Below are 72,089 nucleotides of genomic sequence, written 5' to 3'. Positions count from 1 at the left end.
TAAAGGGACCACTAGAGACAGATATGAAAACAGAAGAGAAAGGTGTGGGGAAGAGTGTAGAAAGGAAGACTATGAGTAAAGGTAAAAGGAAGGAAAATTAGATATGACATATAAAATCCAGAAGGCAAGATACTAGAAGAAAGTACTACCCATGCAGTAATAACACTAAATGTTAGTGGATTAAACTCTCCAAACAAAAGACATAGTCCAGCAGAATGGATTCAAAAACGGGACCCATCTATATGCTGTCCCTACTCAAAAGACATGAGGGCAAGGACACAAATGGACATTTACACACCAGTGTTTATAGCAGCATTATTTACAATTACCAAGAGATGGAAGCAGCCAAAATGTCCATCAACAGAAGGTTGGCTAAACAAACTGTGGCATTTACATAAGATGGAATATTATGCAGCTGTAAGACAATAAAGTTATGAAGCATGTAACAGCATGAATGGACCTTAAGGACTTCATGCTGAGTGAGATTAGCCAGAAACAAAAGGACAAATACTGTATGGTCTCACTGATGTGAACTGACATTAGTGAATAAACTTGGAATATTTCGTTGGTGACAGAGACCATCAGGAGATAGACATAGGGTAAGATATTGGGTAATTGGAGCTGAAGGGATACAGATTGTGCAACAGGACTGAATATAAAAACTCAGAAATGGACAGCACAATATTACCTAACTGTAATACAATTATGTTAAAACACTGAATGAAGCTACATGAGAATGATAGAGGGAGGAGGGCTGGGGCATAAATGAAATCACAAAGAAAGATAGATGATAAAGATTGAGATGGTATAATCTAGGAATGCCTAGAGTGTATAATGATAGTAACTAAATGTACAAATTTAAAAAATGTTTTTGCATGAGGAAGAACAAAAGACTGTCATTACTGCAGTGTGCTGAAAATAGATGGTACTTAATATTTAAAAATTTCAACTAATGTGTGAGACTAAAGCAAAAAATGTTCATTTGGTACAAATTTATACTTTGACTAGTGCATCTCCTAATATAACTTGTGTAGATAGTTGGTTGAACCCATTAAGTACATGGAACTTTGAATAGGACATGAGATTTTGTTGGTTTGTCCAGGTGATGCCCTGATGAATCCCAGAATGATTTGATCAGTGAGTGGAAAAGTATTTGCAAAGTCCCCTTCAAGGAATGGTGAGAACGGGGGAAAACTCAACTTTCCTAAGTTGAATTCTTGATATTCTCACAAGCAGTGTGGGCAACCAAAGCTATAGGCTGAGCCCCAGTCTTGGGGTTTGTTCATATGAAACGTAACCCCACAGGGGATAGGTCAAGCCTACTTAAAATTAGGCCTAAGAGTCACCCCCAAGAGAACCTCTTTTGTTGCTCAGATGTGGCCTCTCTCTCCAGCCAACAAGGCAAGCAAACTTGCTGCCCTCCCCCTGTCTACATGGGACATGACTCCCAGGGGTGTGGATCTTCCTGGCAATGTGGAGGGAAATCCCAGAATGAGCTGATACTCAGCATCAGGGGATTGAGAAGACCCCTAGAATGAGCTGAAACTCAGCATCAAAGGATTGAGAAAACCTTCTTGACCAAAAGGGGGAACAGTGAAATGAGACAAAGTGTCAATGGCTAAGAGATTCCAAACAGAGTTGAGAGGTTACCCTGGAGGTTGTTCTTATGCACTGAGTGGATATCACCTTGTTAACCAGGATGTAATGGAGAGGCTGGAGGTAGCTGCCTGAAGATGTAGAGCTGTGTTCCAGTAGCCATGTTTCTTGATGATGATTGTATAGTGATACAGCTTTCACAATGTGATGTGTGACTGTGCAAACCTTGTGTCTGATGCTCCTTTTATCTATCTTGTCAACAGATGACTAGAACATATGGAATAAAAATAAATAATAGGGGGAGCAAATGTTAAAATAAATTTAGTTTGAAATGCTGGTGATTGGTGGGAGAAGGGGTAAGGGGTATGGTATGTAAAAATTTTTTTTTCTGTTTTTATTTTTCTGTTGTCTTTTTGTTTTTTTTCTGAATTGATGCAAATGTTCTGGGAAATGATCATGATGATGAATATGCAACTATGTGATGATACTGTGAATTGCTGAGTGTTGGGAATGTTTGTGTTTCTTTCTTGTAATTTTTTTAATTAATAAAAAATTTTTAAAAAGTGATACCCCAGCTCTTTCTCCGCCGGCCCGCCGCGCGGCGCCCACACCCCGCAGCGGCCGACCCCCCGCCCTCCTTCTCCCCTCTCTTTCTCCGCCGGCCCACCGCGCCGCACCCACGCCCCGCAGCGGCCGACCCGCCCGCCCTCCTTCTCCCCTCTTTCTCCGCCGGCCCGCCGCGCGGCGCCCACGCCCCGCCCCGCAGCGGACGAACCGCCCGCCCTCCTTCTCCCCCCTCCTCCCCCTCCTGCTCCGGCCGCTCTCCAACCACCACGGTGCCCCTTCCCCCGCCTTCACCGGCTCCTCCACCACCAGCCTCTACAGCCTTGCCGCCCTCACCTTTCCTCCTCCAGAACAGCTACTGGGGGAGTGGAGATAATACAGAGCAGCTCCCGGAGCCACGAGGGAGATCAAAGGGACGGCGTACCCCATCCTGGAACGGCTGACTATCTGGGAGAACCAGCTCCGGTGAGATCACCAAGGGGCACGGGCTTTCCTGGGTGGGACGGCAAGCAAACGGAGTCCCTCCCTTCCACCTTCCCAGGCCAGCTGGTAGAATTGGACAGGCGGTCCCCTTAGGCCGCGGCGGCTGGTGCCCCCACCACACGAGGCCCCCCGGGACAACTGAGGTAGTTGGGTCGGAAATCCCCAGACTGCGGAGAACAGTGACCGGGGGATCCCTTCCAAACACGTGACTCCCCCGTCGGCTGGGAATAGTGCACTCTCCCGGGCTGCGACAGCTGGCGCCCTCCCGCCACGCTTTGTGCCCCGGGTCGACTAGCTAATTCGGCCGGACGCTCTCCCGTGCTGCGGTGGCCGGCGACCCTTCCCGCATTTGGAACCCCGGGCCGGTTGACATTCTTCCAAGACGCTTCGGCTGCCGAACCTCCCCTACGGCGAGAATTTTCCAGAGTTAAAGGACCCACAGCAACTTTAACTGGTGGAACCCGTAGACAAACGTGTGCCACGAGCGCCACCTACTGGGCAGGATAAGAAAAACAGAACCCAGAGATTGCACAGAAAAATCTTTCAACCTGTGGGGTCGAACAACCAGGGAAATCTGACTAAATGCCCAGACGCCAGCAGAAGATAACGGATCACGCTCAGAAAATTGAACATATGGCCCAGTCAAACGAAGAAACCAATAGTTCAAATGAGATACAGGAGCTGAACAACTAATGCTGAATATACGAACAGAAATGGAAAACCTCTTCAAAAACGAAATCGATAAATTGAGGGAGGACATGAAGAAGACATGGGCTGAACATAAAGAAGAAATAGAAAAACTGAAAAAACAAATCACAGAACTTATGGAAGTGAAAGATAAAGTAGAAAAGATGGAAAAAACAATGGATACCTACAATGACAGATTTAAAGAAACAGAAGATAGAATTAGTGATTTGGAGGATGAAACATCTGAATTCCAAAAAGAAACAGAAACTATCCGGAAAAGAATGGAAAAATTTGAACAAGGTATCAGGGAACTCAAGGACAATGTGAACCGTACAAATATACGTGTAGTGGGTATCCCAGAAGGAGAAGAGAAGGGAAAAGGAGGAGAAAAACTAATGGAAGAAATTATCACTGAAAATTTCCCAACTCTTATGAAAGACCTAAAATTACAGATCCAAGAAGTGCAGCGCACCCCAAAGAGATTAGACCCAAATAGGCGTTCCCCAAGACACTTACTAGTTAGAATGTCAGAGGCCAAAGAGAAAGAGAGGATCTTGAAAGCAGCGAGAGAAAAACAATCCGTCACATACAAGGGAAACCCAATAAGACTATGTGTAGATTTCTCAGCAGAAACCATGGAAGCTAGAAGACAGTGGGATGATACATTTAAATTACTAAAAGAGAAAAACTGCCAGCCAAGACTCCTATATCCAGCAAAATTGTCCTTCAAAAATGAGGGAGAAATTAAAACATTCTCAGACAAAAAGTCACTAAGAGAATTTGTGACCAAGAGACCAGCTCTGCAAGAAATACTAAAGAAGCACTAGAGTCAGAACCGAAAAGACAGAAGAGAGAGACATGGAGAAAGTGTAGAAAGAAGGAAAGTCAGATATGATATATATAATACAAAGGAAAAACGGTAGAGGAAAATATTATCCAAACAGTAATAACTCTAAATGTCAATGGACTGAATTCCCCAATTAAAAGACATAGACTGGCAGAATGGATTAAAAAACAGGATCCTTCTATATGCTGTCTACAGGAAACACATCTTAGACCCAAAGATAAACATAGGTTGAAAGTGAAAGGTTGGGAAAAGATATTTCATGCAAATAACAACCAGAAAATAGCAGGAGTGGCTATACTAATATCCAACAAGTTAGACTTCAAATGTAAAACAGTTAAAAGAGACAAAGAAGGACACTATATACTAATAAAAGGAACAATTAAACAAGAAGACATAACAATCATAAATATTTACGCACCGAACCAGAATGCCCCAAAATGCGTGAGGAATACACTGCAAACACTGAAAAAGGAAATAGACACAAATACCATAATAGTTGGAGACTTCCATTCCCCACTCTCATCAATGGACAGAACATCTAGACAGAGGATCAATAAAGAAATAGAGAATCTGAATATTACTATAAAGGAGCTAGACTTAACAGACATTTATAGGACATTAAATCCCACAACAGCAGGATACACCTTTTTCTCAAGTGCTCATGGATCATTCTCAAAGATAGACCATATGCTGGGTCACAAAGCAAGTCTTAACAAATTTAAAAAGATTGAAATCATACACAACACTTTCTCGGATCATAAAGGAATGAAGTTGGAAATCAATAATAGGCGGAATGCCAGAAAATTCACAAATACGTGGAGGCTCAACAACACACTCTTAAACAACGAGTGGGTCAAAGAAGAAATTGCAAGAGAAATTAGTAAATACCTCGAGGCAAATGAAAATGAAAACACAACATATCAAAACTTATGGGATGCAGCAAAGGCAGTGCTAAGAGGGAAATTTATTGCCCTAAATGCCTATATCAGAAAAGAAGAAAAGGCAAAAATGCAGGAATTAACTGTTCACTTGGAAGAACTGGAGAAAGAACAGCAAACTAATCCCAAAGCAAGCAAAAGGAAAGAAATAACAGAGATCAGAGCAGAAATAAATGAAATTGAAAACATGAAAACAATAGAGAAGATCAATAAGACCAGAAGTTGGTTCTATGAGAAAATCAATAAGATTGATGGGCCCTTATCAAGATTGACAAAAAGAAGAAGAGAGAGGATGCAAATAAATAAGATCAGAAATGGAAGAGGAGACATAACTACTGACCTCACAGAAATAAAGGAGGTAATAACAGGATACTATGAACAACTTTACGCTAATAAATACAACAATTTAGATGAAATGGACGGGTTCCTGGAAAGACATGAACAACCAACTTTGACTCAAGAAGACATAGATGACCTCAACAAACCAATCACAAGTAAAGAAATTGAATTAGTCATTCAAAAGCTTCCTAAAAAGAAAAGTCCAGGACCAGATGGCTTCACATGTGAATTCTACCAAACGTTCCAGAAAGAATTAGTACCAATTCTCCTCAAACTCTTCAAAAAAATCGAAGTGGAGGGAAAACTACCTAATTCATTCTATGAAGCCAACATCACCCTCATACCAAAACCAGGCAAAGATATTACAAAAAAAGAAAACTACAGACCAATCTCTCTCTAATGAATATAGATGCAAAAATCCTCAATAAAATTCTAGCAAATCATATCCAACAACACATTAAAAGAATTATACATCATGACCAAGTAGGATTCATCCCAGGTATGCAAGGATGGTTCAACATAAGAAAATCAATTAATGTAATACACCATATCAACAAATCAAAGCAGAAAAATCACATGATCATCTCAATTGATGCAGAGAAGGCATTTGACAAGATTCAACATCCTTTCCTGTTGAAAACACTTCAAAAGATAGGAATACAAGGGAACTTCCTTAAAATGATAGATGAAATATATGAAAAACCCACAGCTAATATCATCCTCAATGGGGAAAAATTGAAAACTTTCCCCCTAAGATCAGGAACAAGACAAGGATGTCCACTATCACCAAAATTATTCAACATTGTGTTGGAGGTTCTAGCCAGAGCAATTAGACAAGAAAAAGAAATACAAGGCATCAAAATTGGAAAGGAAGAAGTAAAACTATCACTGTTTGCAGACGATATGATACTATACGTCAAAACCCGGAAAAATCCACAACCAAACTACTAGAGGTAAGAAATGAGTACAGCAAAGTAGCAGGCTACAAGATCAACATTCAAAAATCTGTAGCATTTCTATACACTAGTAATGAACCAGCTGAGGGGGAAATCAAGAAACGAATCCCATTTACAATTGCAACTAAAAGAATAAAATACTAGGAATAAATTTAACTAAAGAGACAAAAAACCTATATAAAGAAAACTACAAAAAACTGTTAAAAGAAATCACAGAAGACCTAAATAGATGGAAGGGCATACCGTGTTCATGGACTGGAAGACTAAATATAGTTAAGATGTCAATCCTACCTAAATTGATTTACAGATCCAATGCAATACCAATCAAAATCCCTACAACTTATTTTTCAGAAATAGAAAAACCAATAAGCAAATTTCTCTGGAAGGGCAGGGTGCCCCGAATTGCTAAAAACATCTTGAGGAAAAAAAACGAAGCTGGAGGTCTAGCGATGCCGGACTTTAAGGCATATTATGAAGCCACAGTGGTCAAAACAGCATGGTATTGGCATAAAGATAGCTATATCGACCAATGGAATCGAATAGAGTGCTCAGATATAGACCCTCTCATCTATGGACATTTGATCTTTGATAAGGCAGTCCAGCCAACTCACCTGGGACAGAACAGTCTCTTCAATAAATGGTGCCTAGAGAACTGGATATCCATATGCAAAAGAATGAAAGAAGACCCATCTCTCACACCCTATACAAAAGTTAACTCAAATGGATCAAAGATCTAAACATTAGGTCTAAGACCATAAAAACAGTTAGAGGAAAATGTTGGGGGATATCTTATGGATCTTACAACTGGAGGCGGTTTTATGGACCTTAAACCTAAAGCAAGAACACTGAAGAAGGAAATAAATAAATGGGAGCTCCTCAAAATTAAACACTTTTGTGCATCAAAGAACTTCATCAAGAAAGTAGAAAGACAGCCTACACAATGGGAGACAATATTTGGAAATGATATATCAGATAAAGGTCTAGTATCCAGAATTTATAAAGAGATTGTTCATCTCAACAACAAAAAGACAGCCAACCCAATTACAAAATGGGAAAAAGACTTGAACAGACACCTACAGAAGAGGAAATACAAATGGCCAAAGGCACATGAAGAGATGCTCAATGTCCCTGGCCATTAGAGAAATGCAAATCAAAACCACAATGAGATATCATCTCACACCCACCAGAATGGCCGTTATCAACAAAACAGAAAATGACAAGTGCTGGAGAGGATGCGGAGAAAGAGGCACACTTATCCACTGTTGGTGGGAATGTCAAAGGGCAACCACTGTGGAAGGCAGTTTGGCGGTTCCTCAAAAAGCTGAATATAGAATTGCCATACGACCCAGCAATACCATTGCTGGGAATATACTCAAAGGACTTAAGGGCAAAGACACAAACGGACATTTGCACACCAATGTTTATAGCAGCGTTATTTACAATTGCAAAGAGATGGAAACAGCCAAAATCTCCATCAACAGAAGAGTGGCTAAACAAACTGTGGTATATACATACGATGGAATATTATGCAGCTTTAAGACAAGATAAACTTATGAACCATGTAATAACATGGATGGACCTAGAGAATATTATGCTGAGTGAATCCAGCCAAAAACTAAAGGACAAATACTGTATGGTCCCACTGATGTGAACGGACATTCGAGAATAAACTTGAAATATGTCATTGGAAACAGAGTTCAGCAGGAGTTAGAAACAGGGTAAGACAATGGGTAATTGAAGCTGAAGGGATACAGACTGTACAACAGGACTAGATACAAAAACTCAAAAATGGACAGCACAATAATACCTAATTGTAAAGTAATCATGTTAAAATACTGAATGAAGCTGCATCTGAGCTATAGGGTTTTTTTTGTTTTTGTTTGCTTGTTGGTTTGTTTGTTGTTGTTGTTTTTTACTATTATTACTACTTTTATTTCTTTTCTTTGTATTAACCTTTTATATCTTTTTCTGTTGTGTTGCTAGTTCCTCTAAACTGATGCAAATGTACCAAGAAACAATGATCATGCATCTATGTGATGATGTTAAGAATTACTGAGTGCATATGTAGAATGGTATGATTTCTAAATGTTGTGTTAATTTCTTTTTTTTTTTCTTTCCATTAATTAAAAAAAAAAAGAAGTGTTACTCACTGCACAGTATTCCATAAATAAACCATTGTTTATTTAAAAAAAAAAGTGATACCCAATTGAATAAAATAGGCATTCATAAGTCCATACCAATGTAAATGAAAGAATACTTTGAAATTTTGATGAGGAAAATAGTGTGTACATAGTCTCAAAGAAACCCCCCACAAAAGTATTGATAATAATGAAAGGGAGAAGTACCATGGAGGCACTTGGCAGGCACTACTACAGTCAAATAATCAAAGCAAATGACTTCAGTAATGAAAAAATTGAAACTGGACTTATGGATGCAATGAGAACAATACAGCATCACTTTGTGATATCCTGCCAAAGAGGCATAAAACTTGTATCTAATATAAGGTATAATCATAAACTCAAATTGAGAAATATTGTACCAATACCTAGCTATAATATTAAAAGTAACAAGGTCATGGAACTCAAGAAACTCATGTAAAATGCACAGTTTGAAAGACACTAAGTAGACATGATAACTAAATACAGCAGATGATTCTGTACTGCATCCTCCTATTAAAAGGATATTATTGGAACAATAAGTGAAACTTGAATGGAATCTGAGGATTACTAGTAGCACTGCTTCACTGCTCGTCTGATGTGGATGGATGTCCATAGACTATATAGGAGACTATCCTTATTTGTAGGAAATGCATATTAAAGTATTTGTCAATGACAGGTCATCATGTCAAAAACATACTCTCAAATAAGTCTGGAAAAAAATGTTTTTTTCCCTATAATTACAAGTTTAATGTACATCTGAGATTTCAAAATAGAAACAAGGCAAAATTATTTAAAATGAAAAAAATCTGACTTCAAAGAAGAAAAAAAATTATAGGTTCTAATTATATGTCTTGGACCTCCCTTAAGTCTGTTCAAACAGCCTAAATGAATGCTGCCTTTTACATAAATTCTCTATTTCTACTGTAGAACATTTTTAAGGAGAAACACATAAAATACTGCCCCTTTCTGTTTGGGGCAATACAAAAAAGTCAAAACCCAGAGTTTTCTTCTGGATGGGTGAAGAGTGGAGTTTTTTTTAATGGAGAATGACCTTTGGAGGCTGATGGAGCTCAAGGAAATACAGATTTTTAAATCTTGAGGCATGTCAAAAAGTATATCTGAGATGCAGGAGGAGGGGATAGACTGTTATTTTGTTTTGGAGGTGAATTCCTCTGCCGTGGATGTATTCTAGATGAGAGAGTTCAAAAGGAAGGGATAAATTAAGAGAGCATAATGAAGAAACAGTCTTCCATTTCCCATGCCAACCATAGCAACCTTGAAGGAGGTGGGTTCTCTAGGTAAGACAAAATATGTGAGGAAAAGCCACAAGTTCTGGGCCCCAAGGCAATGCTCGAGGAAAGGAAGGCTGCCAGCAGGGCCTGCACTAACACAAGGAGCATCATGGGAATTGGAGGCAGGTACATACCATTTCTCCAAGAATACATGGCTCCATGGGAGAGCAGGCAGAGGAGGGGTATCACCCCCTGCTTACCCTATTGATCTGACCCACCATGAAGGCATATCTTACCCACCATCCCCAGAGACACTGGCTGTTGGTGAGGTTCTCCCTGTGATGGGAATTCTAACCACTTAGAAACTTGGTCATTGAAATAAACAAATCCCTTGCTATTTCACCAATAACCACCAAGACAACCTTGAAATACCCACTTCATCACCACATTTGGTCACAATATGGAACTAGCCATATGGCCTCACCTGCACACAAGGGAGGCTTAGAAAAGAAGTGCTAGGCAGAAAAGACATTTCCCACAACAACTCTACTCTCTGGAATGAAAGCCTAATTCCCTAGTGGACCAAGGGTATCTCTGTCACAGGCACTGAACAAGCAAAGGCAACAAATATTCACCACTGCATCTGCAGCAGTTGTCTTGCCCGGCAATTAAGTAATAAACTTGTACTTATTTCAGTCCATGTTTTCTAGGCTGCTCTCTCAGTTCAGAGTTCTCAGTCTTAGGTACCCAGTAGAATCAACACAGAAGGTGGCTGAAGAGTATGCGCATGTGCAGACCAATTTATTCGCTGTCAGGGAAGGAGCCCAGGCATCACTGTTTGTTTAAATTACCTCAGGTGATTCTAAGGTGCAACCAGGATCGAGAACCATTTGGTTTAAAGACTGTCAATTGTTTTAAGTAATAAAGACAGGAACCACTTAACTCAAGTATTAATGAAGTTCAACTGAACCACCCTGATGAGCAAGCCACTGGGAAAGGTGGCTAAGGGTGGACCAATGGGATGCTGCTGGAGGGTGGAGCTCTGGAAGATCAGCAGATGGGAGGGAGTAAGCACCGCAAGAGAGCTTTCCCCTTCAAGTTTTCTCTGAGGGAACAAGCAACACTGGAACATACTAGAAGATACACCATGATGGTTAAAGGGAACAGAAGCACGAATGATGCAGAAACCCTGGAGAAGAAGGGTAACAAACTGTGTGAGAGGACTGGCAAGCTCACAGTGAGAAAACTGGTCCCTCATTCAGAGTGTACACTATACACAATGTGCATAGGTCAGAACTTCATCCAAAATATCCCACTTTGTCTGAAAAATTTCACTTTCAAATTGTCAAAAATCTCAGTCAGTTTGTTTACAAGGACCACGGAAGGAATATGACCCCTTAAGTGTTCAGTAGTTAAGTGACAATAAATTAAAGCTACACATCAACTCCACACCTGTTCTTACCTACTTACTTATGGTACACTAGGCCCATCACTTATGTCTGGTCTCAGGTGTTATCACAGAAAAGCTTAGCCAAAAAATAAATATTTGTAGGAGACATGTTTTAAAAGTGTGCTTTCATTTCCCCCCACTACCAACCAATCTATAGCATTGCTACACATGAGAGAGTAGAAAATAAAACTATAATTGGTACTACTTTGTCAAATCAGAAAATTACATTTTTCCTAAATGAAGAAGCTTTATTTATTCCCTCCCAACTTCTAGAATACAAACATAAGGTGAATTAAAAGAGAACTTCCTTCCTTTGCTCTTCTTTTGGTGAGAAACTGCATCTTGGAGAAACACAGGCTTAGGGCTGTTTGGAAGCAGTCATAAGTTCGGTTTGGAGGGTAAGTCCATTAGCGACACCTGTAGATTCTCTGCTCTGCTGCGAGTGACAGAAAGCATCTTTCCAAAGTACTCACATACCGCTATTTGAAATTTACCAGAAACTTGTTTCGACAAGGCAGCACTACTAGCTTCCCTGCAGTATTGTCAGGATAAAACAGTACCTTAACTGTCCCTTTGTGCTTTTTGGAGAAATACAGGCTTAGGGCTGTTGGAAGCAGCCACCAATTCGGTTTTGGAAAGTAAGTCAATTAGCGAAACCTGTAGCTTCTCTGCTCTGCTGCGAGTGAAAGAAAGCATCTTTCCAAACTACTCACATACTGCTATTTGAAACTTTCCAGAAACTTATTTCAGCAAGGAAGCACTACTAGCTTCCCTGCAGTATTGTCAGGATAAAACAGTACCTTAACTGTCCCTTTCTGCTTTTTGAGGAATTGTGGCTTTAGTGTTAAGAGTTACGTTTAAGTTTTGAGCTAGGGTAGGGGTTATGGTGAGGGATAGGGTTAGGATTTGAAGGGTAAAGGAAGTGAGACAGACCCATCTTTCGCCTTAATGCTGTTATTTGAGTGCAAATGTCTATTTGAATTCAGAACGCACATATGACTATATGGAATGAGCCAGACATTCAGTTTACAAAGCCATGTAAGAAGAAAGTCGTTTAACCAACTGGCTATTACTAGCCTGAAAAACAGCAGCATCATCAATGTCTCACTTCATGTTATTTGAAATTAGACAAAAAGTTAGTTTTGTCACGTCAGGCACACAGATACACTTCTAGCTTCGCTTCCCTTAATACGGGAAAGCTGCATTGCAGTCAACCATTCCCTTGAAATTACTGAGGGTAGCCACAAATTCCTCTGTGCAGAAGGTGAAATTAAAAGAGAACTGCCTTCCTTTGCTCTTTTTTTGGTGAGGAACTGTATCTTGGAGAAATAGAAGCTTAGGGCTGTTTGGAAGCAGTCATACTTTCAGTTTTGGAGGATACGTTCATTATGAAAACTGTAGCTTCCCTGCTCTGCGGCGAGTAATAAAAAGCATCTTTCCAAAGCACTCACATAATGCTATTTGAAAGTTACCAGAAACTTGTATCGGCAAGGTAAGTGAAACCGCAGCACTACCAGCTTCCCTGCAGTAACGTCAGGGCAAAACAGCATCTTCCTTCCTTCTCCCTTGCTGCTATTTGAATAAGTGTGGCTTTAGTGTTAAGCGTTAAGTTTAAGGTTCAACCTGGGGCTCTGGTTATGGTGAGGTTTCGGGTTAGCATTTGAATGGCAAAGGAATTGAGACAGACCCATCATTTGCCTTAACGCTGTTATTTGAGTGAAAATGTCTATGTCACTTCAAAACGCACAGAGGATGTTAGTAGGAAGATGGTGGCTCAGTAAGACATGTGGATCTTAGTTTCTTCTCCAGGACAGCTACTAGGGGAGTAGAAACGATACAGAACAGCGTCTAAAGCCACAACAGAGATAAAAAAGACAGCGTACCCCATCCTGGAATGGCTGGCTGGCTGAGAGAAGCCTCTCGGGTGAGATCGACGAGGCGTGCGGGCTTCACCGGGGGGGGGGGCGGCAAGCGGCCAGCGTCACTTCCTTCCCCCTTCCCGGGCTTGCTGGGAGAATTGGAGAGGTGGTCCCCTGAAACCGCGGCGGCTGGCGCCCACCCCACGTGCAGCCCCCCGGACCAACTGAGAGAATTGTATCGGAAATCCTCAGGCAGTTGAGAACGGTGACGTGTGGGGTAGGCCCCTTCCAAACCCGTGACTCACAGGGAAAGTGCACTCTCCCGGGCGGGCCGCTGCCGCTGGCGCCCTCCCGCCACGCTTGTCGACCGGGCGACTAGGAAATTCGGACGGGCGCTTTCCAGGGCTGTGGCGGCCAGCAATCCTCCCTGGATTCGGACCCCAAGCCGGCTCGAACACTTCCAAGCGCTCGGCTAGCGAACCTCCCGGACGGCGAGAGTTTTCCAAACTTAAAGGTCCCACAGCACCTTTTACTGGTGGGACCCGCAGACAAACGTGTGCCACGAGCGCCACCTACTGGGCAGGATAAGAAAAACAGAACCCAGAGTTTTCACAGAAAAATCTTCCAAACTTTTGGATCCAATACCCAGGGAAATCTGTCTAAATGCGCAGACGCCAACAGAAGACAACGGATCACGCTCAAATAATTGAAAATATGGCCCAGTCAAAGGAACAAACCAATAGTTCAAATGAGATACAGGAGCTGCGACAACTAGTGCTGAATATACGAACTGAAATGGAAAACCTCTTCAAAAACGAAATCGATTAATAGAGGGAGGACATGAAGAACACATGGGCTGAACATAAAGAAGAAATAGAAAAACTGAACAAACAAATCACAGAACTTATGGAAGTGAAGGACAAAGTAGAACAGATAGAAAAAACAATGGATACCTACAAGGATAGATTCAAAGAGACAGAAGATAGAATTAGTGATTTGGAGGATGGAACATCTGAATTCCGAAAAGAAACAGAAACTATCGGGAATAGATTGGAAAAATTTGAACAGGGTATCAGGGAACTCAAGGACAATAGGAACCGCACAAATAAACGTGCTGTGGGTGTCCCAGAAGGAGAAGAGAAGGGAATAGAGGAGAAAAACTAATGGAAGAAATTTTCACTGAAAATTTCCCAACTCTTATGAAAGACCTAAAATTACAGATCCAAGAAGTGCAGCGCACCCCAAAGAGATTAGACCCAAAGAGGCGTTCTCCAAGACACTTACTAGTTAGAATGTCAGAGGTCAAAGAGAAAGAGAGGATCTTGAAAGCAGCAAGAGAAAAACAATCCATCACATACAAGGGAAACCCAATAAGACTATGTGTAGATTTCTCAGCAGAAACCATGGAGGCTAGAAGACAGTGGGATGATATATTTAAATTACTAAAAGAGAAAAACTGCCAACCAAGACTCCTATATCCAGCAAAATTGTCCTTCAAAAATGAGGGAGAAATTAAAACATTCTCAGACAAAAAGTCACTGAGAGAATTTGTGACCAAGAGACCAGCTCTGCAAGAATTACTAAAGGGAGCACTAGAGTCAGAACCGAAAAGACAGAAGAGAGAGGTATGGAGAAGAGTGTAGAAAGAAGGAAAGTCAGATATGATATATATAATACAAAAGGCAAAATGGTAGAGGAAAATATTATCCAAACAATAATAACACTAAATGTTAATGGACTGAATTCCCCAATCAAAAGATATAGAATGGCAGAATGGATTAAAAAACAGGATCCTTCTATATGCTGTCTACAGGAAACACATCTTAGACCCAAAGATAAACATAGGTTGAAAGTGAAAGGTTGGGAAAAGATATTTCATGCAAATAACAACCAGAAAATAGCAGGAGTGGCTATACTAATATCCAACAAGTTAGACTTCAAATGTAAAACAGTTAAAAGAGACAAAGAAGGACCCTATATACTACTAAAAGGAACAATTAAACAAGAAGACATAACAATCATAAATATTTACGCACCGAACCAGAGTGCCCCAAAATGCGTGAGGAATACACTGCAAACACTGAAAAAGGAAATAGACACAAATACCATAATAGTTGGAGACTTCCATTCCCCACTCTCATCAATGGACAGAACATCTAGACAGAGGATCAATAAAGAAATAGAGAATCTGAATATTACTATAAAGGAGCTAGACTTAACAGACATTTATAGGACATTAAATCCCACAACAGCAGGATACACCTTTTTCTCAAGTGCTCATGGATCATTCTCAAAGATAGACCATATGCTGGGTCACAAAGCAAGTCTTAACAAATTTAAAAAGATTGAAATCATACACAACACTTTCTCGGATCATAAAGGAATGAAGTTGGAAATCAATAATAGGCGGAATGCCAGAAAATTCACAAATACGTGGAGGCTCAACAACACACTCTTAAACAACGAGTGGGTCAAAGAAGAAATTGCAAGAGAAATTAGTAAATACCTCGAGGCAAATGAAAATGAAAACACAACATATCAAAACTTATGGGATGCAGCAAAGGCAGTGCTAAGAGGGAAATTTATTGCCCTAAATGCCTATATCAGAAAAGAAGAAAAGGCAAAAATGCAGGAATTAACTGTTCACTTGGAAGAACTGGAGAAAGAACAGCAAACTAATCCCAAAGCAAGCAAAAGGAAAGAAATAACACAGATCAGAGCAGAAATAAATGAAATTGAAAACATGAAAACAATAGAGAAGATCAATAAGACCAGAAGTTGGTTCTATGAGAAAATCAATAAGATTGATGGGCCCTTATCAAGATTGACAAAAAGAAGAAGAGAGAGGATGCAAATAAATAAGATCAGAAATGGAAGAGGAGACATAACTACTGACCTCACAGAAATAAAGGAGGTAATAACAGGATACTATGAACAACTTTACGCTAATAAATACAACAATTTAGATGAAATGGACGGGTTCCTGGAAAGACATGAACAACCAACTTTGACTCAAGAAGACATAGATGACCTCAACAAACCAATCACAAGTAAAGAAATTGAATTAGTCATTCAAAAGCTTCCTAAAAAGAAAAGTCCAGGACCAGATGGCTTCACATGTGAATTCTACCAAACGTTCCAGAAAGAATTAGTACCAATTCTCCTCAAACTCTTCAAAAAAATCGAAGTGGAGGGAAAACTACCTAATTCATTCTATGAAGCCAACATCACCTTCATACCAAAACCAGGCAAAGATATTACAAAAAAAGAAAACTACAGACCAATCTCTCTCTAATGAATATAGATGCAAAAATCCTCAATAAAATTCTAGCAAATCATATCCAACAACACATTAAAAGAATTATACATCATGACCAAGTAGGATTCATCCCAGGTATGCAACGATGGTTCAACATAAGAAAATCAATTAATGTAATACACCATATCAACAAATCAAAGCAGAAAAATCACATGATCATCTCATTGGATGCAGAGAAGGCATTCGACAAGATTCAACATCCTTTCCTGTTGAAAACACTTCAAAAGATAGGAATACAAGGGAACTTCCTTAAAATGATAGATGAAATATATGAAAAACCCACAGCAAATATCATCCTCAATGGGGAAAAATTGAAAACTTTCCCCCTAAGATCAGGAACAAGACAAGGATGTCCACTATCACCAAAATTATTCAACATTGTGTTGGAGGTTCTAGCCAGAGCAATTAGACAAGAAAAAGAAACACAAGGCATCAACATTGGAAATGAAGAAGTAAAACTATCACTGTTTGCAGACGATATGATACTATACGTCAAAAACCCGGAAAAATCCACAACCAAACTACTAGAGCTAATAAATGAGTACAGCAAAGTAGCAGGCTACAAGATCAACATTCAAAAATCTGTAGCATTTCTATACACTAGTAATGAACCAGCTGAGGGGGAAATCAAGAAACGAATTCCATTTACAATTGCAACTAAAAGAATAAAATACTAGGAATAAATTTAACTAAAGAGACAAAAAACCTATATAAAGAAAACTACAAAAAACTGTTAAAAGAAATCACAGAAGACCTAAATAGATGGAAGGGCATACCGTGTTCATGGACTGGAAGACTAAATATAGTTAAGATGTCAATCCTACCTAAATTGATTTACAGATCCAATGCAATACCAATCAAAATCCCTAAAACTTATTTTTCAGAAATAGAAAAACCAATAAGCAAATTTATCTGGAAGGGCAGGGTGCCCTGAATTGCTAAAAACATCTTGAGGGAAAAAAATGAAGCTGGAGGTCTAGCGATGCCGGACTTTAAGGCATATTATGAAGCCACAGTGGGCAAAACAGCATGGTATTGGCATAAAGATAGCTATATCAACCAATGGAATCGAATAGAGTGCTCAGATATAGACCCTCTCATCTATGGACATTTGATCTTTGATAAGGCAGTCCAGCCAACTCACCTGGGACAGAACAGTCTCTTCAATAAATGGTGCCTAGAGAACTGGATATCCATATGCAAAAGAATGAAAGAAGACCCATCTCTCACACCCTATACAAAAGTTAACTCAAAATGGATCAAAGATCTAAACATTAGGTCTAAGACCATAAAACAGTTAGAGGAAAATGTTGGGAGATATCTTATGGATCTTACAACTGGAGGCGGTTTTATGGACCTTAAACCTGAAGCAAGAACACTGAAGAAGGAAATAAATAAATGGGAGCTCCTCAAAATTAAACACTTTTGTGCATCAAAGAACTTCATCAAGAAAGTAGAAAGACAGCCTACACAATTGGAGACAATATTTGGAAATGATATATCAGATAAAGTTCTAGTATCCAGAATTTGTAAAGAGATTGTTCATCTCAACAACAAAAAGACAGCCAACCGAATTACAAAATGGGAAAAAGACTTGAACAGACACCTATCAGAAGAGGAAATACAAATGGCCAAAAGGCACATGAAGAGATGCTCAATGTCCCTGGCCATTAGAGAAATGCAAATCAAAACCACAATGAGATATCATCTCACACCCACCAGAATGGCCATTATCTACTGTTCTAGTTTGCTAGCTGCCGGAATGCAACACACCAGAGACGGATTGGCTTTTAATAAAAGGGGATTTATTTTGTTGGTTCTTCAGAGGAAAGGCAGCTATCTTTCCACTGAGGCTCTTTTCTTACGTGGACGGCACAGGATGGTCTCTGCTGGTCTTCTCTCCAGGCCCCTGGGTTCCAACAACTTTCCCAGGGGTGACTTCTCCAAAGGCCTGGGCTGAACTGCAAGTGCTGAGATGAGGAATGCTGAGCTGCTTAGCAGTGCTACCTTGCAATCTCTCATTTAAGCACCAGCCAATTAAGTCAAACATCACTCATTACAGCAGACACGCCTCCTAGCCGACTGCAGATGTAATTAGCAACAGATGAGATTCACCTACCATTGGCTCATGTCCACAGCAACAGAACTAGGTGCTTTCACCTGGCCAAGTTGACAACTGAATCTAACTACCACATGTCCACCCCTTGTCAACCTGGCAACTACTCACATCACCTGGAGAAGGGTTCCATGTGAACAGCAGTTGAACATGGGCAGGCATCGGGAATCGAACCCAGGGCCTCGGGCATGGCAGGCAAGCACTCTTACCTGCTGAGCCACCGTAGCCCACCCCTGGGCTCTCTGCCATTTCTGGGGCACACGCTCAACCCCTCCACATGGTGGCAGCCAGGCTCTCCCAGTCCCCCAAGGAGCGTGCTACGCCTTTTCCAAGGCCCGAGGCTGCACAACTATTCCACTGCAATGAGAGGGGAGACTCATCCTCGCCCTTCAGGGTAAACTCACCCTCTCCACACATACAGGTGGGTCCACTCTCCTGGCCGAGGTTTCTTGGCTTCAGACCCGAACTTCCATGGTTCTCACTCTGCAAACTCCAATCTCTCCCTTTTGTGTCCTCCTTTGTCAAGATTGGCGGTGGTTCCATTTACACCAACAGTCTCTTCAAGCCCTCCAGGACTTCTCCATCAATCGCTTCACAGTTCCTCCAAAGTCTTCCCCTTAGCCATCCAAAACACAGTTCCAACAGATCTGGCATTTGCAAACTGCAGCAGCACCCCACTCTCCGGTTCCAACTCTGTTCTAGTGTGCTAGCTGCCGGAATGCAACACACCAGAGACGGATTGGCTTTTAATAAAAGGGGATTTATTTTGTTGGTTCTTCAGAGGAAAGGCAGCTAACTTTCCACTGAGGCTCTTTTCTTGCGTGGAAGGCACAGGATGGTCTCTTCTGGTCTTTTCTCCAGGCCCCTGGGGTCCAACAACTTTCCCCGGGGTGACTTCTCCAAAGGTCTGGGCTGAGCTGCAAGTGCTGAGATGAGGAATGCTGAGCGGCTTAGCAGTGCTACCTTGCAATCTCTCATTTAAGCAACAGCCAATTAAGTCAAACGTCACTCATTACAGCAGACACGCCTCCTAGCCGACTGCAGATGTAATTAGCAACAGATGAGATTCACCTACCATTGGCTCATGTCCACAGCAACAGAACTAGGTGCTTTCACCTGGCCAAGTTGACAACTGAATCTAACTACCACATCAACAAAACAGAAAATGACAAGTGCTGGAGAGGATGCGGAGAAAGAGGCACACTTATCCACTGTTGGTGGGAATGTCAAATGGTGCAACCACTGTGGAAGGCAGTTTGGTGGTTCCTCAAAAAGCTGAATATAGAATTGCCATACGACCCAGCAATACCATTGCTGGGAATATACTCAAAGGACTTAAGGGCAAAGACACAAACGGACATTTGCACACCAATGATTATAGCAGCGTTATTTACAATTGCAAAGAGATGGAAACAGCCGAAATCTCCATCAACAGAAGAGTGGCTAAACAAACTGTGGCATATACATACGATGGAATACTATGCAGCTTTAAGATAGGATAAACTTATGAAGCATGTAATAACATGGATGGACCTAGAGAACATTATGCTGAGTGAGTCTAGCCAAAAACTAAAGGACAAATACTGTATGGTCCCACTGATGTGAACAGACATTCGAGAATAAATTTGGAATATGTCATTGGTAACAGAGTCCAGCAGGAGGTAGAAACAGGGTAAGATAATGGGCAATTGGAGTTGAAGGGATACAGACTGTGCAACAGGACTAGATACAAAAACTCAAAAATGGACAACACAATGATACCTAATTATAAAGTAATCTTGTTAAAACACTGAATGAAGCTGCATCTGAGCTGTAGGTTTTTGTTTTGTTTCGTTTTGTTTTGACTTTACTATTATTACTTTTATTTTTGTCTCTACATTAACATTCTATATCTTTTTCGGTTATGTTGCTAGTTTTTCTAAACCAATGCAAATGAACTAAGAAATGATGATCATGCATCTATGTGATGATGTTAAGAATTAATGATTGAATGTGTAGAATGGTATGATCTCTAAATGTTGGGTTAATTTCTTTTTTCCGTTAATTAAAATAAAAAAGAGAAGGGATAATTGGAGATGAAGGGATACAGACTGTACAATGGGACTGGATATAAAAACTCAGAAATGGACAGCACAATACTACCCAATTGTAATGCAACTATGTTAAAACACTGAATGAAGCTACATGTGAGGTATAGGTTTTTTGTTTTTGTTTTTTTTGTTTTTTTTTCTTTCTATTATTGTTTTAATTCTTATTCTGTTGTCTTTTTATTTCTTTTTCTAAATCGATGCAAATGTACTAAGAAATGATGAATATGCAACTATGTGATGTTATAAAGAATTACTGATTGTACATGTAGATTGGAATGTGTTTAATTGTTTTGTTAATTGTATTTTTAATTAATAAAAAAAAACCCTATTCTTTCGTAAAAAAAAAAAAAAGCATCTTTCCCAAGCACTCACATAATGCTATTTGAAAGTTACCAGAAACTTGTATCGGCAAGGTAAGTGAAACCGCAGCACTACCAGCTTCCCTGCAGTAACGTCAGGGCAAAACAGCATCTTCCTTCCTTCTCCCTTGCTGCTATTTGAATAAGTGTGGCTTTAGTGTTAAGCGTTAAGTTTAAGGTTCAACCTGGGGCTCTGGTTATGGTGAGGTTTCGGGTTAGCATTTGAATGGCAAAGGAATTGAGACAGACCCATCATTTGCCTTAACGCTGTTATTTGAGTGAAAATGTCTATGTCACTTAAAAACGCACAGAGGATGTTGGTAGGAAGATGGCGGCTCAGTAAGACGTGCGGATCTTAGTTTCTTCTCCAGGACAGCTACTAGGGGAGTAGAAACGATACAGAACAGTGCCCAAAGCCACAACAGAGATAAAAAAGACAGCGTACCCCATCCTGGAATGGCTGGCTGGCTGAGAGAAGCCTCTCGGGTGAGATCGACGAGGCGTGCGGGCTTCACCGGGGGGAGGTGGGCGGCAAGCGGCCAGCGTCACTTCCTTCCCCCTTCCCGGGCTGGCTGGGAGAATTGGAGAGGTGGTCCCCTGAAACCGCGGCGGCTGGCGCCCACCCCACGTGCAGCCCCCCGGACCAACTGAGAGTATTGGATCGGAAATCCCCAGGCCGTGGAGAATGGTGACGGGTGGGGGAGGCCCTTTCCAAACCCGTGACTCCCGGGGAACGTGCACTCTCCCGGGCGGGCCGCTGCCGCTGGCGCCCTCCCGCCACGCTTGTCGCCCGGGCGACTAGGAAATTCGGACGGGCGCTTTCCCGGGCTGAGGCGGCCAGCAACCCTCCCCGCATTCGGACCCCAGGCCGGCTCAAACCCTTCCAAGCTGCTCCGGCTAGCGAACCTCCCGGCCGGTGAGAGTTTTCCAAACTTAAAGGTCCCACAGCACCTTTTACTGGTGGGACCCGCAGACAAACGTGTGCCACGAGCGCCACCTACTGGGCAGGATAAGAAAAACAGAACCCAGAGTTTTCACAGAAAAATCTAACAAACTTTTGGATCCAATACCCAGGGAAATCTGTCTAAATGCGCAGACGCCAACAGAAGATAACGGATCACGCTCAAATAATTGAAAATATGGCCCAGTCAAAGGAACAAACCAATAGTTCAAATGAGATACAGGAGCTGAGACAACTAGTGCTGAATATACGAACAGAAATGGAAAACCTCTTCAAAAACGAAATCGATAAATTGAGGGAGGACATGAAGAAGACATGGGCTGAACATAAAGAAGAAATAGAAAAACTGAACAAACAAATCACAGAACTTATGGAAGTGAAGGACAAAGTAGAAAAGATAGAAAAAACAATGGATACCTACAAGGATAGATTCAAAGAGACAGAAGATAGAATTAGTGATTTGGAGGATGGAACATCTGAATTCCAAAAACAAACAGAAACTATCGGGAAAAGAATGGAAAAATTTGAACAGGGTATCAGGGAACTCAAGGACAATAGGAACCGCACAAATATACGTGCTGTGGGTGTCCCAGAAGGAGAAGAGAAGGGAAAAGGAGGAGGAAAACTAATGGAAGAAATTTTCACTGAAAATTTCCCAACTCTTATGAAAGACCTAAAATTACAGATCCAAGAAGTGCAGTGTACCCCAAAGAGATAAGACCCAAATAGGCGTTCTCCAAGACACTTACTAGTTAGAATGTCAGAGGTCAAAGAGAAAGAGAGGATCCTGAAAGCAGCAAGAGAAAAACAATCCATCACATACAAGGGAAACCCAATAAGACTATGTGTAGATTTCTCAGCAGAAACCATGGAGGCTAGAAGACAGTGGGATGATATATTTAAATTACTAAAAGAGAAAAACTGCCAACCAAGACTCCTATATCCAGCAAAATTGTCCTTCAAAAATGAGGGAGAAATTAAAACATTCTCAGACAAAAAGTCACTGAGAGAATTTGTGACCAAGAGACCAGCTCTGCAAGAATTACTAAAGGGAGCACTAGAGTCAGAACCGAAAAGACAGAAGAGAGAGGTATGGAGAAGAGTGTAGAAAGAAGGAAAGTCAGATATGATATATATAATACAAAAGGCAAAATGGTAGAGGAAAATATTATCCAAACAATAATAACACTAAATGTTAATGGGCTGAATTCCCCAATCAAAAGACATAGAATGGCAGAATGGATTAAAAAACAGGATCCTTCTATATGCTGTCTACAGGAAACACATCTTAGACCCAAAGATAAACATAGGTTGAAAGTGAAAGGTTGGGAAAAGATATTTCATGCAAATAACAACCAGAAAGTAGCAGGAGTGGCTATACTAATATCCAACAAGTTAGACTTCAAATGTAAAACAGTTAAAAGAGACAAAGAAGGACACTATATACTAATAAAAGGAACAATTAAACAAGAAGACATAACAATCATAAATATTTACGCACCGAACCAGAATGCCCCAAAATGCGTGAGGAATACACTGCAAACACTGAAAAAGGAAATAGACACAAATACCATAATAGTTGGAGACTTCCATTCCCCACTCTCATCAATGGACAGAACATCTAGACAGAGGATCAATAAAGAAATAGAGAATCTGAATATTACTATAAAGGAGCTAGACTTAACAGACATTTATAGGACATTAAATCCCACAACAGCAGGATACACCTTTTTCTCAAGTGCTCATGGATCATTCTCAAAGATAGACCATATGCTGGGTCACAAAGCAAGTCTTAACAAATTTAAAAAGATTGAAATCATACACAACACTTTCTCGGATCATAAAGGAATGAAGTTGGAAATCAATAATAGGCGGAATGCCAGAAAATTCACAAATACGTGGAGGCTCAACAACACACTCTTAAACAACGAGTGGGTCAAAGAAGAAATTGCAAGAGAAATTAGTAAATACCTCGAGGCAAATGAAAATGAAAACACAACATATCAAAACTTATGGGATGCAGCAAAGGCAGTGCTAAGAGGGAAATTTATTGCCCTAAATGCCTATATCAGAAAAGAAGAAAAGGCAAAAATGCAGGAATTAACTGTTCACTTGGAAGAACTGGAGAAAGAACAGCAAACTAATCCCAAAGCAAGCAAAAGGAAAGAAATAACACAGATCAGAGCAGAAATAAATGAAATTGAAAACATGAAAACAATAGAGAAGATCAATAAGACCAGAAGTTGGTTCTATGAGAAAATCAATAAGATTGATGGGCCCTTATCAAGATTGACAAAAAGAAGAAGAGAGAGGATGCAAATAAATAAGATCAGAAATGGAAGAGGAGACATAACTACTGACCTCACAGAAATAAAGGAGGTAATAACAGGATACTATGAACAACTTTACGCTAATAAATACAACAATTTAGATGAAATGGACGGTTTCTGGAAAGACATGAACAACCAACTTTGACTCAAGAAGACATAGATGACCTCAACAAACCAATCACAAGTAAAGAAATTGAATTAGTCATTCAAAAGCTTCCTAAAAAGAAAAGTCCAGGACCAGATGGCTTCACATGTGAATTCTACCAAACGTTCCAGAAAGGATTAGTACCAATTCTCCTCAAACTCTTCAAAAAAATCGAAGTGGAGGGAAAACTACCTAATTCATTCTATGAAGCCAACATCACCCTCATACCAAAACCAGGCAAAGATATTACAAAAAAAGAAAACTACAGACCAATCTCTCTCTAATGAATATAGATGCAAAAATCCTCAATAAAATTCTAGCAAATCATATCCAACAACACATTAAAAGAATTATACATCATGACCAAGTAGGATTCATCCCAGGTATGCAAGGATGGTTCAACATAAGAAAATCAATTAATGTAACACACCATATCAACAAATCAAAGCAGAAAAATCACATGATCATCTCAATGGATGCAGAGAAGGCATTTGACAAGATTCAACATCCTTTCCTGTTGAAAACACTTCAAAAGATAGGAATACAAGGGAACTTCCTTAAAATGATAGATGAAATATATGAAAAACCCACAGCTAATATCATCCTCAATGGGGAAAAATTGAAAACTTTCCCCCTAAGATCAGGAACAAGACAAGGATGTCCACTATCACCAAAATTATTCAACATTGTGTTGGAGGTTCTAGCCAGAGCAATTAGACAAGAAAAAGAAATACAAGGCATCAAAATTGGAAAGGAAGAAGTAAAACTATCACTGTTTGCAGACGATATGATACTATACGTCAAAAACCCGGAAAAATCCACAACCAAACTACTAGAGCTAATAAATGAGTACAGCAAAGTAGCAGGCTACAAGATCAACATTCAAAAATCTGTAGCATTTCTATACACTAGTAATGAACCAGCTGAGGGGGAAATCAAGAAACGAATCCCATTTACAATTGCAACTAAAAGAATAAAATACTAGGAATAAATTTAACTAAAGAGACAAAAAACCTATATAAAGAAAACTACAAAAAACTGTTAAAAGAAATCACAGAAGACCTAAATAGATGGAAGGGCATACCGTGTTCATGGACTGGAAGACTAAATATAGTTAAGATGTCAATCCTACCTAAATTGATTTACAGATCCAATGCAATACCAATCAAAATCCCTACAACTTATTTTTCAGAAATAGAAAAACCAATAAGCAAATTTATCTGGAAGGGCAGGGTGCCCCGAATTGCTAAAAACATCTTGAGGAAAAAAAACGAAGCTGGAGGTCTAGCGATGCCGGACTTTAAGGCATATTATGAAGCCACAGTGGTCAAAACAGCATGGTATTGGCATAAAGATAGCTATATCGACCAATGGAATCGAATAGAGTGCTCAGATATAGACCCTCTCATCTATGGACATTTGATCTTTGATAAGGCAGTCCAGCCAACTCACCTGGGACAGAACAGTCTCTTCAATAAATGGTGCCTAGAGAACTGGATATCCATATGCAAAAGAATGAAAGAAGACCCATCTCTCACACCCTATACAAAAGTTAACTCAAATGGATCAAAGATCTAAACATTAGGTCTAAGACCATAAAAACAGTTAGAGGAAAATGTTGGGGGATATCTTATGGATCTTACAACTGGAGGCGGTTTTATGGACCTTAAACCTAAAGCAAGAACACTGAAGAAGGAAATAAATAAATGGGAGCTCCTCAAAATTAAACACTTTTGTGCATCAAAGAACTTCATCAAGAAAGTAGAAAGACAGCCTACACAATGGGAGACAATATTTGGAAATGATATATCAGATAAAGGTCTAGTATCCAGAATTTATAAAGAGATTGTTCATCTCAACAACAAAAAGACAGCCAACCCAATTACAAAATGGGAAAAGACTTGAACAGACACCTATCAGAAGAGGAAATACAAATGGCCAAAAGGCACATGAAGAGATGCTCAATGTCCCTGGCCATTAGAGAAATGCAAATCAAAACCACAATGAGATGTCATCTCACACCCACCAGAATGGCCATTATCAACAAAACAGAAAATGACAAGTGCTGGAGAGGATGCGGAGAAAGAGGCACACTTATCCACTGTTGGTGGGAATGTCAAATGGTGCAACCACTGTGGAAGGCAGTTTGGCGGTTCCTCAAAAAGCTGAATATAGAATTGCCATACGACCCAGCAATACCATTGCTGGGAATATACTCAAAGGACTTAAGGGCAAAGACACAAACGGACATTTGCACACCAATGATTATAGCAGCGTTATTTACAATTGCAAAGAGATGGAAACAGCCGAAATCTCCATCAACAGAAGAGTGGCTAAACAAACTGTGGCATATACATACGATGGAATACTATGCAGCTTTAAGACAGGATAAACTTATGAAGCATGTAATAACATGGATGGACCTAGAGAACATTATGCTGAGTGAGTCTAGCCAAAAACTAAAGGACAAATACTGTATGGTCCCACTGATGTGAACAGACATTCGAGAATAAATTTGGAATATGTCATTGGTAACAGAGTCCAGCAGGAGGTAGAAACAGGGTAAGATAATGGGCAATTGGAGTTGAAGGGATACAGACTGTGCAACAGGACTAGATACAAAAACTCAAAAATGGACAACACAATAATACCTAATTGTAAAGTAATCTTGTTAAAACACTGAATGAAGCTGCATCTGAGCTACAGGTTTTTGTTTTGTTTTGTTTCGTTTTGTTTGGACTTTACTATTATTACTTTTATTTTTGTCTCTATATTAACATTCTATATCTTTTTCGGTTATGTTGCTAGTTTTTCTAAACCAATGCAAATGAACTAAGAAATGATGATCATGCATCTAAGTGATGATGTTAAGAATTACTGATTGCATATGTAGAATGGTATGATTTCTAAATGTTGGGTTAATTTCCTTTTTTCCGTTAATTAAAAAGAAAAACAAAAGAGAAGGGGTAATTGGAGCTGAAGGGATACAGACTGTACAACGGGACTGGATATAAAAACTCAGAAATGGACAGCACAATACTACCCAATTGTAATGCAATTATGTTAAAACACTGAATGAAGCTGCATGTGAGGTATAGGTTTTTTGTTTTGTTTTTTTTTCTTTCTATTAATGTTTTAATTCTTATTCTGTTGTCTTTTTATTTCTTTTTCTAAATCGATGCAAATGTACTAAGAAATGATGAATAAGCAACTATGTGATGTTATTAAGAATTACTGATTGTACATGTAGAATAGAATGATTTCTAATTGTTTTGTTAAATCTTTTTTTAATTAATAAAAAGTAATAATAATAATAATAATAATAATAATAAAAACGCACAGAGGACTATATGAAATGAGCCGGACATTCAGTAAACAAAGCCATGAAAGAAGAAAGTCGTTTAACCTACTTTGCTGTTACTAGCCCGAAAAACAGCAGCATCATAAATGTCTCACTTCTCGTTATTTGAATTTAGCCAGAAAATTAGTTTTGGTACATCAGGTAAACAGATACACTTCTAGCTTTGCTTCCCTTAATGAGGGAAGGCTACATTGCAGCCAAACTTTCCCTTGAAACTACAGAGGGTAGCCCCAAAGTCGTCTGTGCAAAAGGTGAAATTAAAAGAGAACTTCCTTCCTTTGCTCTTCTTTTGGTGAGAAACTGCATCTTGGAGAAACACAGGCTTAGGGCTGTTTGGAAGCAGTCATAAGTTCGGTTTTGGAGGGTAAGTCCATTAGCGACACCTGTAGATTCTCTGCTCTGCTGCGAGTGACAGAAAGCATCTTTCCAAAGTACTCACGTACCGCTATTTGAAATTTACCAGAAACTTGTTTCGACAAGGCAGCACTACTAGCTTCCCTGCAGTATTGTCAGGATAAAACAGTACCTTAACTGTCCCTTTGTGCTTTTTGGAGAAATACAGGCTTAGGGCTGTTTGGAAGCAGCCACCAATTCGGTTTTGGAAAGTAAGTCAATTAGCGAAACCTGTAGCTTCTCTGCTCTGCTGCGAGTGAAAGAAAGCATCTTTCCAAACTACTCACATACTGCTATTTGAAACTTTCCAGAAACTTATTTCAGCAAGGAAGCACTACTAGCTTCCCTGCAGTATTGTCAGGATAAAACAGTACCTTAACTGTCCCTTTCTGCTTTTTGAGGAATTGTGGCTTTAGTGTTAAGAGTTACGTTTAAGTTTTGAGCTAGGGTAGGGGTTATGGTGAGGGATAGGGTTAGGATTTGAAGGGTAAAGGAAGTGAGACAGACCCATCTTTCGCCTTAATGCTGTTATTTGAGTGCAAATGTCTATTTGAATTCAGAACGCACATATGACTATATGGAATGAGCCAGACATTCAGTTTACAAAGCCATGAAAGAAGAAAGTCGTTTAACCAACTGGCTATTACTAGCCTGAAAAACAGCAGCATCATAAATGTCTCACTTCATGTTATTTGAAATTAGACAAAAAGTTAGTTTTGTCACGTCAGGCAAACAGATACACTTCTAGCTTCGCTTCCCTTAATACGGGAAAGCTGCATTGCAGTCAACCATTCCCTTGAAATTACTGAGGGTAGCCACAAATTCCTCTGTGCAGAAGGTGAAATTAAAAGAGCACTTCCTTCCTTTGCTCTTTTTTTGGTGAGGAACTGTATCTTGGAGAAATAGAAGCTTAGGGCTGTTTGGAAGCAGTCATACTTTCAGTTTTGGAGGATACGTTCATTATGAAAACTGTAGCTTCCCTGCTCTGCGGCGAGTAATAAAAAGCATCTTTCCAAAGCACTCACATAATGCTATTTGAAAGTTACCAGAAACTTGTATCGGCAAGGTAAGTGAAACCGCAGCACTACCAGCTTCCCTGCAGTAACGTCAGGGCAAAACAGCATCTTCCTTCCTTCTCCCTTGCTGCTATTTGAATAAGTGTGGCTTTAGTGTTAAGCGTTAAGTTTAAGGTTCAACCTGGGGCTCTGGTTATGGTGAGGTTTCGGGTTAGCATTTGAATGGCAAAGGAATTGAGACAGACCCATCATTTGCCTTAACGCTGTTATTTGAGTGAAAATGTCTATGTCACTTAAAAACGCACAGAGGATGTTGGTAGGAAGATGGCGGCTCAGTAAGACGTGCGGATCTTAGTTTCTTCTCCAGGACAGCTACTAGGGAGTAGAATAGGTTGGGAAGAAATGTGAGTTCTTGAATGCATGTGTGGTGGTGAGATTAGGGGGGTAGGCATGGAGGAGTCTGGAGTAAAGGTGGGAGGGGAGGAGGAAGAGGAGGATGGCAGACAGGGTGGGACTGGGCGGCTGAAAGAAGTGGAGAGGAGGCTCTACTTGAGGAGGGGGTTGTGAGAGAGTTTTGGCAGAGTCTGGCTTGCTTGGAGAATATAGGGAGGGGGTTGTTGGCAGGATCAAAATCATGAAAGAGGGAGAGAGGGGCAGGAGAGCAAAAGGGAGTGGAAAGCAGGGAAGAGGCTGAGGAGTAGAGGGTGGTAGAGCAGAGGTGGGAGGAAAAAGTGAGGAGAGAGCTGGGAGAGAAGATGGCAGTGGTACAAAATGCAGGTGTAGAGTGGGAGCGAGAAGGTTTTTCATTGAGAAGAAGGTTTTGGAAAGTAGTACAGGATTGGCAAAGAGAAGGGTATCTTCATAAATCCAATTAAGCTTGGATGTAGGGAATCTAAGACCATTTGCAGTTGTGTTTAAGAAAATTGTCGAGGTCAAAAACGACCTCCAATTCAATGTCTCATGTTCGTGCCACTCGCTATGATTATCCAGCTGACATTATGGCCAGGCCTTAGTGGAGAGGAAAATTATTTTTCATTTAATTGCATTGGTAGTTTAAGGATTTTTTATTTTTAGTAGACATCTGAAAGGACTGTCTTTAGGTGGATGTGATTGTCCTGAACCCATTTTGAGAAGGAGGGTGAGAGTCAAACTGAGTCCAAATGGATAAGGGAGGACTGGGAGGGGTAGACAGTCATCCCAAATCCCTGCCAGTCTATGAAACAGAGAGTAAGATTGAACCAGGAGCCAGGCATCCTCACTCAAGGCCTATCTCAGCAGAAGACAGTTCTCAGTGTGCCAGGAGGGGTCTCTCTAGTGCTAGGATTTCTGAGACAGTATAGGGCCACCCTGCTGACAGGGTGAGGGTAAATGCGTGGGTGGAAAGCTGAGAGTAGAGTCCCACAGAGGATTGATACGCACTCAAGAAACAAGAGGTGGCCAGTGTTGTTGGCGAAGTTAATCAATGGCAGGGCTGAGATGTCCTAAGTCCAATGGTGCTGTGCCAGTGTGTCTGTGCTTGGTCATCAGAATGGGGTAACAAGGAGGGGGCCTAATCCCTGAGGTCCAGGATCAGGGGACAAGGAGGGCCTCTCTCCCCAGTGCTTAAAACTGAATGTGCCACCAGATGAAAGAGAAGTTGCAAGCAGGGCAGAGAGGAGGAGAGAGGATGATGGGATGAAGAAGGAGAAAAAATATTAAAAGGAAAAATGCACAGGTTAAGATATGGCAAGTGACAGGGAAGGCCATGAATTTGAGAACAGTTCCTTGCCTGGGACAAGTGGAAGGGGGAATCTAATTTCCCAGCAAAAGGGTCAGGGGAGAGGGAGGTGCCCCCTTTCCAGGTTTCAGCACCAGAAATGAAAGTCTTGGACTTGGGTGGAGATCAGTGATGAGAAATAGAGACAGAGACATGGCACAGGCAGTGGGGAAAGGTTTATTAGCAGAGGAGCAGCAGGGAAAGTTGACTCAAGAAATCAACTCTCAGGGCCTGGGAGAACCTAGACATCAGGCCACCCACTCTGTGTCCAGCCAGTCTGGGCCCAAGAGAAACAGAGAGAAGGAGAAAGAAGGTTCTCTTCCTCTAGGAGCTCATGGTTAGTTGGTAACAAATACTCAGTCCACCCAGGCAGTGACCCCTGATTACCTAACCCTGTGGGGTGCCTGTTTAGTTAGGGTTCTCAAGAGAAACAGAATCAACAGGGAACACTCACAAATATAAAATTTATAAAAGTGTCTTACGTGACTGTGGTAATGCAGAGTTCAAAATCCGCAGGGCAGGACTTCTGGAAGATGGTGGCTTAGTAAGACGCGCGGATCTTAGTTTCTTCTCCAGGACAGCTACTAGGGGAGTAGAAACGATACAGAAAGCGCCCAAAGCCACAACAGAGATAAAAAGACAGCATACCCCATCTGGAACGGCTGGCTGGCTGAGAGAAGCAGCTCGGGTGAGATCGCCGAGGCGCGGGGCTTCACCAGGCGGGGCGGCAAGCGGCCGGAGTTACTCCCTTCCCCCTTCCCGGGCCGGCTGGGAGAATTGGAGAGGCGGTCCCCTGAAACTAAGGCGGCTGGCGCGCACACCACACGCGGCCCCCCAGACCAACTGAGAGAATTGGATCGGAAATCCCCAGGCCGTGGAGAACGGTGACGGGTGGGGGAGGCCCCTTCCAAACCCGTGACTCCCGGGGAACGTGCACTCTCTCGGGCGGTCAGCGGCCGCTGGCGCCCTCCCGCCACGTCGAAAACCCGGAAAAATCCACAACAAAACTACTAGAGCTAATAAATGAGTACAGCAAAGTAGCAGGTTACAAGATCAACATTCAAAAATCTGTAGCATTTCTATACACTAGTAATGAACCAGCTGAGGGGGAAATCAAGAAACGAATCCCATTTACAATTGCAACTAAAAGAATAAAATACTAGGAATAAATTTAACTAAAGAGACAAAAAACCTATATAAAGAAAACTACAAAAAACTGTTAAAAGAAATCACAGAAGACCTAAATAGATGGAAGGGCATACCGTGTTCATGGACTGGAAGACTAAATATAGTTAAGATGTCAATCCTACCTAAATTGATTTACAGATCCAATGCAATACCAATCAAAATCCCTACAACTTATTTTTCAGAAATAGAAAAACCAATAAGCAAATTTATCTGGAAGGGCAGGGTGCCCCGAATTGCTAAAAACATCTTGAGGAAAAAAAACGAAGCTGGAGGTCTAGCGATGCCGGACTTTAAGGCATATTATGAAGCCACAGTGGTCAAAACAGCATGGTATTGGCATAAAGATAGCTATATCGACCAATGGAATCGAATAGAGTGCTCAGATATAGACCCTCTCATCTATGGACATTTGATCTTTGATAAGGCAGTCCAGCCAACTCACCTGGGACAGAACAGTCTCTTCAATAAATGGTGCCTAGAGAACTGGATATCCATATGCAAAAGAATGAAAGAAGACCCATCTCTCACACCCTATACAAAAGTTAACTCAAATGGATCAAAGATCTAAACATTAGGTCTAAGACCATAAAACAGTTAGAGGAAAATGTTGGGAGATATCTTATGGATCTTACAACTGGAGGCGGTTTTATGGACCTTAAACCTAAAGCAAGAACACTGAAGAAGGAAATAAATAAATGGGAGCTCCTCAAAATTAAACACTTTGTGCATCAAAGAACTTCATCAAGAAAGTAGAAAGACAGCCTACACAATGGGAGACAATATTTGGAAATGATATATCAGATAAAGGTCTAGTATCCAGAATTTATAAAGAGATTGTTCATCTCAACAACAAAAAGACAGCCAACCCAATTACAAAATGGGAAAAAGACTTGAACAGACACCTATCAGAAGAGGAAATACAAATGGCCAAAAGGCACATGAAGAGATGCTCAATGTCCCTGGCCATTAGAGAAATGCAAATCAAAACCACAATGAGATGTCATCTCACACCCACCAGAATGGCCATTATCAACAAAACAGAAAATGACAAGTGCTGGAGAGGATGCGGAGAAAGAGGCACACTTATCCACTGTTGGTGGGAATGTCAAATGGTGCAACCACTGTGGAAGGCAGTTTGGCGGTTCCTCAAAAAGCTGAATATAGAATTGCCATACGACCCAGCAATACCATTGCTGGGAATATACTCAAAGGACTTAAGGGCAAAGACACAAACGGACATTTGCACACCAATGTTTATAGCAGCGTTATTTACAATTGCAAAGAGATGGAAACAGCCGAAATCTCCATCAACAGAAGAGTGGCTAAACAAACTGTGGCATATACATACGATGGAATACTATGCAGCTTTAAGACAGGATAAACTTATGAAGCATGTAATAACATGGATGGACCTAGAGAACATTATGCTGAGTGAGTCTAGCCAAAAACTAAAGGACAAATACTGTATGGTCCCACTGATGTGAACAGACATTCGAGAATAAATTTGGAATATGTCATTGGTAACAGAGTCCAGCAGGAGGTAGAAACAGGGTAAGATAATGGGCAATTGGAGTTGAAGGGATACAGACTGTGCAACAGGACTAGATACAAAAACTCAAAAATGGACAACACAATAATACCTAATTGTAAAGTAATCTTGTTAAAACACTGAATGAAGCTGCATCTGAGCTACAGGTTTTTGTTTTGTTTTGTTTCGTTTTGTTTTGACTTTACTATTATTACTTTTATTTTTGTCTCTATATTAACATTCTATATCTTTTTCGGTTATGTTGCTAGTTTTTCTAAACCAATGCAAATGAACTAAGAAATGATGATCATGCATCTAAGTGATGATGTTAAGAATTACTGATTGCATATGTAGAATGGTATGATTTCTAAATGTTGGGTTAATTTCCTTTTTTCCGTTAATTAAAAAGAAAAACAAAAGAGAAGGGGTAATTGGAGCTGAAGGGATACAGACTGTACAACGGGACTGGATATAAAAACTCAGAAATGGACAGCACAATACTACCCAATTGTAATGCAATTATGTTAAAACACTGAATGAAGCTGCATGTGAGGTATAGGTTTTTTGTTTTGTTTTTTTTCTTTCTATTAATGTTTTAATTCTTATTCTGTTGTCTTTTTATTTCTTTTTCTAAATCGATGCAAATGTACTAAGAAATGATGAATATGCAACTATGTGATGTTATTAAGAATTACTGATTGTACATGTAGAATAGAATGATTTCTAATTGTTTTGTTAAATCTTTTTTTAATTAATAAAAAGTAATAATAATAATAATAATAATAATAATAAAAACGCACAGAGGACTATATGAAATGAGCCGGACATTCAGTAAACAAAGCCATGAAAGAAGAAAGTCGTTTAACCTACTTGCTGTTACTAGCCCGAAAAACAGCAGCATCATAAATGTCTCACTTCTCGTTATTTGAATTTAGCCAGAAAATTAGTTTTGGTACATCAGGTAAACAGATACACTTCTAGCTTCGCTTCCTTTAATGTGGGAAAGCTGCATTGCAGCCAAACATTCCCTTGAAACTACAGAGGGTAGCCCCAAAGTCGTCTGTGCAAAAGGTGAAATTAAAAGAGAACTTCCTTCCTTTGCTCTTCTTTTGGTGAGAAACTGTATCTTGGAGAAATACAGGCTTAGGGCTGTTTGGAAGCAGTCATAAATTCGGTTTTGGATGGTAAGTCCATTAGCGAAACCTGTAGATTCTCTGCTCTGCTGCGAGTGACAGAAAGCATCTTTCCAAAGTACTCACGTACTGCTATTTGAAAGTTACCAGAAACTTGTTTCGACAAGGCAGCACTACTAGCTTCCCTGCAGTATTGTCAGGATAAAACAGTACCTTAACTGTCCCTTGCTGCTATTTGAAGAAGTGTGGCTTTAGTGTTAAGGGTTAAGTTTAAGTTTCGGGCTGGGGTTGGGGTTACGGTGAGGGCTAGGGTTAGGATTTGCAGGGCAAAGGAAGTGAGACAGACCCATCTTTCGCCTTAATGCTGTTATTTGAGTGCAAATGTCTATTTGAATTCAGAATGCACATATGACTATATGGAATGAGCCAGACATTCAGTTTACAAAGCCATGAAAGAAGAAAGTCGTTTAACCTTCTTGCTGTTACTTGCACGAAAAACAGCAGCATCGTAAATGTCTCACTTCATGTTATTTGAAAGTAGCCAGAAAATTAGTTTTGGTACGTCAGGTAAATAGATACACTTCTAGCTTCGCTTCCCTTAATGCGGGAAAGCTGCATTGGAGTCAAACCTTCCCTTGAAACTACTGAGGGTAGCCCCAAAGTCCTTTGTGCAGAAGGTGAAATTAAAAAGAACTTCCTTTCTTTGCTCTTCTTTTGGTGAGAAACTGTATCTTGGAGAAATACAAGCTTAGGGCTGTTTGGAAGCAGTCATAAATTCGGTTTTGGAGGGTAAGTCCATTAGTGAAAAGTGTAGCTTCCCTGTTCTGCTGCGAATAATAAAAAGCATCTTTGCAAAGTATTCACATAATGCTATTTGAAAGTTACCAGAAACTTGGTTCGGCATGGCAAGTGAAACCGCAGCACTACCAGCTTCCCTGAAGTAACGTCAGGGAAGCATCTTCCTTCCTTCTCCCTTGCTGCTATTTGAAAGTGTGGCTTTAGTGTTAAGCGTTAAGTTTAAGGTTCAACCTGGGGCTGTGGTTATGGTGAGGATTAGGGTTAGCATTTGAACGGCAAAGGAAGTGAGACTGACCCATCATTTGCCTTAACGCTGTTATTTGAGTGAAAACGTCTATGTCACTTAAAAACGCACAGAGGACTATATGAAATGAGCCGGACAATATCTGTGCAAAAGGTGAAATTAAAAGAGAACTTCCTTCCTTTGCTCTTCTTTTGGTGAGAAACTGTATCTTGGAGAAATACAGGCTTAGGGCTGTTTGGAAGCAGTCATAAATTCGGTTTTGGAAGGTAAGTCCATTAGCGAAACCTGTAGATTCTCTGCTCTGCTGCGAGTGACAGAAAGCATCTTTCCAAAGTACTCTCGTACTGCTATTTGAAAGTTACCAGAAACTTGTTTCGACAATGCAGCACTACCAGATTCCCTGCAGTACTGTCAGGATAAAACAGTACCTTAACTGTCCCTTGCTGCTATTTGAAGAAGTGTGGCTTTAGTGTTAATTCTATCAAATGTCCTCATAGCAAAAGACAGGCCAGCACTTGCTCAACCAGACAAACACGTACCACCACCTGGCCAAGTTGACACATGAACCTGACCATGACAGTCATGTACAAAATTTTCACTTCCATTCTTCTTTTCCATGATGCTTCTACTTTTCGTTAGCTCAAAGGAAGGAATAGTACTGGTAACTCTACATATATGCAAAAAATTACTACAACTTTTTTTGGTAACAGCATTATTGAGACATAAATTGCATACTATAAATGTCATTCTCTTAATGTGTAAAATTCAGTGAGCTTTAGTATATTTACAGCATTGTGCATCTAATTTTAGAAAACAGCTGTCATCAGAAAAAGAAACTCTCATAGCCATCCCCTTCTCCCCACAGCCCCTGACACCCCTAATCCACTTTTTGTCTCTAGATTATCCTGCTCTGAGCTTTTCATATAAATGTTGCCATAAGTGTGATTCTTTGTGACTGGCTTATTTCACTTAGCATAATGTTTTCAAAGTTCATCTACATTACACCACGTATCAAAACTTACTTCTTTTTATAGCTAAGTAATGTTCTATTACATGCATACACAAAATTTTATTTATTCATTCATCAACTAAAGAGCATTTGAGTTGTTTTCACTTTTTTGATACTATGAATCCTACTGCTGTGGGCATTTGTGGAAAAGTTTTTGAGTGCTTTTAATTCTTTTGAATATTACCTGGGGGTGGAATGGCTGAGTTAATTGTAACTTTATGTTTAATGTTTTGAGGAACTGCCAAACTATTTTCCAAAGTGGCTGTACCATCTTCTGTTCCCACCAGCCATATATGAGAGTTCTAATCTGTCCACATCTTCACCAAGAATTGTTATTGTCTGGTTTTAAAAAAATTATTGCCCACCTGTATTATTTCTCTAATGATTAACAATGCTGAGCATCATTTCATGTGCTTATTAGTCGTTTGTATATTTTCTGTGGCATACTGTCTGTTCAGATCCTTTGCCTATTTTCATTGTGTTGTCTTTTTATACTTACATTGTAAGTGATTTTATATATTCTTGTACAAGTCCCTGATCATTATGTAGGTTGTTTTCTCACTTTCTTCATGGTTTCGTTTGAAGCACGAAAGTTTTTCATTTTAATGAAGTGCAATTTATTTAGTTTTTGTTTCTCTCACTTGTATGATTAGAAACCATTGTCAAATCTAAGGCCATGAAGATCTACACCTACATTTTCTTTTGAGAGTGTTATAGTTTTAGCTCTTGCATGTAGCTTTATGATCCATTTTGGGTTATTTTTGTATAGTTGAGAGGTAGGGGAACAACTTTATTCTTTTGCCTATGTTGATCTACTTTTTGTCTCTTAAAATTATAAAATAATTATACAAATTTAAATTGTACAGTGGTATTTATAGTAAAACATAAAAGTTCTTCTCCAACAGATTCCTAAATCTTACTTTCTTCTTTAGAGATAACTTCCATCAGTCACTTGGAGATAAATCCTTCCAGGTGTTTTATAAATGCATACACACACATATACATAATTTGTTGAGTTATATAAACATATAAGTAATATGCTGCTGTGCAATTATTCTTATAAAACACCAATGTTTCAGCATTTTAGTCTATATAGATATACTGGTAGTTTTTATAGTAAAGTAATAGAACATAGCCACCTCTAGGGAGAAAGAGGGTATGGAGTGGAAGGGTTTGAGTCAGATTTCCCTGAAAATACTTTTGACTTTAGAACATGAATAGAAATTTTGATGTTGTCCCATGCTGTATTCCCTGGTCCTCCTATGATCTGAGCCACAGTTGTGGTAGACAATTCTGTGCAGCTTATACTCATTTGCCACTGATAACATACAATTTTAAGTCCTACCCTGCTTTTTTTCCACTTTTTTCCCCAGGGGTCTCTCCAATGCCACAAGTTTATTTGTCTAGTATTTAAGTGTAAAACAGATGTGAGGGAGAGTTAATGCCTCTGGGACAAACCAAAACCATACGGAGATAGCCATGGATAAATGTATCCACTTTCCAACCTTCTGTTGGGCGATTTTAGGAGGCTTCAATTGCTTTTTAGAAGTTTCACAGGGAATTGAGCACACACTACCCATAGTAGTGACTTTGACAATGTAACCCTGTATTGCTTTTTGCTCCTTCCCTATATCACTTTCATTGGTACTTCAGCTTTTCTCAGACAACTTTCTATTGAACTTCCTGTGTTCAAGTTCTTGTCTCAGGCTCTGTTTTCAGAGGATCCCAAACTTAAAGCCATTGTTTCAGGAAGTAGTCCTACAAAACAGATCTCCAGGATGCAATGCTCATCAGATTGAATGGCAACAAATTTCCCATTTTTGGTGGTAAGTGGAGTGATGATAATTCTTGGTTTGCTGTAACGTCACTATTATCAAGATTTTCACCTGTGCTTTTGAGAAACTGTTGATTAGATTATCTCCATGGATATGTGGTGCATGCAATTGTGGGTGTGACCCTTTGATTAGATGGAGATGTGACAACCCATTCCCGGTGGTTCTTGTTTACTGAAGTCCTTTAAGAGGAAACATTTTGGAGAGAGCCAATGTCAGAACTGACAGAGCCAACTTGAGACCCAGACATTTGGAGATGGAAGGCCCAGCAGCTGTGGCCAGGTGCCTTCCCATGAGATGCTAAGCAAGCCAGAACCCAGAGTTGTGTCCCAAAGGAGCTAAGTAAAGGCCCATAGATGTCAAGTGAGACATCCTGTGGTAGTTAGGTTCAGGTGTCAACGTGGCTAGGTGAAGGTGTCTAGTTCTATTGCTGTAGACATGAATCAATTGCCCGTTAACCTCATCTGTTCCTGATTACGTCTGCAGTCGGGTAAGACGCATGCCTGCTATAATGAACGGTGTTTGATATAATTGGCTGGTGTTTAAATGAGAGAGCTTAAGATAGCACAGCCTGAGCAGCTCAGCATACCTCATCTCAGCACTTGCAGCTCAGCCCAGGCCTTTGGAGATGCAGAAAGGAATTACCCCCGGAAAGTTGTTGGAACCCAGAGGCCTGGAGAGAAGGCCAGCAGAGATCATCCTGTGCCTTCCCATGTAAGAAAGAACCTCAGTTGAAAGTTAACTGCCTTCCCTCTGAAGAACTATAACTAAATAAATCCCCTTTTATTAAAAGCCAATCCATCTCTGGGGTGTTGCATTCTGGCAGCTAGCAAACTACAATGCAGCTGCATAGGCAACAGAAGCTGAAAGCAAAGGAGCCCAGGAGCAGATCCCAGCACATGACTGTCCACTGACAGAGCTGTTCCTGAGGATAGCAGCCTTTCCTGAATGCCTTAATTTGGACATTTTCTTGACACTAGAACGGTAAACTTGAAACTTACTAAATCCCCGTTTTAAAAGCCATTCCATTTCTGGTATATTTCATTCCTGCAGCTTAACTAACTATATGGATGGATTGGTAGGCAGCACAAATGGAATAGAAATCATTGAATTTGCAGTATTTCTATCACATGATGGTATCTGAGCCATGGTAATGAAAAGGATTGTGGGGGTGTCTTGCTTTAACTGCCTTGGATACGCAGAAGAAAGAGTATGACAGGCTAAAGTCAATTGTTTTCAACTAGGAAAGCCAGGAGTCCGCTGCAAGCTTTGCAGAGACCCTCCCACCCTACGCCTGGCAGACTGTACCGAAAAGGAGGCTGAGGACTTCATAGTAAGAGTGACCGAGTAGTAAAGGCAGCTGCATGCACAAGTTTGGCAGGTGTCCTGTTCTAGCCTTAGGGCCCTGAGACCTAAGGGAGCAAGCAGGTGGGTGAGCCCCGACACCCTTGGGGCCTGTGGTGGAGATGGGCGCGGCCTGCTGGGAGTTGTAGTTCCTTCCGCGCAGACGCGCTGACGCACATCTAGTGCGTCCAAACGCCGCCGTTGCTCCATGCGCCCGGGAGACGCCTTTCCCGGTCCGGCGTCTGTCACCAGCTTCGGTGGCCAGAGAGAAGCGGACAGACCTGGTCTGGCTTTGGGGCAGCCTGCCGAAGGGTCCATGCAGCAGGTGCCGCAGAGTCAGAGCGGGGACGGAGCCGGACTGGCGTGACTCCCTCGAGTGCAGCTCCGGGAGTAGAGGCAGCCATTCCCTTCGGGGTTCCCCTTCTGCCCCTCCAGGGGTCGGACCGAGCCGGACTGACCCGAGTCACCGACGTCAGCATGGTACAGAACAATCTAGCCTCCCTACCTCTTACTCTAGACCCCGAGCGGTTGCCTAACCCGAGCGTGCATGCGCGTGTGCGGAGGTGGGGGACTGGGTCTGTGGAGCCGAAAGGGTATCAGTTGTAGGAAGGACAGGCTGCGCCTGGCGCTCGTTGACCCCTCCTCCTTGGGGCCGGAAGCTTCCCCCCCACCCAGAATGGGTGGCATGGGACTAACAGGAAGAGCAGTTGGTTCCCTCACGCTTCTCTTCTGCAGCCCTTGTGTCCTGCCATCCCGGCCGGAGCAGATGACACCGACCGTTGGAATGGCCACCAGGATCCGGACAGCTTCCATCTGGGTGAGCAGTTTTCCTTCATTACTGAACGTGGAGGTGTGCCCACACTCTGCATTCCAGGATCTGAGCTTCCCTTGAGCTCTCTGTGTCCATCCCCCTTCCAAGCGACCGGGCCTTTTTTGAGTATGTTAGATTTTTGGAAGTGCTTGTCATGATACTTTTCATTTGTCCCTTCCTTCAGCCTCTCTTCCCTCCCAAATTTGTATCCTGAACTTCGAGAGAAACAAGGGAAAATCATCCACTCATCCTGCTTAGTCTCTTTGTGCTTTAAGATGGCTAGAATGCAGAGTTTCAAGGTTTAATGACAGGATGATGGAGCTGATTAAGAAATGAAGCCAGAGCTGTAAACAAAGACCAGATGGTAGAGAGATTTGAGCACCAAATTGCAAATTTGGACTTTATCCTATAAGGCAGGAATAATTACTGAAGTGTTTTCACAGGGAGGTTTTGGATGGGATAGTCTGCCAGCAGGCAAGAGAAGACAAGGGTTTAAATAAACTAGTGATTTTGAGAAAGAAGAGGGAGAAGGTAGATCCCAGAGGTGGTAAAGAAGCAGAAGAATGGAACTAAGTATATTGATTGAGTGCTGAAGGGTAAAGAGCCAGAGATGACCGCTGGAGTTTTGCTATGTGGGCCTGGGTTGGGATAGAACTATTCCTTGAGTCAGGAATTGACTGTCAGAGTTATTTTGAATGAAGGATTTCACTTTTATATACATTGGGCCCCCCAGATGGAGGTGTTGATGGGCAGGAGGTAGGTTTATATTTCAAGAGAAAAGTGTGGATGGGTTACACTGATGAAGTTTGCCAGAGTTAGCTCAGGGAGAGTGTGTTCTGTGAGAGGAGGACTGAGGACAGTGCTCAGGGAAATGACAACAAAGGGGCCAAACAGCAGGGGCTGGAGGTTAAAGATGGTGTCCAAGAGAGATGGGAAAAGGTAAGGAGAGAGGACACTTCAGAGGTGAAGAGAAGCAAACCTTAAAAATGGTTGCCAGGTGAAATATTCCAGGAAGGCCAAGTAATATTAGGTTATAGAAGTTTAAATTGTGTTTGATGGTGGTGGTGGTGGTGGTTACTGGTTATATTTCCAAGGCAGAGAGTGAATGAGTGAGCGAGTGTTTGTGTATTGGGCAGAGAAGTAGAAGGCTTGACTTGATGAAGGGGTGAGGTCATGGGAGTGACAGTTGGCTGCAGAAATGAGAAATAGGGCAGTGGACACCAGCAGTGCAGTCTTTTGCCAGGGAGGATGTGATAAGAAGTGAAAGGTTGCTTGAGGAGGTTGCTGTAAGGTAGCTAGGTATGAATCACTCAGAAGTCCATAGCTTTCATACTCACAAACAGTATCTATTTGTTTTAGTCAGTGTTCTCTAGAAAAACAGAACCAATGAGAGATATCTTAAATATGAGGTTTGTAAGGGTATCTCATGCAACCATGGGAATAGAAGGGTCCCAAATCTGTAGAGCCAGCTGTGAGGCTGGCAGCCCTGATGAAGGGTCTGGATGAACTCCACAGGAGGGGTTTACCTGCTGAAGAAGCAGTGAAAAAGTCTCTCTTCTTTCTGAATAATCTTCAGCTGATTGGATTATCTCATTAGGGGGAGACATGCCTTAGTTGATCACAGATGTGATCAGCCACAGCCGCAGTCAGCTGACTGATGATTTAATACACCAGCCTTCTGGTTTATCAACCATCCACAAAATATCCTTGCAGCAATGGTCAGGCCAATGTTTGTCTGTTTGCCTGACGAGATAACTATACAGTCCGCCCATTGTCAACTTGGCAGCTACGCACATGACCTTGAAACATGCTTAATTTCCAAATAGAACATAATAACAGACATAGGTTTCATCTGACAATACTCAGCTGTCCTGCCTACGACAAGGAATGCACTACATCTTCTCATAATAGGGCGCAAATCCTTAGGTAACATTCACTTTTTTTTTTAACTTTATTATTGTGTAGTATAACATGTATACAAAGCAAGGAAATAAAAAAGCAATAGTTTTCAGAGCACTCTTCAACAAGTAGTTACAGAGCAGATCCCAGAGTTTGTTATGGGCTATCATATGATCCTCTTAGATTTTTTTCCTTCTGGCAAAAAATATAGGAGGCTATAAGGTTTAAATATTTATTTATACTCACAGTCAACTTTTTTTGTGAAAAATGACATATATACAAAAAAAGCAGTACATTTCAAAGCACAGCACCACAGTTAGTTGTAGAAAATATTTCTGAGTTTAACATGGGTTACAATTCCACAATTTTAGGTTTTTACTTCTAGATGCTCTAAGATACTGGAGACTAAGGGAGATATCAGTTTAATGATTCGGTAATCATATTCATTTGCTAAATCCTATCTTCACTGTATAACTCCACCATCACCTTTGATCTTTCTGTCCCTCTTTTTAGGGTTGTTTGGGCTATGGCTATTCTAAATTTTTCATATGGAAAAGGTCTGTCACTAATATGGGGTGGGGAGATGAAACTATCTGATGTTCTGAAGAGGCTGGGCCCTCTAAGTTTTAGGACTTATCTGGACTAGGGACCCATCTAGAGGTTGTAGGTTTCTGGAAAGTTACTCTGTTATGTAGAACCCTTGTGGAATCTCATATATTGCCCTAGGTGTTCTTTAGGATTGACTCAAATGATAGGTAGCAAGGAGTTTGGTTGGGGTTTGGCAGGTTATGATAGGTAGCAAGGACTAACTGAAACTTGTGTAAGAGCAACCTCCGGAGTAGCCTCTTGACTCTATTTGAAGTCTCTCTGCCACGTATTTTATTAATTACACTTCTTATCCCCTTTTTGGTCAGGATGGAATTGTTGATCCCACAGTGCCAGGGCCAGATTCATCCCTGGGAGTCATCTCCCACATCACCAGGGAGACTTTCACCCCTGGATGTCATGTCCCATGAAGGGGGGAGGGCAGTGATTTCACTTGCAGAGTTGAGCTTAGAGAGAGTGAGACCACATCTGAGCAACAAAAGAGGTCCTCCAGAAGTAACTCTTAGGCATGTCTATAGGTAGGCTAAGCTTCTCCACTACCTACAAAAGTTTCACAGGAGTAAGCTTCAGGATTGAGGGCATGGCCTGTTGATTTGGGTGTCCCTAAAGTTTGACACAGTATCGGGATTCCCTGATGGTAAGGTTTAATAGTTCTGTGTTTTTTCTCCCATCCCTCCAGGGACTTTGCCAATACTTTTTGATTATCTGCTTAATATACTCTAGGATGTATCCAGGAATTACAATAATCTGTACAGGATTCAAAGACCTCTTTCTTATTCAGGGCTCCCTGTGTTTCAGTTGTTCAAATGAGCTATAGATTGAGTTAGATTATGCGCTGCAGAAAATTTCAGTTCCAGACCAAATAAACCTTTCTTCCTTTGATCTCAAAGAGTATGTGTGGTTTTAAAATATAGACACTGTCTTCCTTACACCTGTGTTGTGAGTATATATATATATGACTTACTTCATAGTTCCCACCTCCCTGTGTGTGCACTCCTATGGACTCTTCTCTTCCATGTTAGGGTCCAGTTCTCTGCCTCTTAGTTCCTCAGCCTCTGCAACCAGGGCTGGCCTGTGTGGTGCAGAAAGCTCTCCCAGGTCACCTGTACTCCTGAATTGCCATCTCTGTTGCCTCTCTGTCCCTTCTCTAACTTTTCCTTGGAGCAGGGCTGAGCTCGATCTACCCTATTCAGCCATCTTCCTGGAACTCCAGCATTCACTCTTAAACTTCATATCCTATAACTTAAATACTATAACATGAACAATACAATTTATAAGAGGAAAACAAAATATTTGCTAATGTACAAATGCAAACATACTCATATCAAAACAGGGAGGAAATAGTCACAGTCCTTGTTTCTATATCTGATCACATGGTCATAGTTCATAATTATCACTACCTTCTTCTACTGCCCATTCCATGTTCCCTTTACCCTCAGCCAGCACTTCAGTTGGCCGTGGTCTTTGCCTGATGTGATGACCCAGACCTTCATTCCTGAAGCTTCTAGCCCATTGGTAGTCCTCCCTGGATTGGGTTATTGCAGTTTTCCATTGAGTTTAATTGCAGGGCATGGTATTTCTAAGAGACACCCTAGATGATCTTCTGTATTCCAGGAAAACTCTCCTTTACCTCCATTGTGTAGTTGCAGTGCTATTTCCCCTTGATAGTCAAGATCAGTCACCCCAGACAGAATAGTTATCCCCTTTTGTGCCTGTTGATTCAGTGGCATGAGAAGCCCAAAATGACAAGTTGGCAGTCCTGACTTCCAGTTCAGTGGAATCACTGTTGTGTCTCCTGGTAGGAGCACTCCCTCTTCTGGAACTAAAACCTGTAGACCAGCAGAGCTTAAGGTTTCATGGACAGGAAGCACACATTTTCCTAGTGGATCACTAGAGGTAATGGTGAGTGGTACCACTCTCATTTCTATCCCTTGATTCTTGGACCTGTGAGTCCTGGCTACGGGAAAAACAGCACCATACAGTGGGTGCTGATTCATAGCAAACACAGCCTCCTAGAGAACACTGCCCCAGGCCTGCAAGGTATTGCCACCTAGTTGGTACCATAATTGGGTCTTCAAAAGGCCATTGCCCCATACTATACCCAGCTGCCTATGGATAATGGGGATCATGGCAAGACCAGAGAATTCCACGAGCATGTTCCCATTCCTGCATTTCATTTGCTGTGAAGTGGGTTCCTTGATCAGAAGCAAAACTGTGTGGGATACCATGATGGTGGATAAGGCATTCCATAAGTCCACAGATGGTAGTTTTTGCAGAAGCTTTGTGTGCAGGGAAAACAAACTCATATCCAGAGTATGTGTCTATTCCAGTTAGAACAAATCACTGCCCCTTCCATGGTGGAAGTGGTCCAGTGTAACCAGCCTGCCATCAGGTAGCAGGCTTTGGCCACACCTTGATTTAGGACTTCTTTTTGCTTTAAAACTGTGAGTCAAGAAATTCCCATACCATGCAATGGGTTGTTTAATCCAACCCATTGCATGGTATTTGTTGTAACGAAAGGGAAATTAACACAACCACATTTTATATTCCTGTTCATCAATTGATAGACATTTGAACTGTTTCAACTTTTTGACTATTATGAATAATGCTGTTATGAACATCTGTGTCCAAGTTTTTGTATAGATATGTTTTTATTCTTGGTTCTCACATTTCTCATTTCACTTTCTCCTGCTCTCAGCATTTAGTTTATGGTTGTTTTAGTTTTGATATTGCTGTCCTCAGAGTTTCAGTTGTTTTCCTAATTTCTTTTAGCTCTTTTGAAATGATGGTTTACATTTGTGTGTGTGTGACCCAATATTTCAAATGTGTTTTATTGTCAGAGCCTCATTTGGGTTAATTTCATTATTTTTTCATCATGGTGTTGTATGTTGTTTTGTTTTTCCCAGGTTTAAATGAGGTAGACTTTCCTGGCATTCTGTGTGGGGCGAGGCAGCTGTTGGGTTTGGAGACTGTGGTGGCCAGTCACCTCACCAGCTGAGACTCCTGCTTTGTGTTCTCATAAAGGCTTCTAGGCATGAACTGACTGCCTTCAGCCTTGTGTTTCTGAGAACTGGATGTGCCTTGTCTTCTAGTGTTTTTTCATGTTTAGATGTTGAATTTTTCTAGTTAAGATAAAATGTCTGGAATATGCTTCCTCTGGATCCTTCCTTCTTACTATTTAAGCCTTCTCTCCCTTTCCTTTATCTGTCTGGATTGACTCTCTTCCTAACCCCTGCTGTGGGAACCTTCCCTCTCCCTTCCCTCTCACTGATCCTTCCCTCTCAGTTTCAGAACCTTTTTCATCCTGCTCTCATCAGTTAGGTTTCTGTTTCCATCAGTTCTTCAGATGATGCTCTGCTTCTTTGATGGGAGTATTTGCTGTGTGTTCTCAGGTCCTCATGGCCTTTGATAGCCACCCTACTGTTGAATACCTTAATGACTTTCAGAATAGGTCATGTGCGATCATGTGAAGGTCTGAGCCAGAAGGGAGTTCTCCCAGTTCTCCTCATTGTAGTTTGGTTTGCTTGCCCAAATTTTCACTCAGGTGAGGGTGCTTCCCTGATTAGGGGAATGGTATATATTTGTTGGAGACTTGGAGATCCTGCAGTTGTGGCCTGTCAGCACTTCCTCTCACCTCCCACCACTCTCTCTGCTTAAAAACTGTCTCTGTGCCCTTCCTGTTGCTGTCTCAGGTTTGGTCAAATCTGCCCATATTCTGGGAATCACATGAAGACCCTGTCACCTAGGTTTTTTTTGTTTTTAAGATATCCATGGGTTTTGTTCTTTATCCTCCTTATTTTTCCATTGGGTGTTTTGAGGTGATTAAAACGCTGCACAGTATCATGATACCATTTTAATAGTAACAACAAAAAATAAGACTCAAAAGAAAGAGGTCAGATGAGTTGTCCCAGGGCATGCAGGTGGGGAGAATGGAAATGCAGACTGGTTTATTTCAAATCTTGTGCTCCTGTATGCCCTGCCTAAAACTGAGTGTTACTCCTTAGCATCTAGAACTATGTTCTAAGTAAGTGGCTGCCCACTTTTAGAGTAAATATCAAGTGAATCTCTGATACTTTCGGTGTACTCATTGTACTTTTGGGATTTCTGGATCCCATGCAGAGTCTGTGGGTGGACTGTGTCAGCATTGTCTGCTAGGTCCCCATATGCACTTTGCCTCATTTCTCCCCTGTCTCCACTGACCTGTCTCTATGTGAGCATAATTTCAGCAGAAGAACAAGATTGGCTCCAAAGGAAAACATGCTAAAGTGAGTTTTCTCATGAGTCCACAGGTCCCACCTCTCCAGGAAAAAGAGAGCGCATGTGACATAAGGATCAGAACCCTCCAAGGCCAGGAATCCATCCTGGGTCAGGGGATCACTGTCTGGAGGCCTCCCCCTGGAGTATGTGGGCAGAGGCTTACAAATGGCAGGACTGAGCAAGTCCTGGAGTGGCTGTTCATTTCCCAGGAGCAGCCAAAAACCACCAATCCCAGGTGAGTCACTCATTTTATTTTTCTCACTTCCTACTGGTTTGTGTAAGGCCCTTATCTATTATTATTTGTTATACCTGTATTTCCCCATACTCCATTTCCTTTTCCTTCTCTACCTCCCCCAATGTTGTTTTCTGTTTTATGTATATCCTTTTGTTTATGTATATTTACAAATGTATTTCTGGTTGCTGTGTATGTATTTTTAATTTATGTTAAAGGAATGTGTGTGTATGTGTACCTTATTATATTGTGTCATCCCTTTTCCTATGCCTATAACAATTTCTGTACATGCTCGAACCCAGCCTTCTGTCAGGTGCTTTAATGTCATTTCTTAGCAGTCTTTCCAGGTCCCTTAAGATTTAATTATTTTTTTCATACTGTTATCTAACTGTCCCAGCCCCACTGAATGTTTGACTTTTGCCATTTTAGGTGTATGTATGTGTGTATGGTTTGGCTTCATAAGTCTTTACTCTTTTCCATTGATCTGTTTATCTGTTCTTCTGCCAGTACCACACTACCTTCAGTTATAGTAAGTCTTGATATCCAGTGGTTTCCAGTTTTTAGCACACACATTTAGGTTTTTATATGGACATAAGTTTTCAAATTAATTGACTAAATACCTAGGTGTACAGTTGCAAGGTGGTGTGATAAAACTATATTTAACTTTGTCAGAAATGACCAAAGTCTCTTCCAAGGTGGTTGTACCAGTTTGCAGTTCCACCAGCAATAACTGACAGTTCTTATTGCTCACATCCTTGCCAGTATTTATTATCATTTTTAAAAAATGTTGCCATTGTAATAGGTTTGTAAAAATATGTCCTTGTGATTTCATTTTCATTTCCCTAATGACAAATATTGCTAGTATCTTTTCAGATGCATAGTTGCTTTCTGTTAAGGTTGGTGAAATGTCTGTTTAGGTCTTTGGCAGTTTTTTTTAACATGTATTTTTTTATTAGAGAAGTTGTAGGTTTACAGAAAAATCATGCAGAAAATACAGCTTTCCCATATACACATCCTATTACTAACACTTCATGTTAGTGTAGTACTACTTTTACAGCTGATGAAATATATTATTACAATTATACTATTAACTGTAGTCCATCATTTTTATTTCCCTTGGGGTTTACTGTTTATGCTGTACAGTACTATGGTTTTTTAAAATTTTTTTATTCAAGTAACATATATAAAACCTGAAATTTGCTTTTTAACCACATTCAAATATATAGTTCAGTGGTGTCAGTCACATTCACAGTGTTTTGCTACCGTTACCACCATTCATCACCAAAACCTTTCCATCAGCCCAAACAGAAAGTCGGCACCAATTAAGCATTAACTCCCTATTCTGTACTCCCATTGTGGCCCCTGGTAACCTGTATCCTAATTTCTAACTCTGTGAATTTGCTGGTTCAAATGATTTCCTATCAGTGGAAATCATATAGTATTTGTTCTTTTGTGTCAGGCTTATTTCATGCAACATGACATCTTCAAGTTTCATCTATGTTGTCACATGTACCATAACTTCATTACTCTTTTGGCTGAATAATACACCATTGCATGTGTACCATATCACATTTGGTTTATTCATTCATCTTTTGATGGACATTTTCTTTTGGTATTTGTGAATAATGTCCATTGGTATGCAGATATCTGTTCAGGTCTCTGCTTTCAAGTCTTTTGGGTATGTATCTGGAAGTGGGATTGCCAAGTCATATGGTAAGTCTAAACTCTCTGAGCACCTAAATTGTTTTCCATAACAGCTGCACCATTTTACATTTCCACCAAAATGAATGCATGTTCCTACTTCTTCACATCCTTGTCAGTGCTTGTTAGTTTTCCTGTTTTTTTTTAAGTAGTAGCTGTTCTAGTGGATGTGAAATGGTATCTCATTGTGATTTCGATTTACATTTCCCTAATGGCTAATGATGGTGAACATCTTTTCCTTTAATTTTTTTTAAATTTATTTTTATTTATGATACATAACCACATGCAAACACAAACATTCTTATCGTATGATCATTCTGTTCTTGTTATATAATCAGTCACCCACACTATCATCACATAGTTATATATTCATCATCATGATCATTTCTTAGAACATCTGTATGAATTCAGAAAAAACAATAAAAAGAAAACAGAAAAAAATTCATACATACCATACCCCTTACCCCTCCCCTTCACCGATCACCAGCATTTCAATCTATTAAATTTATTTTAACATTTGTTCCCCCTATTAGTTATTTATTTTTAATCCATATGTTTTACTTGTCCATTGGTAAGGTACTCAAAAGGAGCATCAGACACAAGGCTCTCACAACCACACAGTCACACTGTGACAGCCATATCATCATACTGTTGTTGTCAAGAGACATGGCCACCAGAGTACAGCTCCACATTTTCAGGCACTTCCCTCCAGCGTCTCCATGACACCTTAGCTAAACAGGTGATACCTATTTAATGCATAAGAATAACCTCCAGGATAACCTCTCGACTCTGTTTTTTTCCTTTAATTTTAGTTATACATATATCTCTTTGAAGAAATGTCTATTCAAGTTTTTTGTTAATTTTTCAATTGGATTGTTTTTTTTGTTATTGAGTTGAATTTTTTTATATATTCTGGATTTTAGTGTCTTTTTGTTGTTGAGTTGGATATTTTTTATATATTCTGGATTTTAGACTCCTATTGGACTTGTGGTTTACAAATATTTTCTCTTTCTCTAGGTTTTTTTACTTTCATGGTGAAGTCCTTTGATGTTAAAAGTTTGATTTTGATGAAGTACAATTTGTATATATATTTTGTTGTTGTTGCTTATGCTTTTGATGTAAAATCAAAGAAATTGTGGTTTTCTATGTCCATGGTTAAATTTATTCCTAGATATTTGATTCTTTTTGTTATGTAAATGGAATTCTTTTCTTGATTTCCTCGTAATATTTTTCATTACTAGTGTTCCTATACAAGTAATGTTTCTTGACCTCACCACTTTGCTGAATTTGTTTATTAGTTATAGTAGCTTTGTTGTGGATTTTTCAGAATTTTCTGTATATAGGATCATGTCATTTGTAAATAGAGATACTTTTACTTCTTCCATTAAAATTTAAATGCCTTTTTTTTTGTTTCTTGCCTAATTGCTCTGACTAGTTGATATGTAATAACAATGGTGACAGTGGGCATCCTGTTCTTGTTCCTGGTCTTTGAAGGAAAGCTTTCAGTCTTTCACCATTGAATGTGATGTTAGCCATGGGTTTTCCATAAATGTCCTTTATTGTGTTGAGGAAATTTCCTTCTATTCCTGATTTTCTATGTATTTTTATCAAGATGGAGTGCTGAACTTTGTTGAATGCCTTTTTGCCTCAACTGGGATTATCGTACATTGTTTCTTTTCTTCATTCTGTTAATGCGGTATATTTCATGAATGGATTTTCTTATTTTGAACCACCCTTGCATACCCAGGATAAATAGCACTTGGTAGTGAATCTTTAATATGCTACTAGATATAGTTTGATAGTATATTTGAAGATTTTTGCATCTATATTCATAAGAGATATTGGCCTATAATTTTCTTTTCTTGTATTATCTTTGTCTGGCTTTGGTATTAGGGAGATGTTGGCCTCAGCATTTGTGTTGGCCTCAGAATTTGTTAGGGAGTGTTCCCTCCTCTTGAATTTTTTGGAAGATCTGAGCTGTATTGGTGTTACTTCTTGGAATGTTTGGTAATATTCCCCAGTGAAGCCATCTGGTTCTGGGTATTTCTTTATTGGGAAAATAAGTTTTAATAACTGATTCAATCTCTTTTCTTGTTATTAGGCTGTTGAGATCTTCTAATTCTCCTTTAGTCAGTATAGGTAGTTTAGATGTTTCTAGTAATTTGTCCATTTCATTTAGGGTATCTAAGTTGTTTATATTCAGTTGTTTGTATCTCTTATTATTCTTTTTATTTCTGTGGGTGTTCTTGTTTGTAAACTGCTAGAATGTGATATACCAGAAACAGAACGACTTTTAGAAAGGTGAATTTATTAAGTTGCAAGTTTATAGTTCTAAGCTGTGAAAATGTCCAGACTTAGGAAAGGTTATCAAAATGTCCAAATTAAGGCACCAGCAAGAGATTACTTTCACTTGAGAAAGGTTGATGGAATTTGGGGTTTCTCTCTCAGCTGAAGTTTGCTAGCTTTCTCTCTGGGCTTCTTGTTTCATGAATCTCCTCCAGGGGTGTTTCCCTTCTTCATTCCAAAGGGTGTGTGTGGGCTATCTTGGCTCTTTCAGAGTGGTTCCTTCTTAAAGAGCTTCATTAAGCAACCCCAACTTGAATGGGTGGAGATATATCTCCATGGAAACCATCTAATCAAAAGTTACTACCCACAATTGGGTGGGTCACAGCTCCATGGGAACAATCAAAATGGTCCCACCCAGCAATACTGAATGAGGATTAAAGGACATGGCTTTTCTGGGGTACCTAATAGCTTCAAAACACACTGAGGGATAGGTAGTATTATACTCCCTTTCATTTTTGATTTTAGTAATTTGTGTCCTCTCTGTTTTTTTTCATTATATTGATCTTTTCAGAGAACCAGCTTTTAGTTTCACTGATTTTCTCTAACCTCTGTAAATACCATCTATCTGATATGCACCCCATTTTAAAATGTGGGGTCACTCAGCTCCTGTATTTTGTCTTCTGCTGAAACTGAAATAAAAAGAGTCTCTATTGCTTATTCCCTGTTTCATTTTATTTATGCTCTACACTTTAATATTTCCTTATATCTGCTTGACTTAGGTTTAGTTTGTTCTTCTTTTTTCTGGATTCTCCAGTTCCTTTAGCGCTTCTTGTAGGGCAGGTCTACTGATGATGAACTCCTTTTGCCTTTATTTATGCAGAAATTCTCAATTTCTTCCTCATTTCTGAAAGACATCTTGCCAGATAAGAAATTCTTGGTTGGCAGTTATTTTCTTTCAGCTGTTTAGATATTTCATCCCATGGCCTTCTTGCCTCCATGGTTTCTGATGAGAAATTGATTCTTAATATTATTTGGAATTCTCTGTACAGCTTATAGTTTTCATAACTCTCTCCTTGTCCTTGGTATTCTATATTTTGACTTCTGTATGTCTAGGCTTGATTCTCTTAGAGTTTACACCTGCATCTTTTGCTCCTCAGCCTGAATTATTTCACTTGTCTTACCTTCAAAGTCACTGTTTCATTATTCTGCCAGCCTTAATATGCTTTTGAAATCCTTTGGGGAATTTTTTAATTCAGTTATTGTTGTCTTCAACTCTAGTATTTATGTTTGGTTCCTTTTACAGTTTTCTGTATCTCTTTTTATATTCTGAGTCTGGTCTTATTCACTAGTGGTTTCTGGATTGGCTGTCATTTCCTGTTTTTGTTTGCTTGTAATCTCTTTTTGCACACTGTACATTTTAATATTTTAAAGGGTTAACTCTGGGGTTTAGTCTCTTAGCTGACCATTCCTAAGGTTTGTACCATTCTAGTAATATGAAAGAGATTTTCTTGAATGCCAGGACCTAACAAAAAGAACCAAACTGATACAAAAACACTTTTCACAATCTTTGCAAAGTGGTACTACATTTGCTGATACTCTCCCTCACAGTTTAGTCCTTCTATCAAGAAGATCAACCCAAGGCAAATGCAAAGCGCAGGGTCTTCACCAGCTTTTCACAGCCTGTGTCTTCTCCTGGGTTTGTGATTGCTTGTCATCTTAATCATTCCCTCACAGAAATTTGAATGCCCCCTGTATTCCCTATGAAATGTTTTTTTTCCCTTCTAGGCACTCTGTTATATAACTTAGAGCAAGTAATCCTTCACGCCAGGATCCTTTGACTTATGTATCTTGTACTGCTTTAGCTGTCTGCAAGCTGCTTCTTCCTGCAGTGCAAGTTCTGGGAGGGCAAACCTGAGAGAAGTTTCATAGTTCAATCTTTCAGACAATTATCTGGCAGTCTAGCACACACATACAGGCACCCTGGATATAGGTAGGGCTACTGTACTCTGGAACAGAGCCAGTGACCCACAGTGGCAGTTAAGGTTTGCTCTGAACTGTACTGGGGAGTGGATGGGGAAAGAATTAGGAAGGGTGCTATGAGCTTTTCCTGCTGTTTTAAAGAGCTGTCTTTTCTTGACTTGCCCTTTGCTTATTGCCATAACCTTTTCAATGTTTCTGGAGATTTGTGGAAGATGGCTTTGCCAGTTTTTGCTAGTTGTTCAGAGTCTATGGAGGAAAACACCCTGGAGCATCTTATGCTGCCCTCTTGGGCTACCAAAGCCTTTTTTTAGGCACTTTTTAAAATTGAGTTTGTTTTTTACCATGAGTTTTAGTGTTTACATATTCTAGATGCAAGTGATTTATAAATGATTTGTGAATATTTTCCCACATTCTATTTCTTGTCTTTTCATTCTCTAAACTATTTTTCTCAGTGAAAAAGTGTTTAATTTTGACAACGTCCATTTTCTCAATTTGTATTCTTTTGCTTGTGGATTGTGCTTTCAATGTCATGTCTAAAATCTCATTGCCAAAACTAAGCTGAGCAGATTTTCCTAGTTTTCTGTAGAACTATTTATAGTTTTAGCTTTCACAGTTAAGCCAATGATTCATTTTGAGTGAATTTTTATATATTATGAAATATGTGTTCATTATTTTTATATAGTATGAGATATGTGTTCTTTTTTTTGCATATAGGTTTCCAATTGTTCCATCACAATTTGGTAAAAAGGACCTCTCTTTTCTATTGGATTGTCTCACACTTTTGAATAACTTAATAGATAGTGTTTGTGTTGTTCTGTTTCTAGCTGTGTATTTGATTCAATTTATCTTTATTTCTATTCTTTCACCAGTACTATACTCTCTTGATTTTATTGTAAGTCTTAAAGTTGGCTAGTCTGAGTTCTCTATCTTTATTCTTCTTCAGAATTGTTTTGACTGTTCTAGTTTCTTTTGCCTTTCCATATAAAATATTGAAAATCCCAGATACATTGACCAAAAAGATTGCTGAGATTTTGATTGATGTTACATTGGTGCTACCAAATTGGGGAGAATTTGCATTTTAACAGTGCTGAGTTTTCCAATGCATGAACATTATATATCCTTCTGTTTATTTAGATCTTCTTTGGTTTCATTTACCACTGCTTTGTAGTTTTGAGCTTATGGATCCTACATGCATTTTTCAGACTTAAATGTCTTGGTTTTTTGCTGTTGCTATCATAAACAGTATTTAAAAATTTTTAATTCCTATTATTTATTGCTGCTATTTAGTAATACAGTCAACTTTTCTATATTGACCTTATGTCCTGCAACCTTGTTAAACTCACTTCTTAGTTCTAGAAACATTTTGGTAGATTCTTTTGAATTTTTTTCATAAACAACCATGTTGTCTGCTTCTCTGATTTCCAATTGCATTTGCATATATCCTACTTTGTTTTTTTTTTTCCTACAATACTAAAGACTTCTTGAGGGCAAGACTATATTTTATTCAATTTTATATATCACCTGCACTTGAGTTGAGTACTTGGCACCTAGAGTTCAATAAATGTATTTCAGAAGTAGGGTGTCCAACTAACCCAGTTTGCCTGCTACTATCCTATGGTTAGCACTAAAGTTTTAGAGTCCAGAGAATCACCTAAGTCCTGGGCAAAATGGCATAGTTGGGCATTCTTTGCAGAGGTTCCTAGGATAATTTTAAAATTTGAAGAGAGACGATCCCATTTCTCATATATTAAATGAAAGGATGAATGACTTAATGCACATTGATGGGATATTTTCAACCATGGTGTTTTGTTTTTCCCTCAAAATAATGTGTAAATAATGGGCACACAAGATTGAATGGATAAATGCCATTTCAGGAATTATTGTCTTTCATAGATGTGTTTGTGGATTTAACCTGGGAGGAGTGCTGGCTGCTGGACCCTGCTTAGAAGCACCTGTACAGGAGCATGATGTTGGAGAACTATTGCAACATGGTGTCCCTGAATAAGCACTGTCTCCCTGAGGAAGTGTGTCTGTAATCTCATGACTTGCCTTTTTTGTTATTGGAAGCTGGGGAACTTCTCTAAAATAGTGATTTTAGACTTAAATGTAAAGGTCAAATTTTCTTTTTCCCCCTTTGGCATCAGGGTGTGCCTGTTGAATGGTCTTTGCTTTGCCAGAGTGCAATTGGGTAGTTTCATGACTCCGCCAATAAATCTGATCTTCCCCATTATTCTGAATCCCTAAATCCCAAACAGATTGGGTTCAGGTTGTCTGTGATTTTCTATCAATAGGGTACCAGCATACTAAACCTGATATAAGCTTCAAGTTGGAGCAAGGAGAGGATAAATGGATGGCAAAGGCCCAAATCCCAGGTCAGAGCTGTCCAGGTAAGTTGGGAAACCATTAAGGTTGTTTTCCACCAATCCAGAATTGAGAGGGCCACATTGCCTTCTTTTCATTTTCATTTGCCTCAAGATATTTACTGATTTCTCTTGTAATTTCTTCCTTGACTCACTGGTTGTTTAAGAATGTGTTGTTGAGCCTCCACATATTTGTGAATTTTCTGGTGCTCTGCCTATTATTGATTTCCAGCTTCATTCCTTTATGATCTGAGAAAGTGTTTTGTATGATTTCAATCTTTTTAAATTTGTTGAGACTTGCTCTGTGACCCAGCATATGGTCTATCTTTGAGAATGATCCATGAGCACTTGAGAAAAAGGTGTATCCTGCTGTTGTGGGATGTAATGTCCTATAAATGTCTGTTAAGTCTAGCTCATTTATTGTGTTATTCAAATTCTCTGTTTCTTTATTGATCCTCTGTCTAGATGTTCTGTCCATTGACAAGAGTGGGGAATTGAAGTCTCCAACTATTATGGTAGATTTGTCTATTTCCCTTTTCAGTGTTTGCAGTGTTTGCCTCATGTATTTTGGGGCATTCTGGTTCGGTGTATAAATATTTATGATTGCTATGTCTTCATGTTGAATTGTTGATTTTATTAGTACATAGTATCCTTCTTTGTCTCTTTTAACTGTTTTACATTTGAAGTTTAATTTGTTGGATATTAGTATAGCTACTCCAGCTCTTTTCTGGTTGTTATTTGCATGAAATATCTTTCCCAACCTTTCACTTTCAACCTGTGTTTATCTTTGAAGGGTCTAAGATGTGTTTCCTGTAGACAGCATATAGAAGTATCCTGTTTTCTAATCCATTCTGCCAGTCTATGTCTTTTGATTGGGGAGTTCAATCCATTAACATTTAGTTATAACTAATGGATAGTTATTACTGTATGGGTAGTACTTTCTTCTACCATTTTGCCTTTTGGGTTTTATATGTCATATCTAATTTTCCTTCTTTTTACCTTTACTCTTAGTCTTCCCTTCTACACTCTTCTCCACACCTCTCTCTTTTGTCTTTTCATATCTGTCTCTAGTGCTCCCTTTAGTATTTCTTGCAGAGCTGTTCTCTTGGTCACAAATTCTCTCAGTGATTTTTTGTCTGAAAATGTTTTAATTTCTCCCTCATTTTTGAAGGACAATTTTGCTGGATATAGAATTCTTGATTGACAGTTTTTCTCTTTTAGTAATTTAAATATATCATCCCACTGTCTTCTCGCCTCCATGGTTTCTGCTGAGAAATCTACACATAGTCTTATTGGGTGTCCCTTGTATGTGATGGATTGCTTTTCTCTTGCTGCTTTGAAGATTCTCTCTTTCTCTTTGACCTCTGACATTCTGACTAGCAAGTGTCTTGGAGAACGTCTATTTGGAGCTATTCTCTTTGGAATACGCTGCACTTCTTGGATCTGTAATTTTAGGTCTTTCATAAGAGTTGGGAAATTATCAGTGATAATTTCTTCCATTAGTTTTTCTCCTCCTTTTCCCTTCTCTTCTCCTTCCAGGACACCCACAACACATATATTTGTGCACTTCATATTATCATTCAGTTCCCTGAGTTCCTGCTCATATTTTTCCATTTTTTTCCCTATAGTTCCTGTTTCTTGTTGGATTTCAGATGTTCCATCCTCCAGTTCACTAATCCTAACCTCTGTCTTTTGAAATCTACCATTATAGGTTTCCATTGTTTTTTCATCTCTTCTACTGTACCTTTCATTCCCATTAATTTCTGTGATTTGTTTTTTCAGACTTTCAATTTCTTCTTTTTGTTCATTCCTTGCCTTTTTCGTATCCTCCCTCAGTCCATTGATTTGGTTTTTAGTGAGGTTTTCCATGTCTGTTCGTATATTCTGAATTAATTGTTTCAGCTCCTGTATCTCATGTGAACTATTGGTTTGTTCCTTTGACTTGTTATTTTTGCTGGTGCCTAGACATTTAATTACCCTAATTCATTTATTCTGGAGATTGCTTTCACTTCTCTTACCTAGGGTTTTCTTGCTAGATGAATTTGTTGTCTGTCTGCTCTTTAACCTTCAGTTCAGCTTTTTCTGGACCTCTAGCTTAGGTTTTGTTTAACAGAGGATAATTTTTCAGTCCTTGTTTTCTTGTTTCTTGCCCTGCTTGTATGGTGCCTTTTCCCTCCCCACCCTTAGGAGGGTCTACATAGGTGTTATAGACTCCAGCTGGGTTTTCCCAGACTAAACTGGCCTCCTATCAGGAGGAAGGAGTCACCTGTGTCAGTTTTCCCTGAGGGTGAGACCCAGCAGATTAGAAGACTTTCCTGTGAAGTCTCTGGGCTCTGTTTTTCTTATCCTGCCCAGTGTGTGGTGCCTGTCTGCCTGAGGGTCCCACCAGCAAAAGATGTTGTGGTACCTTTAACTTTGGCAGACTATCCCTGCTGGGGGCATGGTAGAGACAGAGGAGAGGTTGTAGGCTGGTTTTAATGACTTCAAATTGCCAAGCCCTGGGCTCTGAATTCCTTGAGGGAGGGATTCCACCTGAGTTGGGCTTCACCCCTCCCCTGGGGAAGGCACAGGTGGGAGACAGCCCTGAAAGCAGTTTGTTTCTGCCTATGCCTGGGGCAGTTGCAGCCCGAGAAGTCCTGCCACTGAATCCAGAGGCAGCCAAGCCTCCATAGAAAGACAGACACAAAAACCTCCATTTCCTCCCCTTTCCTTTTTTTCTGTTAGCCCAATGAGCAACCTCCACCTTGACCAGGTTCACCTGAGCTGGGGGACTATTTTTAGTAGTCGTAATTTGTTAATTAATTCCACAATAGTCATTTAATTGTGCTGAGTCCCTGCTGCTGGTAAATTTCCTTTCCTCTCTCCTCTGGGAAGCAGCCTGTGGGGGAGGGGTGCCAGCCACCATGGTTTGGGGAACTCATGGTTCTGGGCAGGCTCACAGCCGGTCCAGCTGGTCCAGACTGGGGTACACTGTGTGTCTGGTCACTGACGTGGCTCCAGGAGCTGTTCTGTACTGTTTCTGGTTATTTAGTAGTTGTTCTGGAGGATGAACTAAAACACACACATTGCTAAGCCACCATCTTGGCCACCGGAAGGCCTATGCTATTTTCCACCAAAAAAAAAAAAAGAAAGAAAAAGCTAATGATTTCTTAATATAGAAGGGTGAGGATTTAATCCTAATGCCCTCTTCCCCAAGTACCCTGCATCATCTTAGTATAGTTATTTAATACTTTTTATTTAGATCAGACTTCAGTTTTTACATTATTATGACTAAATAATTCATCTTCACCAGTAAATCATGTAGTATATAATGGTTACCTTTTGTTCTTTGTTCATTAATTTTTATTTTATCTGAAGTCAATTGTTTTATTTGTCTACTTAGTTTTCTCTGTTCTTACCGTTAATATATTTATCATTAATTTAACCCCAGGCTCTTCTTCAAATACCTAAGTATTCTTTTGATATATTCAGACAAATTAATAATTTTATCAATTTCATCTTCCTTTTGACATCCCTTTTGAGAAATTTTTCTGTTCCAGTGTGACATAGTTTTCTTCAAGACCTTCCAGGCAACTTTTATCCTGAGATATCCCTTCAGATTTTATTTAACATCCTATGTTGTTCTAGTTTGCTAGCTGCCAGATGCAATATACCAGAAATGGAATGGCTTTTTAAAAGGGGAATTTAATAAGTTGTTAGTTTATAGTTTTAAGGCCAAGAATATGTCCCAATTAAAACAAGTCCATAGAAATGTCCACTCTAAAGCATCCTGGGAAAGATACCTTGGTTCAAGAAGGCGGATGAAGTTCAGGTTTTCTCTCTCATCTGAGGGGGCACGTGGTGAACACAGTCTGGGTTTCTCTCTCATCTGGAAAGGCACGTGGTGAAGATGGTGTCATCTAGCTTTCTAGGGTACATACATCCTTTCAAACAAGCATGTCATCTTTTTTCTTTGTTTTGTCTTTACACCTCCTCCAGTACTTTCTTTGAAAGAGTGTATGTGCTATAATTTTTGAGGCTGTGTGCATCTGAAAATGTTTTCACTCTGTTCCTGGTTGCTATTTTCTGTCTTCTAGTGTTGCTAACAAATCTAGTGCCATTCTAAGTTTTGATCCACTATATAAAACTTGTCATGGAGTTTTTAAGAGCTTCTTCTTGTCCTTAATGTTCTGATGTTCATAATGATATTCTTTGTGAGTGTGTTTTCATTCATTTTTCTGTATGTTCACTGGAATTGTATTCTCAACAAGGACTGGGAACTAGTATGCAATGTTCTGTAATTTTTCTGGAGTTTATCACAGTGTTTTGCACATTATAAGTGTCCAATAAATATTTGCTGAATAAATCTAATTCTCAGAGATCCCTGTCAATCTCCTTATATTATGCTCTGCTCCTTCTGCCTATTTTGCCTTATTGCCCCATTATGCAAGGTTCTTTAATACTCAAAACTAATTTCATTGTCAATTTCCTAAACCTATTTCAATTTGCTTTGTTTTCTCCTTAGGATTTTAGTATTTGCACTTGAGATTTTATTTAGATTCAGATCTGATATCTGAAACTAAAAAAAAAATGACCTTACAACATGGCATTTTAAAGGCAATTTTATGTTACACTAGGATCATGCTATCATCTGTAACATATGTTTTCATTTCTAGGAAAAATCTTGGATATTAACAATCTTATGGAATGGTATCAGGAAACTCAGGGAAAGCTGAGATGTATGGCAAAAGGCTATGAATGCACTGCATTTGCAAAATTATGTTGTCTTAGCACAAATTATGTTTCTTCAAGACAAAAACTTAATAAATGTGGCATAATAAAAAGACTTTGAAATATAATACAGGTGTAACTTGTAATTATGCTGGAAAGTATTGTAATGGATTTCTTGTATGTGGGGACTCATTCCTCTCTCCTAAACAAGAGCAAACTCTTATGGGCATAAAATACTGTGAAAGTAATGAATCTGAAAACGCCATCAACAGAAAGTTACAACACATATGCCAGCACATTTGTATGGGAGAAAAACCCTTTGAATGCAGTTACTGTGAGGAAGCTTTCAGCAGCAAGTCATGTCTTGTCATGCATCAGAGAGCTCATATAGGAGAGAAACTTTATGAAAGTGGTAAATATGGGAATACTTCCAATTTTGATTCACAACTTGTTCATCAGATTCACACAGGTGAGGATCTTCATGAGTGCTGTGAATGTGGGAAAGTCTGCAGTAGGAAAGATCAGTTTGTTTCACAACAAAGAACTCATTCAGGGCAGAAACCCTATGGGTGTAATGAATGTGGGAAAGCATTTGGTTTCAAGTCACAGCTCATTATACATCAAAGAATCCATACAGGAGAGAAACCGTATGAATGCAATGAATGCCAGAAAGCCTTTAATGCAAAGTCAAACCTTATGGTACATCAGAGGACCCATAAAGGGGAGAAACCCTTTGGTTGTAGTGAATGTGGAAAAGCCTTTACCTTCAAGTCACAGCTCATTGTACATCAGGGAGTTCACACTGGAATGAAGCCCTATAAATGCATCTGTATTAGTTAGGGTTCTCTAGAGAAACAGAATCAACAGGAAATGCTTGAGTTGGACAGTTCACTACTCATACATCAGAGGATTCACACAAAAAAAACCCTTATAGATGCCATGAATATGGGAAAGCTTTCACTAGGAAATACCAGCTCATGTCACACCAGAGAACTAATGCAGGGGAGAAGCCCTATAAGTGTAGTGACTGGAAAAGCTTTTGGCTTAAAGTCACAGCTCATCATACATCAGAGAACTCATACAGGAGAGAAGCCCTTTGAATGTAGTGAATGTAGGAAAGCCTTTAATACAAAGTCAAACCTTATTGTTCATCAGGGAACTCATACAGGAGAGAAACCGTATGGTTGTAGTGAATGTGGGAAAGCCTTTACTTTCAAGTCACAGCTCATTGTACATCAGGGAGTTCATACTGGAGTAAAACCCTATGGATGTAATCAATGTGGCAAAACCTTCAGTTTAAAGTTACAGTTCATTGTACATCAGAGAAGTCACACAGCAGAGAAACCCTGTGGATGCACTGGATGTGGGAAAGCCTTTAGGAGCAAATCACACCTCATTATTCATATGAGAACTCACACAAGAGAGAAACTGCATGAATGCAGTGAATGTGGGGAATCCTTTAGTTTCAATTCACAGCTTGTACATCAGAGAATTCACACAGGAGAGAATCCCTATAAATGTAGCAAATGTGGGAGAACCTTTCATAGGAAAGACCAGCTCATTTCACATCAAAGAACTCATGCAGGGGAAAAGCCTTATGGGTGCAGTGAATGTGGGAAATCCTTTAGTAGCAAGTCATACCTCATTATACACATGAGAACTCATTCAGGGGAGAAGCCATATGAATGTAGTGACTGTGGAAAAGCCTTTATATGGAAGCCAGTACTACTTGTACATGAACGAACTCATGTGGGGAAAATCCCTTATAAATGCAGTCAGTGTCAGAAATCTTTCACTGGGAAATTATGGCTCATTGTTCATCAGAGAATACACACAAGAGAGAAACCCTATGAGTGCAATGAATGTGAAAAAGCCTTCTTTAGGAAATCACAGCTCATTGTACATTGGAGAACTCATTCAGGAGAGAAACCTTATAGATGCAATGAATGTGGAAAAACCTTTTCTCAAAAATCAATTCTCAGTGCACATCAAAGAACTCATGCAGGAGTGAAACCATGTAAATGCACTGAATGTGGGAAAGCCTTTTGTTGGAAGTCACAGCTTATTATGCATCAGAAAACTCACATAGGTGAGAAACATTAAATGTGAGAAACTTTCTTCTGAAAATTCACAGGATACATCAAATAAATATTAAAGAGAAACTCTGTAAATGGGCTTATCTCATTACACACCAGAAAACTTATACCACACAGAAATCTGTGTGTAGGAATTGTTCAAGGACCATCCACAGAAAACTATTGTTTACACATTATTTAAAAAGACACAAGGTATAGAAACTATGAGTAAAGTGAATGTTGGACAGAATTTTTTTTAAAACCTATAACTCTTGACATCAGAAAACTGAGGAGCCTTATGAATTCATTGAATGTGGGTGGGTAAGTTCAGGACATATACTTCTTTTTTAACAGTTTATACTTCCAAGTGAGTGAATTAAATATTGAAAAGTAACAATTCATTAATATAGAATCCACAAGGAGGAAATTCCATGAAGCAAATTAATATAGAATTGACTTCTTTGAAATCATATTTCTTTTTTTAAAAAAGGATTCTAATGAGAGAAACAACAGAAGCAACAAGTTACAGAACTATCAAAATTTGGAATTTTTTAGGTATCAGAAACTCATACCTTGAAGAAACTAGTAAAATCCGTCTAGAAATGACAGTTCTCTACCAATAAAAAGGAAGAGTAAGAACAAAGATCTATGAATGTATCAAATGAGGTAAAACCATCTGCAGGACGATTCACCTTACCATATATTAGAGGATTCATTCTGAAATTGCCTATGATTTTTGTTAATTTTGACAAATAATTTCCTGTAAAAATTATTTCAGAGAAAATCATGTTTCAGATGTTCCAAACCTTTTGAAAAAGATTGGAGAAAACACTCAGTTGTTAGTGATAGATGAATATGGAGAATTTTAAAATGTATAAGTAAATATAATAAGGGGCATATCCTCAGATTTAAATGGATATGCAGATATTATATTTGTTATATATGTCCTGTACAATATGAATTTTGTGACTGTGCATTTTACTTGTGAATACCATGTATAAAATGTGAATTACATAGTAGATATAGTACTATGCCCCAGAGATTTTTACTGTGAATATCAGCATTATAGTATAATCAATGTTCTTAGGTTTTACTGGGTAAATGGATATTGATACTATTAACTAACCATGTCATTTACAAATGACCTATAACTTACATCCTTTAAATTCTCCAAACAATAGTTCACTTGCTGGGAGAGTGCACAGCAGCACCAACTTTAACTGAAGCCTGAGAAGAATGTCAGGAGGGGAAACACCAAATAAATCTTTCAGCTCCTAGTCCCCATGAGCATCTAAAAGATGTGAAAAGTAGCAGTTCACAATAATACATTACACTTGATAGATGTTGTGGCACAGATTCTGGAGCCAGGGTTCCTGCTTTGTATCTCAGCTCTATCAAGTGTTTTTTAGTTAAGGTAAATGCTAGCTGCTATACTAAGAACCTTTAAATGGAGAATAGTTCAAATGCTAAAGTTTATTTCTCTCTCATATAAAGCTCCAAGAGGTTTATCTGGTTAATGACTCCCTTTCCTCTGCTTAGTGACTCAGGCATCTAGGGCCCTATTTTTTGGCTCCACCATTTTCGGTGGGTGGCTTCCAAGATTTCTCTGCTTGTCAGCACCAAGTTGGCAAAAGGAGCAGAGCGTGGAGAAATACTCAGGGGAACTTTTTCTGGGTCAGCTCAGGCACACATCCTCATATTTCATTGATTAAAATATTGTCACATAGCATCAGACTGCAAGGGAAACTAGAAAATGTAATCTTGTATCTTAGAAAAAATAAAAATGGGTATGCTGAGCAGGTCACGAGTCTCAGCTCAGACTGACTTTCTGGTCTACAAATATATGTTTCATTCTTCACCTTTGGAGCTTTCATCACCTCCTTGAGGGAGTCAGCTGAGGCCCAAGAAGGATGTCAGGAGGTAAAACATCAAATAAGTCTTTCAGCTCCTAATCCCCATGAGCATTTAAAAGATGTGATAAGTAGCAGTAATACATCACAATAATACATTATACTTGTTGATAGAGACTTCTATTGAATCATAGCATCCAGATCCAAGTTCAGGGCTCCAAATAATGTGCATTCTTCTCCACTAGGTTCTTTGCAGCCTTTTGTGGTCTGGTGACCTATGAACTAAAAAGGGCAAGGTATCTAACTTCCCAAGCCCAACCCAGTACAAATGGAGGTGCATGGGTGGATCAACTACAATAGAAAAATCCTATCAGGAAAAGTAAGAAGTGCTCGCCAGTCACTAGCACGTGCAGTTAAGAAATCCCATTGGATGAGCATTGGGAAGGCAATAATACGGAGTGAGTGAAGTTCCCTAATTTGACCCCTGTTCTCCCTGAAAGGAATTATTTTGCACATTATTCTCATGGCTGCTGACTTCATCTTCTGGGAAGTCCTTATTTGTGCATTATCCTCCAAAATTCACTTGAAGTAGGTGTTGGAGAGTCCTAGAATTGGCAGGATGTACACCTTTCAAGGCTTTCCTTCCACCAGTGCAAATTTGGGAGCTCTAGTGTTATTTGCAAACTCAAATAGTAAAAGGCTTTTTATTTTTTGCCCATTGCCTTGTTTCTTTGGCAATAAAATTACATTTAAAATTTTGTGGATTTCTGACATTTATATTCATGTGCCAGCCACTTCTAAAATTCTTCATTGGACACAATGCTCGACATTGATATGTATCCTTGCTTCCACACCCACATCAATTTAATAGCAGCTATCTCAAACAATCAAATTATAGGCTCAGGTGGAAAGGTCATATATGTCTTTCCCTTTGGGTTAAGTCTCATCCTTTGTTGCTCAGAGTCTTTTTTCTGTATTACATATCTTATTGTTTGAAGTTTAAAAGCATTCAGCTTTCCCAAACTTTAAGGCCCCAAATTTCTGAACTGTGTTCCCATTCATTTTTGCTTGAGACTGATTGCATTTTTCCTAAACTCTCCACTTCCCTGTGCTATCTTGCTAATGGGAGAAAGGAAGAGCTAAAATCTATCTAAAAACTATCAGTCTGATAATTTTCCACCACTTTAGAACTGCAGACTCAGTAAGCACTTGCCTTGGGTTTTAATGTTCTGGCTGCTAAAATATCATACAATGGTCTGGCTTAAACAATGGGAATTTGGGGGCTTATGGTTTTGAGGCTAGGAAAAGTCCAAAATTGTACATAAGAAAATGATTTTTCTCCAGAGATTGTGACATCCCAGGATGGCTGCTGGCAATTCTTGGTTCCTGGCCTTCTGTCACATGGTAATGTACACATGGTGTCTTCTTTGTATTCTGTGTCCCATTGACTTCTATTGTCTTGCTCCCATAGTGTCATCTTTGTGCTTAAGAATTTAACTCTTAGCTTATTCCTTTCCTCTCATATCTTGTTATAAACTGCAAGGAAAAACCAGGCTGCACCTTCCTCACTTAACAGAGAAATCTCAGATAACTGGCCTATTCTTCGTTTCCACAGTTTTAGGTATTTGTTGTAACAGCACCCCATTCTTAGTTCCAAAATCTTTATTAATTACAGTTTTCCAGACAGAGCTGACAGGATGTGTATGTGTATGTATGTATACGTACATATGTTTTATATGTATGTGTTTATATGTCATTATTATGAGGTTTATTATAGAAATTGGTCATGTGACTATGTTTGGCAAGTCAATTTCATAGGGCTGGCCACAGGATGAGAACTCCAATGAAGGTCTCAGTGAATTCCCCAGAGAAACTGGCTGGCTGAACACTTTAATGCCTTCAGTTGATTTAATGAGGCATCTCTCATTGTTGAGGGCAGTTTCCTTTGTTTGCTGTACATGTAATCAGCTGTAAGTGTAATCAAGTAATTAATGATATAAATCCACCAAATGTCCTCATAGTAACAATCCAAAATGGTAAATGATGAAACAACTGGACACAAATATCTACCTAAATTGATTGAAATTAGCCATTACATCATTCAGGTTATTGCAGGAAACTTCTTTACCAGAGGATATGCAGTACACAGCTTTCCATCTCTTCAGCTTCTGATAACAGTTTTCTCACTGCCCACCAGCTGATCAATAAGCCACTATCATCTAGTCTGAAGGTTTTGGTGTGAGAGTATCCCATAATTAGAGCAACATGAAATTGTTGCTGTGATAAACAAGCCCTAAATATATAATGGCTCAAATAAAATAGATTTTTATTTCTCACTTATGAACAGTCTAAAGGGAGTGTCTCTGGTAGGCAGGTGGCTTTCCTTGAAGTGATGAATCATCCAGGCACTTTAGGACTTGTCATCTTCAGTCTGTTCCATCCAAGATAGCTATCTGCATTAAGCCAGTAGAATGTGAACAAATATGGCTATTATGTGTATGAAGTTTCACAGGTAGGCCTGAAGTGATGCAAATGCTTCTACTTATGTTTCATTACCACAACACTGTTACCTGGCCACAACCAAGTGTGAGTAGTGCTGGGAAATAGAGGGTAGCTATATTCTTGTGCCCAGAAATAAGAAATGTGTTTGCCAAACAGCCACTCAGTATCTGTAATTTTTGTAACCATGAACAATTTACTTGATATCATAATTTCTGTCAAGTAATTTTTTTTTCTGAATTTCCTCATCTGGGGATACTTATAGTACCATCTTCAGTATAAAGGTGTGAATTTTAAATGTAAAGTGCTTAGGATAGCATGTGGAGTATAATAAGAACATCTAAGTGTAGCTATAATAGCAGTTCACTATGTCTCCTCAATATTTATCATAACTGCTTCAACCACCTGTTGGGGTATACTGGCTGATAGAACAAGACTTGACCATGGATTCATTATGACAGCTGCTGAGGTATCCTTCTTCATAGTTCTTTCCTCAGCAGTGTGAGAGAGCCAGAGGAATAGCAAGAATGGAAAGCGCCGTCACAGATAATCAACATCTTGAGGCTTTCTGGCCCCCTCCAGCACTTGCATTCTAGTGGTACCCCTTGCATAAACATCCACTCTCAGGCAGCCACAACCTCGCAACTTGCAGTAAATTCCCTTGCCCGCCCTAACATCCACCCTCTGGCAGTTATAACCTTGCAGAACAAAAGCAGTATTTTAACTTTTAAGCTCACCAATGGAAACCTGCCAACTCCCAAAACCCACCTATGAGAAACACACCTAAGTCTACCTCCAACCCTCTTTCAAAAACCCCTACTGGAATCCAGGGGGGTGAGAGTAGATTTCTTTTTCTTTTCTTTTTTTTTTTCAGCCTGGTGTGAGGTCAGCTCCCTGCTCCCACCCCAGCCAAGGGCTGTGCCAAGTACCCCCAGATCACACCTTGCCAGTTGGGGGGGGTCTCAGGTGTATCTCCAGGGCTTTAGTTGGGGACAAAGGGGATGACTTTGCAGCTGTGGACATCAACCCCAAGAGTCTGAGCTTCCTGTAGATGCCTCCCTGAAGCCTTCTTTCCTATGCATGCCACCCACCTGTGAGTGATCAGATGAGGGGCGGGTCAGCCTGAGCTCTGGGCTGATACCTAAAATGATGGAGGATCACAGAAAGAGGCAAATGTGTTCTCCAGAGGCTCCCCAGGACAGCAGGAAACTGCTGCAATGGGTGTCGGTGGGTGAATTCATATTTAAGACAAGCCATAGACACCCCACTTGCACACACTGATTGAAATGACTTCAGCCCCTCCCCTGCCTGGGGGTCCTGCTCAGTGACCCTCATAAACAGCCTCTTCAATCACTGTCACCATTAGTGAAGCTTCAGGATGGGAGGAGAGGCGAGTGGAGGTTCAGGTTCCGAGTACGGCTGCCTTGAACCTCAGTTTCCTCACCTGTAGGATGAGGAAACCTGTAGGATCAGTTTCCTCACCTGCCTTGAACGGTTGGGACTTGAACCTCAGTTTCCTCACCTGTAGGATGGGGAATAGCCTCTACTTACAGGCCCTGTTTACCATCAGGTGGGGGGTTTATGGGGCTCTGTCATGGTTAGGTTCGTGTGTCAACTTGGCCAGGTGGTGGTTGGGCAAGTGCTGACTTGTCTGTTGCAATGAGGACATTTCATAGAATTAAATCATGATCATTTCAGCTGCATCCACAGCTGATTCCATGTGTAATCAGCCACAGGGGAGTGTCTTATGCAATGAGTGATGCTTAATCTTATCAATGAAAGCTTTATAAGGAGGACTCAGAAGAGACAGGCATTTCATGTTTCAGCTGATGTGCCTCTCCTGTGGAGTTCGTCCAGAACCTCCATCAGAATCGTTGGCTTCACAGCCTGCCCTGCGGATTTTTTTTTTTTATCTTTTCTTTTTTTATTAATTAAAAAAAGAATTAACAAAACAATTAGAAATCATTCCAATCTACATGTACAATCAGTAATTCTTAATAACATCACATAGTTGCATATTCATCATTTCTTAGTACATTTGCATCGATTTAGAAAAAGAAATAAAAAGACAACAGAATAAGAATTAAAACAATAATAGAAAGAAAAAAAAGACAAAACAAAACATCTATACCTCACATGCAGCTTCATTCAGTGTTTTAACATAATTGCATTACAATTGGGTAGTATTGTGCTGTCCGTTTCTGAGTTTTTATATCCAGTCCCGTTGTACAGTCTGTATCCCTTCAGCTCCAATTATCCCTTCTCTTTTTCTTTTTTTTTTTTTTTTAATTAACGGAAAAAAAGAAATTAACCCAACATTTAGAGATCATACCATTCTACATATGCAATCATTAATTCTTAACATCATCACATAGATGCATGATCATCATTTCTTAGTACATATGCATTGGTTTAGAAGAACTAGCAACATAACCGAAAAAGATATAGAATGTTAATATAGAGAAAAAAATAAAAGTAATAATAGTAAGAACAAAACAAAACAAAACAAAACAAAAACCTATAGCTCAGATGCAGCTTCATTCAGTGTTTTAACATGATTACTTTACAATTCAGTATTATTGTGCTGTCCATTTTTGAGTTTTTGTATCTAGTCCTGTTACACCGTCTGTATCCCTTCAACTCCAATTGCCCATTATCTTACCCTGTTTCTACCTCCTGCTGGACTCTGTTATCAAGGACATATTCCAAATTTATTCTCGAATGTCTGTTCACATCAGTGGGACCATACAGTATTTGTCCTTTAGTTTTTGGCTAGACTCACTCAGCATAATGTTCTCTAGGTCCATCCATGTTATTACATGCTTCATAAGTTTATCCTGTCTTAAAGCTGCATAGTATTCCATCGTATGTATATACCACAGTTTGTTTAGCCACTCTTCTGTTGATGGAGATTTCGGCTGTTTCCATCTCTTTGCAATTGTAAATAACGCTGCTATAAACATTGGTGTGCAAATGTCCGTTTGTGTCTTTGCCCTTAAGTCCTTTGAGTATATTCCCAGCAATGGTATTGCTGGGTCGTATGGCAATTCTATATTCAGCTTTTTGAGGAACCGCCAAACTGCCTTCCACAGTGGTTGCACCCTTTGACATTCCCACCAACAGTGGATAAGTGTGCCTCTTTCTCCGCATCCTCTCCAGCACTTGTCATTTTCTGTTTTGTTGATAACGGCCATTCTGGTGGGTGTGAGATGATATCTCATTGTGGTTTTGATTTGCATTTCTCTAATGGCCAGGGACATTGAGCATCTCTTCATGTGCCTTTTGGCCATTTGTATTTCCTCTTCTGAGAGGTGTCTGTTCAAGTCTTTTTCCCATTTTGTAATTGGGTTGGCTGTCTTTTTGTTGTTGAGATGAACAATCTCTTTATAAATTCTGGATACTAGACCTTTATCTGATATATCATTTCCAAATATTGTCTCCCATTGTGTAGGCTGTCTTTCTACTTTCTTGATGAAGTTCTTTGATGCACGAAAGTGTTTAATTTTGAGGAGCTCCCATTTATTTATTTCCTTCTTCAGTGCTCTTGCTTTAGGTTTAAGGTCCATAAAACCGCCTCCAGTTGTAAGATCCATAAGATATCTCCCAACATTTTCCTCTAACTGTTTTATGGTCTTAGACCTAATGTTTAGATCTTTGATCCATTTTGAGTTAACTTTTGTATAGGGTGTGAGAGATGGGTCTTCTTTCATTCTTTTGCATATGGATATCCAGTTCTCTAGGCACCATTTATTGAAGAGACTGTTCTGTCCCAGGTGAGTTGGCTTGACTGCCTTATCAAAGATCAAATGTCCATAGATGAGAGTGTCTATATCTGAGCACTCTATTCGATTCCATTGGTCGATATAGCTATCTTCATGCCAATACCATGCTGTTTTGACCACTGTGGCTTCATAATATGCCTTAAAGTCAGGCAGCGCGAGACCTCCAGCTTCGTTTTTTTTCCTCAAGATGCTTTTAGCAATTCGGGGCACCCTGCCCTTCCAGATAAATTTGCTTATTGGTTTTTCTATTTCTGAAAAATAAGTTGTTGGGATTTTGATTGGTATTGCATTGAATCTGTAAATCAATTTAGGTAGGATTGACATCTAACTATATTTAGTCTTCCAATCCATGAACACGGTATGCCCTTCCATCTATTTAGGTCTTCTGTGATTTCTTTTAGCAGTTTTTTGTAGTTTTCTTTATATAGGTTTTTTGTCTCTTTAGTTAAATTTATTCCTAGGTATTTTATTCTTTTAGTTGCAATTGTAAATGGGATTCGTTTCTTGATTTCCCCCTCAGCTTGTTCATTACTAGTGTATAGAAATGCTACAGATTTTTGAATGTTGATCTTGTAACCTGCTACTTTGCTGTACTCATTTATTAGCTCTAGTAGTTTTGTTGTGGATTTTTCCGGGTTTTCGACGTATAGTATCATATCGTCTGCAAACAGTGATAGTTTCACTTCTTCCTTTCCAATTTTGATGCCTTGTATTTCTTTTTCTTGTCTAATTGCTCTGGCTAGAACCTCCAACACAATGTTGACTAATAGTGGTGATAGTGGACATCCTTGTCTTGTTCCTGATCTTAGGGGGAAAGTTTTCAATTTTTCCCCATTGAGGATGATATTAGCTGTGGGTTTTTCATATATTCCCTCTATCATTTTAAGGAAGTTCCCTTGTATTCCTATCTTTTGAAGTGTTTTCAACAGGAAAGGATGTTGAATCTTGTCAAATGCCTTCTCTGCATCAATTGAGATGATCATGTGATTTTTCTGCTTTGATTTGTTGA

The 72,089-nt window shown here is 39.7% G+C and overlaps 1 protein-coding gene across 1 annotated transcript; it reads left to right on the top strand.

The window, feature by feature from the left end:
* The first annotated feature begins 40,523 nt into the window (after positions 1–40,523).
* Positions 40,524–69,550, top strand: LOC143683052 (uncharacterized). The gene is given in 9 exon segments (XM_077159364.1): positions 40,524–40,849; positions 47,638–47,844; positions 55,679–55,795; positions 56,071–56,191; positions 60,820–60,975; positions 60,978–61,703; positions 61,749–61,790; positions 61,793–61,901; positions 61,903–69,550. Coding segments are annotated over 9 exon segments (2,823 nt in total). The 5' UTR covers positions 40,524–40,579; the 3' UTR covers positions 62,978–69,550.
* Positions 69,551–72,089: the final 2,539 nt, after the last annotated feature.

This window comes from Tamandua tetradactyla, chromosome 5 (genome assembly GCF_023851605.1).
Source record: "Tamandua tetradactyla isolate mTamTet1 chromosome 5, mTamTet1.pri, whole genome shotgun sequence".
Taxonomy (NCBI): Eukaryota; Metazoa; Chordata; class Mammalia; order Pilosa; family Myrmecophagidae; genus Tamandua; species Tamandua tetradactyla.
Note: the sequence above shows the minus strand (reverse complement) of the source record. Positions and strands in the feature narration are given on the sequence as shown.